Source organism: Bombina bombina, chromosome 3 (genome assembly GCF_027579735.1).
Source record: "Bombina bombina isolate aBomBom1 chromosome 3, aBomBom1.pri, whole genome shotgun sequence".
NCBI lineage: Eukaryota > Metazoa > Chordata > Amphibia > Anura > Bombinatoridae > Bombina > Bombina bombina.
Genome location: NC_069501.1, coordinates 33,267,896 through 33,339,984, shown reverse-complemented (window position 1 = coordinate 33,339,984; position 72,089 = coordinate 33,267,896). Strand labels below are relative to the sequence as shown.

The 72,089-nt window shown below is 42.1% G+C and overlaps 1 long non-coding RNA gene across 1 annotated transcript; it reads right to left on the bottom strand.

Annotated features, from left to right (window-relative positions):
• Positions 1 to 36,490: 36,490 nt before the first annotated feature.
• Positions 36,491 to 67,872, bottom strand: LOC128651476 (uncharacterized). The gene is made up of 3 exons (XR_008401092.1): positions 67,836 to 67,872; positions 49,074 to 49,170; positions 36,491 to 36,515 (listed from the first exon to the last, which is right to left on the bottom strand). It is a non-coding gene; the product is annotated as an uncharacterized LOC128651476 (long non-coding RNA).
• Positions 67,873 to 72,089: the final 4,217 nt, after the last annotated feature.

The window sequence follows — 72,089 nt, the reverse complement described above, 5'->3', positions numbered from 1 at the left end:
GAAAGCGGTCTTGTCACTGTTAATCCCTCATCCTACGGCCTCACTATGTGATTATGTTACAACAAGACAACTATGTTGTAAAACTGCACCATGAAATTCCTCTGTGTACGTTTTTTCCCCTTTTTCACATCATCCATCAAACACACAGTTTTCTTGAAGGATGATGTTCTAGTAGAAGAAGTCAGAAATACCAACAGCTTTCTCGCTGCTGACGTACAATACATTGCAGTGTCCTAACACTTTCTTTTTCATCTGTGCTTTCAACAGAAGGCGCGCGTTTCTTTTTCATCTGTGCTATCAACAGAAGGCGCGCGCTTCTTTTTCTGAACACCAGGCAAGAAGATTCTACTATTTCTATCAAACTGCTCCAGGCCACACTGAACACAGATGAGGCAATATTTTTTTCTCTCTCTATTTTTTTTTGTTTTCTCCACTCCCCTGGGAAGAGAATTTCCTATAATTTGGAACAGATGAGCTATTGCATCTTCTGATCCTCTAAGTCTTTTGTAACGAGCTGTAACGCGGCTCAGACAAGCCCAGGGTTTTGGAACAAGATATTCTTCAATCCTTCTTCCAAAAAGACAACATCAATACTCAGCATTTGTCTTTTACACACATAGAAAATGAAAAATGTATTTCTAAGGAATTCTTTTCTTTTTGAAAAATGCCTTTTGGTCAACATAAGCTTTGAGTTAACTTTTTTTTTATTTCATGCAAGAAAGACTCAAAAGACATTCGTCTGAGATCACAATTTATATTTCTCTGGTGTTTTCCTGACATTTCATTGATGCATCTTTGTGGCTTCAACAAGATCCCTGCTTGCATTTTACCCCCACTGGCGAATACGAGTTTGAAAAGTGCTTCATTTGTTTTTAATCTGCAACAAATCTTTACATTGTTTTAACCAGTAATGTCTGAGAAGAATCAAAGGGCCGTACATGAAGCATTTAGATGGCAGATCTGGTTGTAATTAAAAGGTCTCAGGAAAACTTTGATTTAATGCTCTCTTGTAGGGAGATTTCTTTATCTATGAATTTTGCTGAAGAGACTCATAGGTGGGTCCTTTTATGGGGAAATAGTAAGCGTTGCACAGCCCAATGAAAGGGATCGGAAAGTCAAAATTAAACTAGCATGATTCAGATAGAGCCGGTCATTTTAGGACACTTTTAAATTCACTTCTATTTCCAAATGTGCTTCGTTCTCTTAGTATCCCTTGTTGAAAAAGAATACGCACATATCCCACACTAGTGGGAGCTGCTGCTGATTGGTGCCTGCATTCATTTGTCTCTTGTGATTGGCTAGATGTGTTCAGCTAGATGCCAGTAGTGCAAGGCTGTTCCTTTAGCAATGGATAACAAGAAAATGAAGTAAATTGGAAAGCTGTTCAAAATTGTATGTTCTGAATCATAAAAGAAACATTTTGTGTCTGATGTCCCTTTAATTTATTGTTTTGCTCTTTGATATATTACCTTACCCCATTGTATGTGTGTGTTACTTAAAGGGACATGAAACCCAAAATGTTTCTTTCATGATTCAGAAAGTGAATACAATTTACTTATATTATCTAATTTACTTAAAGGGACACTGAACACAAATGTTTTCTTTTGTGATTCAGATAGAGCAGCAATTTTAAGCAACTTTCTAATATACTCCTATTATCAAATGTTCTTCATTCTCTTGCGGCTAGATTTAGAGTTCTGCGGCCAAAGGGGTGCGTTAGCTACGCGTGCTTTTTTTTCCCCGCACCTTTTAAATACCGCTGGTATTTAGAGTTCACAGAAGGGCTGCGTTAGGCTCCAAAAAGGGAGCGTAGAGCATAATTTAACGCCACTGCAACTCTCGATACCAGCGGTGCTTACGGACGCGGCCAGCTTCAAAAACGTGCTCGTGCACGATATCCCCATAGGAAACAATGGGGCTGTTTGAGCTGAAAAAAAACCTAACACCTGCAAAAAAGCAGCGTTCAGCTCCTAACGCAGCCCCATTGTTTCCTATGGGGAAACACTTCCTAAGTCTGCACCTAACACTCTAACATGAACCCCGAGTCTAAACACCCCTAACCTTACACTTATTAACCCCTAATCTGCCGCCCCCGCTATCGCTGACCCCTGCATTTTATTTTCCTACCTTAATTTCGATTGGCTGATAGAATCCTATCAGCCAATCGGAATTCGAGGGACGCCATCTTGGATGACATCCCTTAAAGGAACCGTCATTCATCGGGAAGTCGTCGGTGAAGATGGATGTTCCGCGTCGGCGGGATGAACTACATGGATCTGGAAGAAAGAAGATTGAAGATGCCGCTTGATAGAAGACTTCAGTCGGATCATGGACCTCTTCAGCTCCCGCTTGGATGAAGACTTCAGCCGGATCATGGACATCTTCAGCCCCCCGCTTGGGCTTGGATCAAGACATCGGAGGCTCTTCTGGATCGATCGGTGAACCCGGCGTGGTGAAGACAAGGTAGGGAGATCTTCAGGGGCTTAGTGTTAGGTTTATTTAAGGGGGGTTTGGGTTAGATTAGGGGTATGTGGGTGGTGGGTTGTAATGTTGGGGGGGGGGTATTGTATGTTTTTTTTTTACAGGCAAAAGAGCTGAATTCTTTGGGGCATGCCCCGCAAAGGGCCTTTTTCAGGGCTGGTAAGGTAAAAGATCTTTTCTATTTTAATTTTAGAATAGGGTAGGGCATTTTTTTATTTTGGGGGTCTTTGTTATTTTATTAGGGGGCTTAGAGTAGGTGTAATTAGTTTAAAATTGTTGTAATATTTTTCTAATGTTTGTAAATATTTTTTTATTTTTTGTAACTTAGTTCTTTTTTATTTTTTGTACTTTAGTTAGTTTATTTCATTGTATTTATTTGTAGGTATTTTATTTAATTAATTTATTGATAGTGTAGTGTTAGGTTTAATTGTAGATAATTGTAGGTAGTTTAGTTAATTTATTTATTGATAGTGTAGTGTTAGGTTTAATTGTAACTTAGGTTAGGATTTATTTTACAGGTAATTTTGTAATTATTTTAACTAGGTAACTATTAAATAGTTATTAACTATTTAATAGCTATTGTACCTGGTTAAAATAATTACAAAGTTGCCTGTAAAATAAATATTAATCCTAAAATAGCTACAATATAATTATAATTTATATTGTAGCTACATTAGGGTTTATTTTACAGGTAAGTATTTAGCTTTAAATAGGAATAATTTATTTAATAAGAGTTAATTTATTTCGTTAGATTTAAATTATATTTAACTTAGGGGGGTGTTAGTGTTAGGGTTAGACTTAGCTTTAGGGGTTAATACATTTATTATAGTAGCGGTGTGGTCCGGTCGGCAGATTAGGGGTTAATAATTGTAGGTAGGTGGAGGCGACGTTGGGGGCGGCAGATTAGGGGTTAATAAATATAATATAGGGGTCGGCTGAGTTAGGGGCAGCAGATTAGGGGTACATAGGTATAATGTAGGTTGCGGCGGTGTACGAAGCGGCAGATTAGGGGTACATAGGTATAATGTAGGTTGCGGCGGTGTACGAAGCGGCAGATTAGGGGTTAAACAAATATGCAGGTGTCAGCGATAGCGGGGGCGGCAGATTAGGGGTTAATAAATATTATGTAGGTGTCGGCGGTATTAGGGGCAGCAGATTAGGGGTACATAGGGATAACGTAGGTGGCGGCGGTGTGCGGTCGGCAGATTAGGGGTTAAAATTTTTTAAAAGAGTGGCGGGGATGTGGGGGGGCCTCGGTTTAGGGGTACATAGGTAGTTTATGGGTGTTAGTGTACTTTAGAGCACAGTAGTTAAGAGCTTTATAAACCTGCGTTAGCCCAGAAAACTCTTAACTCCTGGTTTTTTTCCTGCGGCTGGAGTTTTGTCGTTAGATTTCTAACCCTCACTTCAGCCACGACTCTAAATACCGGAGTTAGAAAGATCCCATTGAAAAGATTGGATACGCAATTGACGTAAGGGGATCTGCGGTATGGAAAAGTCGCGGCTGAAAAGTGAGCGTTAGACCCTTTCCTGACTGACTCCAAATACCAGCGGTAGCCTAAAACCAGCGTTAGGAGCCTCTAACGCTGGTTTTCACGGCTACCACCAAACATCAATCTAACAGAAAGTAATGCAGCTCTCTAGGAAACTGAAGCTGTCAGTTTTATTTGAAATTGAAGAAATACAAAGTGTAATGTATTTCATAAAAGATACACATAAATATACAAAGTATGAGCCTCTCTGCATCGGACAGCAGTGGTGCCAATCGTTAGTGGTGTGGGAGGGTTAGGAGGGAGGCGGGTGGAGGGTGATAGCGGGTTGGACCGCTACGCTACAGAAAAAATTGTGTAGAGCAGCAGTGAGTGGGAAGGAGGAAGAATGGGCTCCAATAGTGGAAAGGTGGGTAGAGGGTGGGAAAGTGATCTGGGAGGGGGTAGGTTAATGAGGGGGAGCAGCTACACTACAGAAAAAAATGTTTTTTTTATTTAAATAAATAAAAATGATAGCAAACTGTGTACAGACAGACAGCTGCTAGTTAGTGATGTCGCGAATAGTTCTCGGCGAACATAGCTTGTTTCACGTTTGCCGCGGCGGGCGAACATATGCAATGTTCGATCCGCCCCTATTCATCATCATTGAGTAAACTTTGAGCCTGTATCTCACAGTCTGCAGACACATTTCAGCCAATCAGCAGCAGACACTCCCTCCCAGACCCTCCCAGCTCCTGGGCAGCAGCCATTTTAGATTCATTCTGATCCTGCATTCTTAGTGAGAGGAGGGATAGTGTAGCTGCTACTGATTTTGTAGGGAAATTGATAGCTAGGCTAGTGTATTCAGTGTCCACTACAGTCCTGAAGGACTCATCTGATCTCTGCTGTAAGGACACCACCCCAAAAAGCCCTTTTTAGGGCTAGAACATCATTTTTTTTTATTCTTTGTAGTCTAATTGCATTTGCCTGCCTGTCAGCGTGTGTCCAGCTCACAGCATATACTCTGCCTACTTGCTCACTGCCACCACTCATATCTGGTGTAACATTAGTGTAAATTTTTTAAAAACATTTTTTACATCAGTCTGCTAGTGTAATCTAATTTCAGTTGCCAGGCCAGCCTGCCACTGCCAGCCTGTGTGTCAGGCTCACAGCATATACTGTGCCTACTTGCTCAGTGCCACCACCAGTCATATCTGGTGTAACATTAGTGTAAATTTAAAAAAAAAAAACTTTTACATCAATCTGCTAGTGTAATCTAATAGCAGTTGCTTGCCTGCCACTGCCAGCCTGTGTGTCAGGATCACAGCATATACTGTGCCTACTTGCTCAGTGCCACCACTCATATCTGGTGTAACATAAGTGTAAATTTAAAAAAAAAAAACCTTTTACATCAGTCTGCTAGTGTAATCTAATTTCAGTTGCCAGCAGGCCAGACTGCCACTGCCAGCCTGTGTGTCAGGCTCACAGCATATACTGTGCCTACTTGCTCAGTGCGACCACCAGTCATATCTGGTGTAACAGTAGTGTAAATTTAAAAAAAAAAACTTTTACATCAGTCTGCTAGTGTAATCTAATAGCAGTTGCCTGCCTGCCACTGCCAGCCTGTGTGTCAGGCTCACAGCATATACTGTGCCTACTCGCTCAGTGCCACCACTCATATCTGGTGTAACATTAATGTAAATTTAAAAAAAATTTTTTTTTACATCAGTCTGCTAGTGTAATCTAATTTCAGTTGCCAGCAGGCCAGCCTGCCACTGCCAGCCTGTGTGTCAGGCTCACAGCATATACTGTGCCTACTTGCTCAGTGCCACCACCAGTCATATCTGGTGTAACAGTAGTGTAAATTTAAAAAAAATTTTTTTTTACATCAGTCTGCTAGTGTAATCTAATAGAAGTTGCCTGCCTGCCACTGCCAGCCTGTGTGTCAGGCTTACAGCATATACTGTGCCTACTTGCTCAGTGCCACCACTCATATCTGGTGTAACATTAGTGTAAATTAAAAAAAAAAAAAAAAAAACTTTTACATCAGACTGCTAGTGTAATCTAATTTCAGTTGCCAGCAGGCCAGCCTGCCACTGCCAGCCTGTGTGTCAGGCTCACAGCATATACTGTGCCTACTTGCTCAGTGCCACCACCAGTCATATCTGGTATAACAGTAGTGTAAATTTAAAAAAAAAAAACTTTTACATCAGTCTGCTAGTGTAATCTAGTTGCCTGCCTGCCACTGCCAGCCTGTGTGTCAGGCTCACAGCATATACTGTGCCTACTCGCTCAGTGCCACCACTAATATCTGGTGTAACATTAGTGTAAATTTAAAAAAAAAAAACTTTTACATCAGTCTGCTAGTGTAATCTAATTTCAGTTGCCAGCAGGCCAGCCTGCCACTGCCAGCATGTGTGTCAGGCTCAACGCATATACTGCGCCTACTTGCTCAGTGCCACTACCAGTCATATCTGGTGTAATAGTAGTGTAAATTAAAAAAAAAAAAACTTTTACATTAGTCTGCCAGTGTAATCTAATAGCAGTTGCCTGTCTGCCACTGCCAGCCTGTCTGTCAGGCTCACAGCATATACTGTGCCTACTCATCTCAGCGCCACCACTCATATCTGGTGTAACATTAGTGTAAATTTAAAAAAAAAACTTTTACATCAGTCTGCTAGTGTAATCTAATTTCAGTTGCCAGCAGGCCAGCCTGCCACTGCCAGCCTGTCTGTCAGGCTCACAGCATATACTGTTCCTACTCGCTCAGTGCCACCACTCATATCTGGTGTAACAGTAGTGTAAATTTAAAAAAAAAAACTTTTACATCAGTCTGCTAGTGTAATCTAATAGCAGTTGCCTGCCTGCCACTGCCAGCCTGTGTGTCAGGCTCACAGCATATACTGTGCCTACTTGCTCAGTGCAACCACTCATATATGGTGTAACATTAGTGTAAATTTAAAAAAGTGATGAGCAACCATCATTGACAGAGGATGTAGATAACTGTGATATGTCTCAGTCAGGCAGCATTACAGACATGGATGATGCACGGTGTGATGATGATGTTGTACCCGCCATTGCTTCCGTTGTTGAGTTGTCAGATAGTGAAGGGGTTGATGATGACGATGCGTCCGTGGATGTCACGTGGGCGCCCGGTAGAAGAGAAGAAGAACAGGGGGAAAGTTCAGATGGGGAGACAGAGAGGAGCAGGAGGAGGAGACGAGTTGGAAGCAGGGGGATGTCGTCGCAAGGAGCTAGTGGCACAGTCAGACAGCATGCATTGGCACCCCGGGTCAGCCAGAAAGCACGCCAATCAACGCATGCTGTTGCCACCACCAGAATGCCGTCATTGCAGAGCTCAGCAGTGTGGCATTTTTTTATGTGTCTGCTTCTGACAACAGCAATGCCATTTGCAACCTGTGCCAAAAGAAACTGAGTCATGGGAAGTCCAACACCCACCTAGGTACAACTGCTTTGCGAAGGCACATGATCTCACATCACAAACGCCTATGGGATGAAAACATGAGGACATGCAGCACACAAACTCAAAGCCGCCATCCTCCTCCTGGTCCAGCATATTCAGCCACATCAACCACTGCTGTGCTCCTTGCCCCCTCTCAACCATCTGCCAATCCATCTCTCTTCCGTAGCAGTTCCTGCTCATCTGCCCACAGTCAGGTGTCTGTCAAGGACATGTTTGAGTGTAAGAAGCCAATGTCACCAAGTCCCCCCTTGCCCGGCATCTGACAGCTGGCTTGTCTGAACTCTTAGCCCGCCAGCTTTTACCATACAAGCTGGTGGAGTCTTAGGCGTTCAAAAAATTTGTAGCTATTGGGACACCGCAGTGGAAGGTACCCGGCCGAAATTTCTTTGCACAAAAGGCAATCCCCAACCTGTACTCGATTGTGCGAAAGGAAGTAATGGCATGTCTGGCACACAGTGTTGGGGCAAGGGTCCATCTGATCACTTATAGCTGGTCTGCAAAGCATGGTCAGGGCAGGTATATCATCTACACTGCGCATTGGGTAAACCTGCTGACGGCTGCCAAGCATGGAATGCCTGGCTCTGCAGAGGAATTGGTGACACCGCCACGACTTGCAGGCAGGCCTGCTGCCACCTCCTCTACTCCTCCTACTCCATCCTCTTCCATAACCTCCTCGGCTGAGTCCTCTTCTGCTGCTGCGTCTTGCTCCACATCAATGGCACCCCCCCCAGCTCCCCAGGTACTATTCCACATCCCGAATACGGCAGTGTCATGCCGTCTTGGGGTTGACTTGCCTGAAAGCAGAGAAACAGACTGCAGCAGCACTCCTGTCCGCCTTGAACGCACAGGTGGATCAGTGGCTGACTCTGCACCAACTGGAGATCGGCAAAGTGGTTTCTGACAATGGAAGTAATTTGGTGGCGGCATTGAAATTGGGCAAGTTGACACATGTGCCATGCATGGCACATGTGTGTAATCTGATTGTACAATGCTTTGTGCATAAGTACCCAGGCTTACAGGACGTCCTGAAGCAGGCCAGGAAGGTGTGTGGCCATTTCAGGCGTTCCTACATGGCCATGGCGCACTTGTCAGATATCCAGCGGCGAAACAACCTGCCAGTGAGGCGCTTGATTTGCGACAGCCCGACACGTTGGAATTCAACACTCCTAATGTTCGACCGCCTGCTCCAACAAGAAAGAGCTGTTAACGAGTATTTGTATGACCGTGGTGCTAGGACAGCCTCTGGGGAGCTGGGGATTTTTTTGCCACGTTACTGGACACTCATGCGCAATGCCTGTAGGCTCATGCGTCCTTGTAAGGAGGTGACAAACCTAGTCAGTCGCACCGAAGGCACCATCAGCGACATCATACCATTTGTTTTCTTCCTGGAGCGTGCCTTGCGAAGAGTGCTGGATTAGGCAGTAGATGAGCATGAAGAGGAAGAGTTGTGGTCTCCATCACCACCAGAAACAGCCTTATCAGCATCGCTTGCTGGACCAGCGGCAACGCAGGAAGAGGATTGTGAGGAAGAGGAGTCAGAGGAGGAATGTGGCTTTGAGGAGGAGGAGGAAGACCAAGCACAACAGGCATCCCAGGGTGTTTGTTGTTGTCACCTATCTGGTACCCGTGGTGTTGTACGTGGCTGGGGGGAAGAAGATACCTTCAGTGAGATCAGTGAGGACGAGGAACGGGACATGAGTAGCTCGGCATCCAACCTTGTGCAAATGGGGTCTTTCATGCTGTTGTGCCTGTTGAGGGACACTCGTATTAAAAAGCTGAAGGAGAACGAACTGTACTGGGTGTCCACGCTACTAGACCACCGGTATAAGCATAAAGTGACTGAAATGTTACCGAATTCCCGCAAGTCGGAAAGGATGGAGCAGTTAAAAAATAAATTAAAAAGTATGCTTTACACAGCGTATAAGGGTGATGTCACAGCACAACGGGAATCTAACAGGGGAAGAGATAAAAGTAATATTCCTCCTCCCACGACCACGCCGGCAAGGACAGGACGCTTTCCAGACGTGTTGTTGATGGAGGACATGCGGACCATTTTAACTCCTATGCATCGCCACAGCCCTTCGGGATCCAGCCTCAGAGAACGACTCAACCGACAGGTAGCAGACTACCTCGCATTAACTGCAGATCTCGACACTCTGAGGAGCGATGAACCCCTTGACTACTGGGTGTGCAGGCTTGACCTGTGGCCTGAGCTATCCCAATTTGCAATCAAACTTCTGGCCTGCCCCGCTTCAAGTGTCCTGTGAGAAAGGACCTTCAGTGCAGCAGGAGGTATTGTCACTGAGAAGAGAAGTCGCCTAGGTAAAAAAAGTCTTGATTATTTAACCTTTATTAAAATGAATGAAGGATGGATCCCGAAGGGACTGACATTGGGCGATACATTTGAGTAAAAAAGGCCTGATGAGATGAGCTGCCTTGGGCTGAAAATGGTCCACACGCTGCTGTATTTTATCTTCGAATGCCGGATGACTAGCGTGACTTATCCGCCAACAACTAGGGTTCAAGCCGCAATGTTTTAGGGCACTTTCTAACTGTCAAACAACTTCAATTCGGCTGCAACAATACCTAATTTTTCAGGCATGTGTACATGCCTAATTTTTCTGGCCTCTGGTGCTGCACTGTGGCTTCAAAACCCAAACCAAAAAAAAGGCACATAATAGGGATTAAACTGCTAAGAATAGTACTACTTAACACACCACTCATATCTGGTGGCACAGTAGATTGCACGCGCAGTGCCCCAAATTTGAAGTAGGAGGACCGACCAAGCATCTTTTTCCATCTCCCGGTTCCTAAAAATTATCTCCGGGTTCCTAAAAACGATGCCATACCTGTACTCGATTGTGCAAAAGGAAGTCATGGCATATGGGGTCTTTCATGCTGTCGTGCCTGTTCAGGGTCAGGGACCCTCGTATAAAAAGGCTGAAGGAAAACGACCTGTACTGGGTGTCCAAGCATCTTTTTCCATCTCCCGGTTAATAAAAATTATCTCCGGGTTCCTAAAATCAATGCCATACCTGTACTCGATTGTGCAAAAGGAAGTCATGGCATATGGGGTCTTTCATGCTGTCGTGCCTGTTGAGGGTCGGGGACCCTCGTATAAAAAGGCTGAAGGAGAACGACCTGTACTGGGTGTCCAAGCATCTTTTTCCATCTCCCAGTTCCTAAAAATTATCTCCGGGTTCCTAAAATCGATGCCATACCTGTACTCGATTGTGCAAAAGGAAGTCATGGCATATGGGGTCTTTCATGCTGTCATGCCTGTTGAGGGTCGGGGACCCTCGTATAAAAAGGCTGAAGGAGAACAACCTGTACTGGGTGTCCAAGCATCTTTTTCCATCTCCCGGTTTCTAAAAATTATCTCCGGGTTCCTAAAATCGATGCCATATCTGTACTCGGTTGTGCAAAAGGAAGTCATGGCATATGGGGTCTTTCATGCTGTCGTGCCTGTTGAGGGTCGGGGACCCTCGTATAAAAAGGCTGAAGGAGAACGACCTGTACTGGGTGTCCAAGCATCTTTTTCCATCTCCCGGTTCCTAAAAATTATCTCCGGGTTCCTAAAATCGATGCCATACCTGTACTCGATTGTGCGAAAGGAAGTCATGGCATATGGGGTCTTTCATGCTGTCGTGCCTGTTGAGGGTCAGGGACCCTCATATAAAAAGGCTGAAGGAGAACGACCTGTACTGGGTGTCCAAGCATCTTTTTCCATCTCCCGGTTCCTAAAAATTATCTCTGGGTTCCTAAAATCGATGCCATACCTGTACTCGATTGTGCAAAAGGAAGTCATGGCATATGGGGTCTTTTATGCTGTCGTGCCTGTTGAGAGTCGGGGACCCTCGTATCAAAAGGCTGAAGGGGAACGACCTGTACTGGGTGTCCAAGCATCTTTTTCCATCTCCCGGTTAATAAAAATTATCTCCGGGTTCCTAAAATCGATGCCATACCTGTACTCGATTGTGCAAAAGGAAGTCATGGCATATGGGGTCTTTCATGCTGTTGTGCCTGTTGAGGGTCGGGGACCCTTGTATAAAAAGGCTGAAGGAGAATGACCTGTACTGGGTGTCCAAGCATCTTTTTCCATCTCCCGGTTTATAAAATCCATGCCATATACACGTCCCCTGATAGGGGACACCGCAGTGGAAGGTACCCGGCCACAATTTCTTTGCACAAAAGGCAATCCCCAAACTGTACTCGATTGTGCAAAAGGAAGTAACCTTACCATGGGTCCCAGAACGCACGTCTTGTAATTCTCTGTCTGGTAAATAATATATCTATCAAATCTATCTATTTATCTATCAAATCTATCTAACTATCAATCGTATCTAACAAATGTATATTGCATCTATTGATCTATGTAATCTATGTATCTATCTATCAAATTTATGTATCTCGTGGCCGGACTGTTTTGTGACAGCCACTGGTGTTTCGGCCAAATGTCCGTCGGACAAATGTCCATCAGCCAAATGTCCATCGGCTAAAAGTCCGGCTACGATTGCACGCGCAGTGCCCCAAATTTGAAGTAGGAGGACCGACCAAGCATCTTTTTCCATATCCTGGTTCCTAAAATCCATGCCATATACACCTCCCCCGATAGGGGGAGTAACAGGTATTAAACTGATCAGAATAGTACTACTTAACACACCACTCATATCTGGTGCCACAGTAGATTGTACGCGCAGTGCCCCAAATTTGAAGTAGGAGGACCGACCAAGCATCTTTTTCCATCTCCCGGTTCCTAAAATCCATGCCATATACACCTCCCCCAATAGGGGGAGTAACAGGTATTAAACTGATCAGAATAGTACTACTTAACACACCACTCATATCTGGTGCCACAGTAGATTGCACGCGCAGTGCCCAAAATTTGAAGTAGGAGGACCGACCAAACATCTTTTTCCATCTCCCGGTTCCTAAAATCCATGCCATATACACGTCCCCTGGCGCCGCAACTGCCTCTGGGAACCTTACCATGGGTCCCAGACAGCACGTCTTGTAATTCTCTGTCTGTGAAATTATATATTTATCAAATCTATCTATTTATCTATCAAATCTATCTAACTATCTATCGTATCTATCAAATGTATATTGCATCTATTGATCTATGTAATCTATGTATCTATCTATCAAATCTATCTATCTCGTGGCCGGACTGTTTTGTGACAGCCAGTGGTGTTTCGCCCAAATGTCCATTGGACAAATGGCCGTCGTCTAAAAGTCCGGCCACAATTGCACGCGCAGTGCCCCAAATTTGAAGTAGGAGGACTGACCAAGCATCTTTATCCATCTCCCGGTTCCGAAAATCCATGCCATATACACGTCCCCTGGCGCCGCAACTGCCTCTGGGAACCTTACCATGGGTCTCAGACCGCATGTCTTGTAATTCTCTGTCTGGGAAATTATATATTTATCAAATCTATCTATTTATCTATCTATCAAATCTATCTAACTATCAATCGTATCTATCAAATGTATATTGCATCTATTGATCTATGTAATCTATGTATCTATCTATCAAATTTATCTATCTCATGGCTGGACTGTTTTGTGACAGCCACTTGTGTTTTGGCCAAATGCCCGTTGGACAAATGTCCGTCGGCCAAATGGCTGTCGGCTAAAAGTCCGGCCACGATTGCACGCGCAGTGCCCCAAATTTGAAGTAGGAGGACCGACCAAGCATCTTTTTCCATCTCCTGGTTCCTAAAATCCATGCCATATACACCTCCCCCGATAGGGGGAGTAACAGGTATTAAACTTATCAGAATAGTACTACTTAACACACCACTCATATCTGGTGCCACAGTAGATTGCACGCACACTGCCCCAAATTTGAAGTAGGAGGACCGACCAAGCATCTTTTTCCATCTCCCGGTTCCTAAAATCCATGCCATATACACCTCCCCCAATAGGGGGAGTAACAGGTATTAAACTGATCAGAATAGTACTACTTAACACACCACTCATATCTGGTGGTACAATAGATTGCACGCGCACTGCTCCAAATTTGAAGTAGGAGGACCGACCAAGCATCTTTTTCCATCTCCCGGTTCCTAAAATCCAATCCATATACACCTCCCCCGATAGGGGGAGTAACAGGTATTAAACTGATCAGAATAGTACTACTTAACACACCACTCATATCTGGTGCCACATTAGATTGCACGCGCAGTGCCCCAAATTTGAAGTAGGAGGACCGACCAAGCATCTTTTTCCATCTCCCGGTTCCTAAAATCCCTGCCATATACACGTCCCCTGGCGCTGCAACTGCCTCTGGGAACCTTACCATGGGTCCCAGAACGCACGTCTTGTAATTCTCTGTCTGGAAAATTATATAGCTATCAAATCTATCTATTTATCTATCTATCAAATCTATCTAACTATCAATCATATCTATCAAATGTATATTGCATCTATTGATTTATGTAATCTATGTATCTATCTATCAAATCTATCTATCTCGTGGTTGTGCAAATGGACTGTTTGCGGTTGTTTGCGGTGCATTACACGGGGAGTTTGGTCTGTCACTGTGAAGTGGGTGTAACCCTTACACTGCCTGATCGATACAACATCATACCTAATGTTTTAAAGCACGTTATTCCAAACAATTTAGGAATGTTAAGTGATTTATGCCCTTTATGTCTTAAAACCAGACTCTGAATCAACTATGTAATTTTCCGTGGGAGTTTTGCCATGGATCCCCCTCTGGCATGCCACAGTCCAGGTGTTAGTCCCCTTGAAACAACTTTTCCATCACTATTGTGGCCAGAAAGAGTCACTGTTGGTTTTAAAGTTCGCCTGCCTATTGAAGTCAATGACGGTTCGCCCGGTTCGCCGGTTCGCGAACAATTGCGGAAGCTCGAGTCCGCCGTTCGCAAACCGAAATTTTTAGGTTCGCGACATCACTACGGTTACCACAGATATGAGTGGTGGCACTTAGCAAGTGGGCCTGGCACACACGCTGGCAGGCAGTCAACTGCAGTTAGATTACCCTAGCAGACTGATGTTTCACAGTATATAAAGTTTTTTTTTACAAAATTTACACTACTGTTACAACAGATATGAGTGGTGGCACTAGTTGGCAAGTGGGCCTGGCACACACGCTGGCAGGCAGGCAACTGCTATTAGATTACACTAGCAGACTGATGTTTCACAGTCAAAAAAGTTTTTTTAAAAAAAAATTTACACTACTGTTACAACAGATATCAGTGGTGGCACTTAGCAAGTGGGCCTGGCCCACACGCTGGCAGGCAGGCAACTGCAGTTATATTACACTAGCAGACTGATATTTCACAGTATATAAAGTTTTTTTTAAAACAATTTACACTACTGTTACAACAGATATGAGTGGTGGCACTAGTTGGCAAGTGGGCCTGGCACACACGCTGGCAGGCAGGCAACTGCAATTAGATTACACTAGCAGACTGATGTTTCACAGTCAAAAAAGTTTTTTTTAAAACAATTTACACTACTGTTACAACAGATATGAGTGGTGGCACTAGTTGGCAAGTGGGCCTGGCACACACGCTGCTGGCAGGCAGGCAACTGCAATTAGATTACACTAGCAGACTGATGTTTCACAGTCAAAAAAGTTTTTTTTTACAAAATTTACACTACTGTTACAACAGATATGAGTGGTGGCACTAGTTGGCAAGTGGGCCTGGCACACACGCTGGCAGGCAAGCATCTGCAGTTAGATTACACTAGCAGACTGATGTTTCACAGTCAAAAAAGTTTTTTTAAAAAAAATTTACACTACTGTTACAACAGATATGAGTGGTGGCACTAGTTGGCAAGTGGGCCTGGCACACACGCTGACAGGCAGGCAACTGCTATTAGATTACACTAGCAGACTGATGTTTCACAGTCAAAAAAGTTTTTTTTTTTTAAATTTACACTACTGTTACAACAGATATGAGTGGTGGCACTATTTGGCAAGTGGGCCTGGCACACACACTGGCAGTGGCAGGCAGGCAACTGCAATTAGATTACACTAGCAGACTGATGTTTCACAGTCAAAAAAGTTTTTTTTTTTAAAAATTTACACTACTGTTACAACAGATATGAGTGGTGGCACTAGTTGTCAAGTGGGCCTGGCACACACGCTGGCAGGCAGGCAACTGCAATTAGATTACACTAGCAGACTGATGTTTCACAGTCAAAAAAGTTTTTTTTTACAAAATTTACACTACTGTTACAACAGATATGAGTGGTGGCACTAGTTGGCAAGTGGACCTGGCACACACGCTGGCAGGCAGGCAACTACAATTAGATTACACTAGCAGACTGATGTTTCACAGTCAAAAAATGTTTTTTTTTTACAAAATTTACACTACTGTTACAACAGATATCAGTGGTGGCACTTAGCAAGCGTTACGAAATGCGTAAGACCGGCTGTGGCAAACCTCGCCACTTATGAACTATGCAGGAATTGTTATTTAGGCTAATGGTTAAAATGTATGTTAAACTGTATGTTACTGTTTAAACTCCCTGCTGTTTCAGTTGGGAAACCCCTTGTACGGGAGACTGTTTTTAAAAAGTGTTTGTTTTTCCAGTGGTTGAATAAGTTGTTGTTGACTCCCAAGCTATGTGTCGTCTAGTTCTTGGTGGAAAGGGGTTATTATTACAATTACCAAGAGTAGTTATTTGCTTGTCTCTGCTTACCAAAAAGATATTACCGATCCTACTGCCTCTCTGCTACAATTATCAAAAGTAGTTACTTGCTTGTCTCTGCCTACCCAAAAGATATTACAGATCCTATTGCCTCTCTGCTACAATTGGTGGCAAGCGACAGGATTCAAACCGCACAGCAAGTCGTAGGACATGTGATGTATATGAACAGACGGTGAATGGGGACAGATTATACCAGACTAAAGAGAACTGCATTGAAGGAATTACTGGAGGTGGGAGGAATTATTGCCAGTAATAAAACCAAAGCAAGGCTGATTGCAGAGCTCATGGAGGGAGACTGGGTAGCCGGTACGGCCGTACCCATGGTGAACAACGAAACCGAATTCCAAAAAGAGATGCGGACCCGGTTGGCTTTTTTTCCGCTACCCCATTCAGAGGAGCTCCTGACACGGACATCAGCAGACATACAGGAATACTTGATGGTGACCCGACAAACCACCCCGAGACCCGGAGAGGGGCTACCAGTACACTCCAGTGCTGGTACAGGGAAAGCTAAGATTCCCTACCACGCATTCAAGGATCATACCGACACGGAGGATATCGATGGGTACCTACAGGACTTTGAGCGATTATGCCAACTGCATAATATTAGTACAGCTGACCAAGTTCCCCTACTGGCTGGCAAGTTATCTGGGCGGGCTGCTGAAGCCTACCGCACCATACCAGATGAGGACAGCAGGGACTACCAGAAGGTAAAACAGGCCATCGTGACTAGGTATGCTATTACCCTGGAGGCATACCGACAGCGGTTCCGAGACCTGAAGAAGCTGGAGAAAGATACCCACACTGAGTTGGCGCATCGGCTAACCAGGGCAGCTAAAGGCTGGTTGCAGGCAGCCCAAGTCACCCAGTTGGAAGACCTTTTACAACTCCTGTTGATGGAGCAATTCTTCCAAGGGGTGTCCACTGAATTGCAAAACTGGCTGAGAGATCGAAAACCGTGCACGGTACATACCGCAGCGACCTTGGCCGACGAATACCAAGATGCTCGGAGAGCTCAACGAACACAGCTACGCTCCAGTATTGGGGTCACCCCAAACCCCACTGCAGCTCCCACACCTCTGCTTCCCCATCCTGGAGGGGGAATCCACCCTCCCCGATACCAGACTCGATCAGCTATCCGTTGCCATCTTTGTAACCAACAAGGGCACATTCAGAGAGACTGTCCCAGAAACAAGAACCGATCCACCTGGAACAACCAGAACAACCGGGCAACTGTACACTGCTACCAGAACGAGCCCTGACTACAGACCCAACCCGCAGTCTTCCACGAGGAACCCTTGGGCATCTTACATGAGGTAAACCCAGTACAGGCCGCTTCGGACAACCTACAAAGCCACCGCCAGGTGGTCTATATAGAGGGCCGACGTGTCCAAGGGCTGCTTGACTCTGGGGCCACCATAACCTTGCTCTGGCAACATTTAGTTTCCACCAATCAACTCACCGGAGACTGTGTAGCTGTCCGGGTGGCAGGGGGAGCCATTTACAAGATTCCCACGGCCAAAGTACACTTGGATTGGGGAGCAGGGTCGGGGAACATAGAAGTGGGCCTTATGCAAAATTTGCCTGCAGACGTTATTTTGGGCAACGACTTAGGGGAGCTGACTCCAGCGTTTGCACCCCAAACCTCCCCACAAGCAGCACTGCCCGTGGTTACCCAACAACAGGCCCGCACCAACACACTGACTGATCACTCTGAGGCTCAGGTAAGCAATCACCCCCCTAATGTCTCTTGGGCCCCTCCACTAGAGTTTGGTAGCGAAGTGGCCCCTGACCCCTCATTGCAAGTATATAGGGATAAGGTAAACCAGAATCAGGCGGGGTTGTAAGGAGAGAGGTATGGTTGGAACAAGGGGTTACTGTACAGGTATACTGAGAAGATAGTGGCCGGATCTATTCCCCTGTCCATTCAGCAGTTAATAGTACCTCAGAGGTATAGACGAGAACTGCTACGGGTTGCCCACGATATTCCACTGTCAGGCCACCTAGGAGTTAGTCGGACGAAGCACCGCCTAACTCAGAATTTCTTTTGGCCACGGATCACCAAAGATATTAGGCTGTATTGCCTGACGTGTGACACCTGCCAACGAGTAGGGAAACGAGGAGACCGATATAAGTCAAAGCTACACTCCCTCCCCATAATAGAGGAGCCTTTTAGTCAAGTGGCGGTGGACCTCATTGGCCCCCTAGCCAAGCCTAGCCCCTTGGGGAAGAGGTATATACTCACGGTCGTGGATTATGCCACCCGATATCCCGAGGTGGTGGCTCTGGCTAATATTCATGCCGAGACCGTGGCGGATGCCCTCATTACCCACCAGTTGTGGAGAGCATGTGGGGTGAAACCCATTGTAAATTCCGCTTATCACCCCCAGTCTAATGGGCTCTGTGAATGGTTTAATGGAACACTAAAACAGATGCTCCGCACGTTCATAGATACCTAGAAGAACTGGGAGCGGTTTCTACCCCATTTTCTTTTCGCCTACCGGGAGGTACCTCAGGAGTCCACTTGGTTCTCTCCCTTTGAATTATTATTCAGAAGGAGGGTACGGGGTCCCCTAGACTTAATCCGAGAGCATTGGGAGGGGGAAGTCACTATTGACGGTACTCCTATCGTACCATACGTGTTGGAGTTTAGGGAGCGCCTGGAGGCCCTGACTCGGACCGTCCGCTCCAATCTTCAGGTGGCTCAAACCCGTCAGCGCCGTTGGTATGATAGGGGGCGCCAGGGACCGCAGTTTTCAGACTGGGCAGAAGGTGCTAATCTTAAAACCGGTCAAAAATTATAAACTGCAGGCCTCCTGGCAGGGCCCATACAAGGTGGTGGAACAAATCTGTGACACCACCTATGTGATCGGCCCATGTACTGGAGCAGGCGGTAGACGCATGCTCCATGTAAATATGTTGAAGCCGTACCATGAACGTGCAGAGCTGGTGAATGCTATTTGCGCCCCTGCCGCGGACGACGCAGACAGTTTACCTCTTCCCGACCTCTTAGGAATGAAGAACCGGAACGAAGGTCTGGAAGAGGTACAATTGGGGGAGCGGTTAAGTCCTCGGGAACGAGCTCAAATAGCAGAGCTACTGCAGGAAAAGAGAGACACGTTCTCCAACGTGCCTGGATATACCAGACTGGCCACCCGTAGGGTAGAAACCCCAGGTCACCTCCCCATGCGTCAACCTCCTTACCATATACCAGAATCGGTGAGAGAATATATGCGGAAGATGATTGACGAGATGCTACAGTTAGGAGTGACTGAACACTCGGACAGCCCCTGGGCCTCGCCGGTAGTTCTAGTGCCGAAGCGGGACAGCACGACCCGCTTCTGCGTAGACTACCGGAAACTTAATGATAAAACCGTTTCTGACGCCTACCCTATGCCCCAGATAGAGGAGCTCCTGGATAAAATGGCTCGAGGCCAGTACCTCACCACCATAGATCTGTGTAAGGGGTACTGGCAGATCCCACTAGCCAAAGATGCCATTCCCAAATCAGCGTTCGTCACCCCGTTTGGCCTGTACCAATTCAAGGTCATGCCATTCGGGATGAAGAACACTCCGGCTACTTTCCAGCGAATGGTAGATCGGCTACTGGATGGGTCCCAAGAGTACGCATGCATCTATTTAGACGACATAGCTATATTTAGCAGCTCCTGGGACGAGCATTTGAACCATATAGGTGCGATCCTAGATCGCATTAGGGAGGCAGGATTAACCCTTAAGCCTAGCAAATGTCATATAGGGATGGCGGAGGTCCAGTACCTAGGGCACCGAGTAGGTAGTGGGCAGCAGAAGCCCGAACCGGCCAAGGTAGAGGCCGTAGCCAAGTGGCCCACTCCCCGTACCAAGACCCAAGTGCTAGCCTTTCTAAGTACCACAGGCTATTATAGGAAGTTCGTACCTAATTATAATACCCTAGCCAAACCCCTCACTGACCTCACCCGTAAAAACCTTCCTAAGATTGTTACCTGGAGCCCAGAGTGTGAACAAGCATTCCAAAAACTGAAAAACGCTCTTGTAAATGCCCCTATCCTTGCTGCCCCGGATCCAACTAAACGCTTTCTCGTCCATACAGACGCTTCTATGTTTGGATTGGGAGCCGTGTTGAGCCAAGTAGGGGCTGATGGCGGTGAGCATCATGTGGCCTACCTAAGCAGGAAACTGTTACCCCGAGAAGTTAGCTACGCCACCATCGAAAAGGAATGCCTGGCCGTGATGTGGGCCCTCAAGAAACTTCAGCCATATCTATATGGACAACAATTTTCCCTGCTCACAGATCACAACCCGTTGGTGTGGCTGAACAGGGTATCGGGAGACAATGCCCGGCTATTGCGCTGGAGTTTAGCGCTGCAGCCGTTTGACTTAACAATCCATTACCGACCTGGGAAGCAAAACGGCAATGCCGACGGGTTGTCCAGACAAACTGAACTTGAACCTTGATCTGTGAACACTCCTCCGGACCTCCCCAAGCCAATCCGTTGGGATCAGACTGGGTATGCCGGTTTGGTTCTGGGGAAGCATTGTGGCAAACCTCGCCACTTATGAACTATGCAGGAATTGTTATTTAGGCTAATGGTTAAAATGTATGTTAAAATGTATGTTAAACTGTATGTTACTGTTTAAACTCCCTGCTGTTTCAGTTGGGAAACCCCTTGTAGGGGAGACTGTTTTTAAAAAGTGTTTGTTTTTCCAGTTGTTGAATAAGTTGTTGTTGACTCCCAAGCTATGTGTCGTCTAGTTCTTGGTGGAAAGGGGTTATTATTACAATTACCAAGAGTAGTTATTTGCTTGTCTTTGCTTACCAAAAATGATATTACAGATCCTACTGCCTCTCTGCTACAATTACCAAGAGTAGTTACTTGCTTGTCTCTGCCTACCCAAAAGATATTACAGATCCTACTGCCTCTCTGCTACACCGGCTTTTTTTACTACCTTTTTACCTTGATGCCCGTGTATTTTTAAATCTGAATAAAGCTGATGAACAATTTTTTTTTTGAAAACTGCTGTTTTGGATCATTTTTTTCTTATACCTATTGGGAGGAATAGGAGTCCTCCTATCCTGTTTCTACAATGTTTTTCCCAGCCTGAAGATTTGGTCCCTATCGATATACCAAGCAGAGCAGCGTACAGCGGTTGGAAGTGGAGACACAGCAAGCGCATGTCACATGGGTACCTGACATCACCCGGAAGTGCTATGGAACCTCACGCTGGTCTAGATGCCGTGGAGGAGTGGATGCACTGATGCTGGTGTTTGCCTCAAAAAACGAGCGGTGACCGGGGTGAGCTACTATTATTTCCTGTTGTGAATGGGGTGAGGCCCGAAGGCTGTGTATTGCTGAGTCCCCAGCCAGATGTTCATATGCTGGCCTTCCTCGGAGTGGTGAGTTGGTTGAACCTGTGACACTGCCATAATACCGTTGTATGCTTATGCTTTATGTAGCTGTGAAGGCTTGGATTATTTGGGATTTGATGCATATCTTGCTGCTTAATCGTGTGACGTAAGGACTGCACTTTCTTCTTTTTATCCTGTCATCTCCTACTTCCTTGCGTCCCTAGCTATTGCAGTTTGGCTGGTTATTTGTCTGGACTGTGTGTTTTTTACTCTTATCTGACATGGAGGCGTCAGGGGAACAGCAACATGTATATTTTTCTCTGGCAACAGTGGATGATGAGGACTTAATGGGCCTTGAATTGGAGGACTTTTTCACCTTGGATAATACTATAATACTAAATTAAGTGATCTTTTCCACTCTTTGGAGCTTTTAAGGCTCAAGGAACTAAGACTGAAATTGGACAAATGGATAATGAATAAGTATGTTTCTTTAAATATGATTCCCAGGGGCCTTAGCGTCAAAAAATTCCCTACTTTTGAGGTTCATGATAAAACATTTATTAATGAATGGAACTCTATACTATCAGAATGCTCTATCAGGCTTATGCTTATCAAATATAGATCTGAGCAATTGACTGCTGTTAGGAATGATATAGTCACTTTACAACAAGAATTAAATGGGCATCAGCTGGATGCTGCATATGGTGAATATGACAAAATGTTGCAAGATGTGATTGAAACCAATAACAAAGAAAGATTATTCCATAGGGAATGTCTTTCTCTGGTATAGAGTCCATAGACATAAACAAGCCTGGCAGATTCAAGGTGGGGAAGGTGATTCTGATACTGGGAATGTTGAGGGTACTAAGGGCAATAAACGTAGGAAGTGGAGAAGAAGGTACAAAAATAATAAAAAGAAGGTTACCTTTAAAGAAGGTGACAATGTAAGTATGGATGAGGAATCTTTGTGCAACTTTTCCACGTCCTACGAGGAAGGCTCTAACTCTGAAAATGATTATGAGGGAAGATGCCGCCCTAATAGCAATATAAGTAATGTTGTGATCGATGGACAACAGGTACCTACTCAGAATATAAACAATGTAGCTCAACATAACATGAGCACTATACCTACCATCACTCACAATGTTAAAAATGCAGGGCAATGCCTAAAAAGATCAGTAAAGATACCCCTATTGATAGAGATCCACATGTACCCAATACCCAATTAAATACCACTACTAATACCAACATGGCTGAAAATAGCACTGGCAATCATAATGTGGGACCCCCTTTAGGTCAAGTTTTTCGGTCAGCCATGAAAGCCAAGGGGGGAGGAGGGGGGCAGGATCATATAGGGAATCAGAGGGGCATGAACAGATATGCCCTCAGGGATCTGCCCAAGAAGTGAAGGATAATTTGGTGATTAATGTTTCCTCCTATGTTCTTAATGAATCTGAAATTAAGATACTTAATAAAGGTCTTGGTTTTTGTCCAGATAGGAAATTTGATGTTTTCCAAACCATTTTGGATCTTAACAGGTTCATTAGGAATCTTACCCTTCGCAGACATTTTAAGAACACTGATTATGCAGGTGATTTGGATAAGGATGACTCTGGTGAGGGTCATAATGGTGCTGGTTCCCTTTTTCTATTTCGTGATATGTGTGACTTAGTCTCATTACATGAATTAGAACAGGAACAACATGTTGATACTTTTTCAACTAACTTTTGTCCTCCTAAGTTTAAAACTAAATCAAATTTTTACCCTGTTCCCTCAAGGGGTAAAGCCCTTGAAAGTTTTCGCAGGAGGGTTGTTGAGGACCTTAAAGCATTGGATAAGTGTGTTGGTAGTAATTATTCAAACTTACCACGAAAGGAAAAAGAGGCCATAAATTCACTCCAAAATAACCTATCCACAGTCATTAAAAACTCTGATAAGGGTGGCAACATCGTGTTTATGGATAGACATATGTATGTATATGAGGCACTACGCCAACTTGATGATCCAATTTCTTATAGAAAACTGAGTGGAAACCCGACTAACCACTTTCAGAGTAAACTTAGAACCTTATTGGATGATGGCCTATATTTTGCTATCATTGACAGTGATACCTTTGATTTCCTTTATGTCTCTAATCCGATAAGTCCAATCTTCCATCACCTGCCTAAGACACACAAGAGTCTCGAAGACATAAAAGGCAGACCCATTGTTGCTGGGATCGGTTCTTTATTTGAACATCTGTCAGAGTGGGTTGACAGCATCCTCCAACCATTGGTTATGTTTCTCCCCAGTTTTTTGAGGGATACATCCCACTTGCTTAATATTCTGGAGTCTGTGCAGGTGATGGAGGATTGGAATTGGCTTACTGTGGACGTGGTAGCGTTGTATACCTCTATCCCCCATGACCTAGGTTTGGAGGCTGTTCTCTTTTTTCTAAACCTTCTAACTGATTATTCGGAGGAAACGAAGGAGTTTATTATTAGGAGTATTCGGCTTCTATTGGAGTGTAACTATTTCCTGTTTGAGGGATCACACTACCTGCAACTGAAGGGTACGGCCATGGGGGCCAAGTTTGCCCCCTCATATGCGAACTTATTTTTGGGCTGGTTTGAGTACAAATATCTTTTCGTTGCGGGTGGTGTGTTCTCTCATAGGATTATGGTTTACAAACGCTTAATAGATGATCTTATATTTATCACTGATCTCTCATCTACTGAAGCAGCACAGTTTGTAAATTATCTTAACTCATGCCTTCCTGATATTCAATTCACCTCTGAATGAATAAAAATAAGATACATTTTTTGGATGTGGAGCTAATGATGGATGTGGGTTCTGGTAATATTGAGACCCAGTTATACTGCAAACCGATTGCGGGTAATTCTTTACTCCATTCATCGAGCTCTCACCCTAAACATGTTTTTCAGGGCATTGCTAAAGGTCAATTTCTAAGAACTAGAAGGATTTGTTCTAGTGATCAAGCCTTTGAGTCCGAATGTTTAAATTTAAGGTTAAGACTATGCACCCGTGGTTACAGTGACAGGGTAATTAATCAGGCCTATGATTCTGCTAAAAAAACTGATAGAAAATGTCTGCTTATGGGGAGCCATAGGACGAAACATAGGACTAGGGATACTGAATCTAAACCTAACTTTATCGCCAAATATTCCAATCAGTATTACACTATTTGTAATATTATTCAGAAATATTTGCCTATTCTTTATGGTGATGATCTACTTAAGGACTGTCAGGCTCACAAGTATGCCTGCAATAAAACAGAGTATGGATTGGACCACAGCCACTGAATTAGTAGTATAATAAGTAATTGTAGCGAATTGTGTACAGAGAGCAGTTACATAGGCATTACCCCAAAGCAATGCGTAATAGCTAAACATGCACAGGTTGCAGTTGATATAAGAATAACGGCTCACAGGTAGGTAAGGCTGTTGAAGCATTAGCGGGGAGACATTGAAACAGCAACCTGACTGTGAGCTTGAAGTCAGGGAAAAAACAGTAACACAGTGTTAAGCTGATTTTATGCGCAAGGTAGAAAAAATAAGATTGTCCAAATAATACATGAATAAACAAGTAACACATATGGTTAGTACCTGGTAATCTGAGGCAAAAGTGTTCGGTAGAACAGTGTTTACAGGACAGCTTGGATGCAGCAGTTGTGCTGTGAGAAGAGAGCTGACAGGCGCTCTGCTTGGCGTGTGACGTCACAGAGGCGGCAGATCCGGTTGCTCTGTGAAGAGATCAGACAGGTAGACTGGCCGATACAGGCGTGAGACTGTGGAGCTGGAGAGCTAATCAGAATGCAGCTTAGCTAGTTGCCGACGATCAATACCAAGCAAGGAAGTAAGTGGGAAGCTGGTATTTATGGAGATACTGGGAAAATAGTTAAAGGGGCAGTAAGACAGGCATAAACATGACAGGACTCCCCCTCCTAAGAGCAACTCCGGTGCTCAAGAAGCAGGACGATCGGGGTTCCGTTGATGGAATCTGGAGATCAGTCTAGGAGCTGATATGTTAGATGATGGCTCCCAGGAGTTATGTTCTGAGGAATAACCCTTCCATTTAATCAGGTACTGTAGAATGCCTCTTCGACTTCTTGAATCTAGGATGTTCTCTACTTCATACTCCATGTTGGGGTCAATAGAGACCGGAGGTAGGGATTGTCCAGTTGGATGATCACGTAAATGTTTATAGGGTTTAAGCAAAGATACATGGAATGTAGGGTGTATCTTGAGCGTGGGAGGTAGAGTGAGACGAACAGCATTACAATTGATGATACGCTGGATGGGAAATGGACCTATGAACAAAGGTGAAAGTTTCCTTGAGGCTGTACATAAACGTAGATTTTTGGTGGAGAGCCACACAAGGTCACCAACAGAGTAAGCAGGTGGAGGAATATGTTTACGATCATAATATCTCTTTTGCACAACTTTAGCAGTGTCAATGGTTTGTTTGATGGTTGCAAAGTTGGTGACAATGGAGGAAGCGAGATCGGAAATATGTGGGTGATGGGGAACTTATTCAGGGAGAAATTGGAATTTGGGGTGAAACCCATAGTTAATATAGAAAGGAGTCTGTTTGGTAGTGGAGTGTACAGTATTGTTGAATACAAATTCGGCATAATGGAGGTATTGGGACCAAGTGTTTTGTGCAGAATGACAGTAAGAGCGTAGAAACTGCTCCACCCACTGGTTGCTTCGCTCAGTTTGCCCGTTAGTCTGTGGATGATATGAGGAAGACAATCTCTTCTCGATGCAGAATTGTTCGCAGAACGCAGACCATAGGGCACTGGTGAATTGTGATCCACGATCTGTGAGGATGTTAGAGGGCAAGCCATGTAATTTAAAAACGTTAGTCATTAACAGGTGTATGGTTTCAGCAGCTGTAGGTAACTTATGATATGGTATCAGGTGGAGCATTTTGCTGAATAAGTCCACAATGACTAAAATTGTTGTGTAATTACCAGAGTGTGGTAAGTCCACGATGTAGTCGAGAGCAATGTGCTGCCATGGCTTATCCGGAGTAGGAATAGATAGTAATAAACCGAAAGGTGGTCTTTTAATCCTCTTTGTAGTAGTACAAACATAACAGGACTTAATGTACATGGCCACATCAGATGTGATGGTTGGCCACCAGTAGGATCTGAGTATTAATTCCTTGGTTTTAGTTATGCCACAGTGTCCCCCCATGGGTGAATCGTGAGCAGATTTCAGTAGCTGGTTACGAAGTGATGGTGGGATGTATATCTTGCCCTGGTAGCAATAGAGACCTTCTGAGTTCTTGAGTAGTAGGTTAACAGGTATTGTTGTATCTTTAGTTTGTTCTGTCCGTAGGTATGTAGTAGTGTCAACTGAGAAGAGAAGAATGTTTTCTTTGGGGATGACCAGTTGAGGGGTAGGTGAGTGATGTTCAATATCTGGCAGACGTGATAGGGCATCTGCCTTACCGTTCTTGTTGGCTGGACGGTAAGTGATGAGGTAATTGAACCTAGAGAAGAATAGATTCCAACGTACTTGGAGTGCTGAAAGAGTTCTGGTGGTCTTCAGGTATTGCAAGTTTCGGTGATCCGTATATACTATGGTGGGTGTAGTGGAGCCTTCAAGTAGGTGTCTCCATTGTTCGAATGCTGCTTTGATTGCAAGAAGCTCTTTTTCCCCGATGGGGTATTGTCTCTCTGCGTCAGTTAGACTCCTGGAGTAGTAGGCGACTGGATGTAGAGGTTGTTGAAATGCATCTCTTTGTGACAGGACTGCACCGAGAGCGAAGTCAGATGCGTCGACTTCCAATACAAAAGGTAATTCTGTGTTAGGATATCTGAGTATTGGGGCTGTAGTGAAACTTGTTTTTAGATGGTCGAAAGCGTTTTGAGCGGAGGGTGTCCATGCAAATTTGATGTTCTGTTTGGTTAAATTAGTAAGGGGTTTTGCGAGCATGGAATAGTTCTTAATAAACTTTCTATAAAAATTTGCGAATCCAAGGAAGCTTTGGACTTCTTTCCTAGAGGTAGGAACTGGCCAATTCAGAACTGCCTGGATTTTGTTATTATCCATGCAAATGCCTTTGTCAGATATAACGTATCCGAGGAAGGGGATGCTGTTGGTATGAAAAATACATTTTTCTGCTTTCACAAACAATGAATTACTTTGTAGGCGTGTGAGAACTTGGCGGACATGATTCTTATGTTCAGTTAGGGTTTTAGAAAAAATGAGAATATCGTCCAGATATATTACCACAAAGGAGTCCAAAATATCCTTGAAAATGTCGTTGATCAGATGCTGGAATGTGGCAGGAGCATTGCAGAGACCGAATGGCATGACGACATATTCGAACAACCCATACCGTGTACGGAATGCCGTCAGCCATTCGTCTCCTGCCCGCATTCTGATCAAATTATAAGCTCCACGGAGATCCAGCTTGGTGAAAATTTTGGATCCCTCTAGACACTCTATTAATTCGGATATGAGGGGTAGGGGGTAGCGATTCTTTACAGTAACTTTATTTAGTTGTCTGTAGTCGACTATCGGTCTGAGTGAACCATCTTTGTTTTTTACAAAGAAGATTCCTGCGGCGGATGGAGAGGTTGAGGGTCTGATGAAACCCTTTTTCAAGTTATCATCAAGATATGTTCTTAGGTGTTGTAACTCAGGCTTTGACAGTGGAAAAATATGTCCACAGGGTATGACTGCTCCAGGAAGTAAGTCTATTGGGCAGTCATACGGTCTGTGGGGAGGGAGATTTTCGGATTCAGTTTTACTGAATACATGGGAGAATTCTTGATATTCTGGAGGGACAGTAGGTATATGAGAATCTGTAGGTGGCTGTAGAAGTAAATGTGGGAAGCAGGTGGATTTACAGTAATTAGAGTTAAATTGAATTGAAAGTGAGGACCAAGACATACAAGGGTCGTGTTGCCTGAGCCAAAGTAAGCCTAGAATTAGAGGAAAATCAGGTGATGTGATTACATCAAATTTAACAAATTCTCTATGGTTACAGGGGGTTGACATGAGAATAGGAATGGTTTCATATAAGACAGGTCCTGAGGACAAGACTTCACCATCAATACCCCTTAAAGGAACAGGACACAATTTTTTGAGAAGGGGTATTTTATTTATGTTACAGAAATTTACATCCAAGTATGAAAGGGAGGCTCCTGAGTCAATAATCCCTTGGACGTTCACTCGTGATTGGTCCCACTGTAATACAAGAGGAATATTGCAGTAATGGCTAGATTTTAGTACAGTTTTAATAGAACAAGAGGGTGTGTTTTGCTTACCCTTTTTCTGACGGGGAAGATTTGGACAGTTCTTTACGCCATGATCATCTGCGGCACAGTACATGCATAAGTTCAGAGACCTGCGTCTTAACTTCTCCTGAGTACTTAGGGGTCCACGTATGAAAGCAATATCCATTGGTTCCGGTAGGGATTTAGAGTGTGTATTGACAGTAGTTGGTGTGGTTTTTTGCCTAAGTTGTGAATCATGGGTGGATCTTTCGTGATGTCTTTCCCTAAGCCTCCTATCAATGCTAATGCTGAGGTCTATAAGCTGTTCTAGCGTTGGTGGTATTTGGGTACGTGACAACTCATCCTTAATGGCCTCTGACAGTCCTAGCCTAAATTGGTTACGAAGGGACAAGTTGTTCCACTGGGTGTCAGGGGCCCACCTCTTAAATTCTGCTATATATTCCTCTACCTCTCTTTTCCTCTGCTTTAGGGACCTCATAGCATTTTCAGCTGTTTGTTGTTTGAAGGGGTCCTCATATATTTGTGCTAAAGCAGAGAAGAAAGAGTCTAGAGAGTTGAGGATATCATCATTATGTTCGAGGAAAGTATTTGCCCATGCTCTGGGCTCAGCTCTGAGATAGGAGATTGTAGTCATAACTTTTACCCTATCATTGGGGTAAGTGAAAGGCTTAAGGGTAAATAATAGGTAGCATGAGTTTTTAAATTCTCTAAAAACCTTTCTGTCCCCAGAGAAGGGTTCTGGGTAGCTGATATGCGGTTCTTGTGGAGGGGGTTTCCTCTCCACAACTTCTTTGATGTATGTTTTTAAGTTGTCATTTTCTAACTTAAGTGTGTTAAGTCCTTCAGTTAGGAGATCAACTTTAGTAGTAAGCGTTTGTATGTGTGAGGCCATTTCAGTTGGGTCCATTTTATCTTTTTGGGCTTGGTATTTCTGTCAGGCTCACAAGTATGCCTGCAATAAAACAGAGTATGGATTGGACCACAGCCACTGAATTAGTAGTATAATAAGTAATTGTAGCGAATTGTGTACAGAGAGCAGTTACATAGGCATTACCCCAAAGCAATGCGTAATAGCTCAACATGCACAGGTTGCAGTTGATATATGAATAACGGCTCACAGGTAGGTAAGGCTGTTGAAGCATTAGCGGGGAGACATTGAAACAGCAACCTGACTGTGAGCTTGAAGTCAGGGAAAAAACAGTAACACAGTGTTAAGCTGATTTTATGCGCAAGGTAGAAAAAATAAGATTGGCCAAATAATACATGAATAAACAAGTAACACATATGGTTAGTACCTGGTAATCTGAGGCAAAAGTGTTCGGTAGAACAGTGTTTACAGGACAGCTCGGATGCAGCAGTTGTGCTGTGAGAGGAGAGCTGATGGCGATCAGACAGGTAGACTGGCCGATACAGGCGTGAGACTGTGGAGCTGGAGAGCTAATCAGAATGCAGCTTAGCTAGTTGCCGACGATCAATACCAAGCAAGGAAGTAAGTGGGAAGCTGGTATTTATGGAGATACTGGGAAAATAGTTAAAGGGGCAGTAAGACAGGCATAAACATGACAAGGACATTGTGAGCCAGGGATGTAGATTTACCTATAGGAGAAATCTTACCCTGGGTAATTTGGTCTCACCTAGCTCATTACGTAAGCCTGCTAGCCAAAGCTCTTGGTTGAGACACAATGGTACCTATAAATGTGGAAAGAACTGCAAGGCCTGTGAACATATTAAGACCGGCAGCTCAATTAGTTCCTATGTGACTAATCAAGTCTTTGATACCAGAGGATGTGTCAAGTGTTCTTCCACATTCGTGATTTACCTTGCGAGTTGCACGTATCACAAATTATAGTACGTGGGTATGACTACCCGTGAAGTTTGTACTCGGATACGTGAACACCTAGGGTACGTCAGGAATAAGGTTCACTGTTCTGAACTTGTCAGCCACTTTATTGAGGTCCATGGTGGTGATGTGTGCAGTTTCCAGTGGAATGCCATAGAAAGCATAAAAAAAACCCTAGGGGTGGAGATAAGTGGCCTATTTTGGCCAGGCAGGAGGTCTATTGGATCCACAAGTTATGCACACTCACGCCAGAAGGCTTCAATTCTGAAAATGATTTAATTAATTTTTCTTTTTATGCATTTTATTTTTCTTTTAATTAATACTTTCTTTTTATGCATTTATGAATTGTTTTTTCTATGTAATTATTTTAGGGTGATTAATTTGTTATGTACATTATTTATTTATTCACTATATATACAAATCAACTTATTGTATGTTGATTGATTTATTATTATTGTTGTATTAATAGCATTTACAATGTACTCTATGATAGGTGATTATCAAGTTTTTCATATATATATATACTTTTTCAACCTTATTGTTACATTTGATGAAATCCGCATATTTATATCTTAGCATATCTAAATTTGTTTTCCTGTAATTGCTTGATTTTTTTGAAAATTATTTTCTGATGTTACATGTACATATTCATTTTTTGTTTTTGCACAAATTACTTTGTTCGCAATTTATTTAATCTATATCCTTTTGCTGTGATTTTGTTTTGTATTTGACATATTCATGAATTTGAGGCTACATTATCTGTATATTTATTAGGTTATATTAGGTGATTATTTGTTTTTTGTGTGATTCAATTTATGATATTTATTGCTGTTCCCCTTTAAGAAGGTAAATGGGATTTAGTGGGTGTGATGTTTTTATCATCCAATGGGTTCTTTGTAACACGTATAAATGTTTCTAACACCTGTTATGGTCTATGATTACGGCTTTGTGTCTTTGCCGAAACGCGTAAGACCTGCTTTTTCTACTACCTTTTTACCTTGATGCCCGTGTATTTTTAAATCTGAATAAAGCTGATGAACTATTTTTTATTGGAAAACTGCTGTTTTGGATCATTTTTTTCTTATACCTATTGGGAGGAATAGGAGTCCTCCTATCCTGTTTCTACAGTGTTTTTCCCAGCCTGAAGATTTGGTCCCTATCGATATACCAAGCAGAGCAGTGTACAGCGGTTGGAAGTGGAGACGCAGCAAGCGCATGTCACATGGGTACCTGACGTCACCCGGAAGTGCTATGGAACCACATGCTGGTCTAGATGCCGAGGAGGAGTGGATGCACTGATGCTGGTGTTTGCCTCAAAAAACGAGCGGTGACCGGGGTGAGCTACTATTGTTTCCTGTTGTGAATGGGGTGAGGCCCGAAAGCTGTGTATTGCTGAGTCCCCAGACGGATGTTCATATGCTGGCCTTCCTCGGAGTGGTGAGTCGGTTGAACCTGTGACACTGCCATAATACCGCTGTATGCTTGTGCTTTATGTAGCAGTGAAGGCTTGGATTATTTGGGATTTGATGCATATCTTGCTGCTTAATCGTGTGACGTAAGGACTGCACTTTCTTCTTTTTAATGAAATGTTTGTGTAACAGCTTAATGTATTAAATGCACCTGATTGGAGTTGTATTAGATGCACTTTTCATGTGAAATAGATAGAGTAGGAAATGTTTTTAGCTCAGGCTGCTTAACACACAGGTGATACAAGTGGCACACATTAACACACAGGTGATACAAGTGGCACACATTAACCAAAGTCACTAGTTTCATTTTAAGACACTTTACATATACTGTGAGCTCCAATTGTTTTAATAGGGCAAATAGGACTTTCAATGGGACATCAACTGTTTCATAGTTAATGGTACGGCACTGAAACAAAGGCTAACTCAATCACTGTATAGCCTTTATCAATACATTAGTATTTACTATAGAATTCTCTTTTTTAATAATAATAAACATTCATTAAATAAGAAATTCAAGGGATTTCAAAAACTGTACAGCAATATTTAAATATATATATATATTTTTTCTTTAACCACTGTACATATATGTTTGAGCTCCAGCTTAACCCCTTAATGACCGCAGCACTTTTCCATTTTCTGTCCGTTTGGGACCAAGGCTATTTTTACATTTTTGCGGTGTTTGTGTTTAGCTGTAATTTTCCTCTTACTCATTTACTGTACCCACACCACATATTATATTCCGTTTTTCTCGCCATTAAATGGGCTTTCTAAAGATACCATTATTTTTATCATATCTTATAATTTACTCTAATTTTTTTTATAAAATATGAGGAAAAAATGGAAAAAAACACACTTTTTCTAACTTTGACCCCCAAAATCTGTTACACATCTACAACCACCAAAAAAATCCCATGCTAAATAGTTTCTAAATTTTGTTCTGAGTTTAGAAATACCCAATGTTTACATGTTCTTTGCTTTTTTTGCAAGTTATAGGTCCATAAATACAAGTAGCACTTTGCTATTTCCAAACCACTTTTTTTCAAAATTAGCGCTAGTTACATTGGGACACTGATATCTTTCAGGAATCCCTGACTATCCATTGACATGTATATATTTTTTTTTTTAGAAGACATCCCAAAGTATTGATCTAGGCCCATTTTGGTATATTTCATGCCACCATTTCACCGCCAAATGCGATCAAATAAAAAAAATTGTTCACTTTTTCACAAATTTTTTCACAAACTTTAGGTTTCTCACTGAAATTATTTACAAACAACTTGTGCAATTATGGCATAAATGGTTGTAAATTCTTCTCTGGGATCCCCTTTGTTCAGAAATAGCAGACATATATGGCTTTGGCGTTGCTTTTTGGTAATTAGAAGGCTGCTAAATGCCACTGCGCACCACACGTGTTTTATGCCCAGCAGTGAAGGGGTTAATTAGGGAGCATGTAGGGAGCTTGTATGGTTAATTTTAGCTTTAGTGTAGTGTAGTAGACAACCCCAAGTATTGATCTAGGCCCATTTTGGTATATTTCATGCCACCATTTCACCACCATATGCGATCAAATTTAAAAAAACGTTAAATTTTTCACAATTTTAGGTTTCTCACTGAAATTATTTACAAACAGCTTATGCAATTATGGCACAAATGGTTGTAAATGCTTTTCTGGGATCCCCTTTGTTCAGAAATAGCAGACATATATGACTTTGGCGTTGCTTTTTGGTAATTAGAAGGCCGCTAAATGCTGCTGCGCATCACACGTATATTATGGCTAGCAGTGAAGGGGTTAATTAGGTAGTTTGTAGGGAGCTTGCAGGGTTAATTTTAGCTTTAGTGTAGAGATCAGCCTCCCACCTGACACATTAGACCCCCTGATCCCTCCCAAACAGCTCCCTTCCCTCCCCCACCCCACAATTGTCCCCGCCATCTTAAGTACTGGCAGAAAGTCTGCCAGTACTAAAATAAAAGGTTTTTTTAATTTGTTCTTTTTTTTTTTTTTAGCATATTTACATATGCTGCTTTGTAGAATCCCCCCTTAGCCCCCAACCTCCCTGATCCACCCCCAAAACAGCTCTCTTACCCTCCCCCTCTGCATTATTGGGGGCCATCTTGGGTACTGGCAGCTGTCTGCCAGTACCCAGTTTCAAGAAAAAAACGTTTTTTTTAAAACAAAAATAGAAATTCTGTAGTGTAGATTCACCCCCCCTAACAGACAAACCCCAACACCTTAATTGATTAATAAATAAAAAAACTTTTATTCCCTTTTTTATGCTTTTTTTTTTTACTTTTTTCTGTAGTGTAGCGGTTCCCACCCGCTCCCTCCCCGTGCACGCGCCCGCCCCCGCCCCCGCCCTTCCGATCGCCCACGCCCACGATCCCGCCCCTCCTGCTCGTCGCCAAGGCCATCGATGGCCACCACCCGCCTCCCACCAGCCTCCCACCCACCAACGCGGTAAGCCAACAATCTCCGGTGCAGAGAGGGCCACAGAGTGGCTCTCTCTGCACCGGATGGCTTAAAAATGTTATTGCAGGATGCCTCGATATCGAGGCATCACTGCAATAACCGGAAAGCAGCTGGAAGCAAGCAGGATCGCTTCCAGCTGCTTTCCAGACCGAGGACGTGCAGGGTACGTTCTCAGGCATTAACTGCCTTTTTTCTGAGGACGTACCCTGCACGTCCTCAGTCATTAAGGGGTTAAACAAAGGCTAACTCAACCACAGTTGTTCCTTTTTCAACACAATATTATTTACTACAACTTGCACTTTTTTAAAATGATATTTATTAAATTAAAAAAATAAAGGACTATGTATATTTACAGAGAGACATATATACATATAATAACAAAGCACAGGGCAGTATGTACAGAAGGACATAAAGTACATAGAATGACAAAGCACAGGGTAGTATGTACAGAGGGACATATATACATATAATAACAAAATACAGGAAGTATGTACAGAGACATATAGTGTACAGAGTAACAAAGCACAGGGTAGTATTTACAAAGAGATATATATAGTACATAGAATAACAAAGCAAAGGGCAGTATGTACAGCGAGACATATAGAAGATAGAATAACAAAGCACAGGGAAGTATATACAGAGACAAATAGTACATAGAATTACAAAGCAAAGGGCAGTATATACAGAGACATATAGTACATAGAATAACTAAACAAAATGGCAGTATGTACAGAGAGATATATATTACATATAATAACAAAGCACAGGGCACTATGTACAGACATGGATAGAACTTTCAGGAAGCAGGCACGGATAGCTCTTTCAGGAGGCAGGCACAGATGGAATGTGCAGGAGGCAGGCATGGATGGAACTTGCAGGAGGCAGGCATGGATGGAACTTGCAGGAGGCAGGCACGGATGGAACGTGCAGGAGGCAGGCACAGATGGAATGTGCTGGAGGCAGGCATGGATGGAATGTGCAGGAGGCAGGCACAGATGGAATGTGCAGGAGGCAGGCACGGATGGAATGTGCAGGAGGCAGGCACGGATGAAATGTGCAGGAGGCAGGCACAGATGGAATGTGCAGGAGGCAGGCACAGATGGAATGTGCAGGAGGCAGGCACGGATGGAATGTGCAGGAGGCAGGCACAGATGGAATGTGCAGGAGGCAGGCACGGATGGAACGTGCTGGAGGCAGGCACAGATGGAATGTGCAGGAGGCAGGCACGGATGGAACGTGCAGGAGGCAGGCACGGATGGAATGTGCAGGAGGCAGGCACAGATGGAATGTGCAGGAGGCAGGCACGGATGGAATGTGCAGGAGGCAGGCACAGATGGAATGTGCAGGAGGCAGGCACAGATGGAATGTGCAGGAGGCAGGCACAGATGAAATGTGCAGGAGGCAGGCACGGATGGAATGTGCAGGAGGCAGGCACAGATGGAATGTGCAGGAGGCAGGCACGGATGGAATGTGCAGGAGGCAGGCACGGATGGAACGTGCAGGAGGCAGGCACGGATGGAATGTGCAGGAGGCAGGCACAGATGGAATGTGCAGGAGGCAGGCACAGATGGAATGTGCAGGAGGCAGGCACGGATGGAAAGTGCAGGAGGCAGGCATGGATGGAACTTGCTGGAGGCAGGCAAGGATGGAACTTGCTGGAGGCAGGCAAGGATGGAACTTGCTGGAGGCAGGCAAGGATGGAACTTGCTGGAGGAAGGCAAGGATGGAACTTGCTGGAGGCAGGCAAGGATGGAACTTTCAGGAGGCAAGATAGGTACAACAACAAGCTGGCAGTAGAGGTAGAAAGGCAGAGTCCAAAAACAGGTACTGAAGATGATTGTACGGAATCTGACTGTAGATGACTTATTGAGTAGAAGAATTATAGAGCAGACTGTATATGGCTCTTCGTCTGAAGTTTTTAAGCAGGACATTCCGATGCAAGTTGATGTCCCCTTCATTGTTATACTTGGTACTTTCCAACTTCTGCCTGGTTAAATCTATAATCATCACTTTCTCTGTAATAAAAACAAATAGTCTTAAAATAGAAAGAGCTACATTCAGTTAGTAAAACAATGTCTATCGCCAGTGATTTGGTTTAAGTGATGGTAAACTTCCGCCATTATATAAACAGATCCTGACAGTTATTGATATTTTAGATGGAGTTTAATTCATAAGTTGTAATGAAGATGGGCTGTAACTTGCTTTTGAATATAGATATGAAACTCAAATTCCCAACGCTCCACTGCCCACTTCAAAAGTAAATTTTTATGTGAGCTAAAGGTTTGAATTGTTGTCCAATCAGCGCTCTACCCATATGGCACTTTTGTTGTAGCTATAGCGCTGATTGGAGAACAATTCAAAACATTAACTCACAGAAACTGACTTTTGAAGTGTGTGGAAAACTATTATAGCGGAACTTCATTACAACTGATGAATTAAACTCCATCTAAAATATCACTAACATTCCGGATCTGTTTATAAGGGGAAAGTTTACCATCACTATAAATATAAGGGTTTTGCAGTCAGTAGGCATGATCAGTATCTTAATATACATTACTTAGTCTATAAATAAGTGTTTAAGCCCCACATAGGGGTTAAATAACATATTACCAGCTCTGGATTGGCAATGCACTACTGGTCTGCAGCTGAACATGGCCCCTGACCCAAGCATGTGCAGCATGTGTGTGTGTAACCTTTTAGATACAATAAGAACATGCTCTAACTCTACCACAGTAACATGTCCCTTTAAGCATTTCAGATACGCATTCTGTACACAATAGTGATACAACTGCACTAGACTTAAATAATGTACAGAGATCATTTCTTGGGGTAGATTCAAAGACACCCGCGATGTTGCAGAGGGGTTGTGCTGTATTTATTGAACATTGCTAAACAAATCATTTTGAGTTTATCTTTAGTTCCTGTCATTAATATCTACAGATGCCCGAGGAGCCCATGCAGTGCATGATAATATCTCATGCATCAAACCACTAACAACACAATAATGATACACGGGACATGTATGAAATGCACTTGCACATCGTATCACTATTTTAAAGCTGCTGAGGTTGTCTTGTTTTGCTTTCTGTTTAACCCCTTTCCAAAGTTAGGACGTTCCATGCCGTCCTAAATGCACTGGGCTTTAGCACAGTTAGGACGGCAGGGAACGTTTTTGCCATTTGTACCGTAGCCAACAGCACTTCCTGAATAGGATCACGGCCTGGAGGCAGTGCCTAGTGTCATAGACACACCACCCTGAACTGATCCCAATGTTGAAATCTCATGATCACATGTTTTTCCTTTGTAGACAAATTAGGCCTGTCATGAAAGGGTTAAAGTGAAGGTCTATTTTGACGAATTAGTGCCCGGTTTTTAATAATCCTATTAAAAACAAGGGCACTTTAATTCATCAAAATTGACATTTCAAGCGTTTTCTTCAAAAACTTACCTTTTATCCTGCTGCTCCATCGATTCCCCCAGCCGTTGGAAGCCTCTGCTTACGTCAGAAATGACTAATCCGGCTTCCTCCAATCACAGCGTTCCCCCCCCTAGGGGGATCATGGCCTAAAGCAAACGCTGTGATTGGATGAAGCCGGATTTGTCATTTTGGACCCACAAAGAGGTCTTGCGACGGGCTGAGGAAGCTCTGCAGCGGCTTTCAGGATTAAAAGGTACGTTTTTGAAGACATTTTGATGAATTAAAGTGACCTTGTTTTTAATAGGATTATTAAAAACCGGACACTAATTCGTCAAAATAGACCTTCACTTTAATGGTTTTCTAGATTTGTTTTGTGCATATGTAAGTGTTTACTGTTTTATAGAGGGTGGTGTTTAGTGTTACTGTGTTTTGTGCATATGTTAGTGTATACTGTTTTATAGAGGGAGGTGTTTAGTGTTACTTTGTTTTGTGCATATGTTAGTGTATACTGTTTTATAGAGGGAGGTGCTTAGTGTTACTTTGTTTTGTGCATATGTTAGTGTGTACTGTTTTATAGGGGGAGGTTTTTAGTTTTACTGTGTTTTGTGCATATGTTAGTGTGTACTGTTTTATAGAGGGAGGTGTTTAGTGTTACTGTGTTTTGTGCATATGTTAGTGTGTACTGTTTTATACAGGGAGGTGTTTAGTGTTACTGTGTTTTGTGCCTATGTTAGTGTATACTGTTTTATAGGGGGAGGTGTTTAGTGTTACTTTGTTTTGTGCCTATGTTAGTGTATACAGTTTTATAGAGGGAGGTGCTTAGTGTTACTTTATTTTGTGCATATGTTAGTGTGTACTGTTTTATAGAGGGAGGTGTTTAGTGTTACTGTGTTTTGTGCCTATGTTAGTGTGTACTGCTTTATAGAGGGAGGTGTTTAGTGTTACTGTGTTTTGTGCCTATGTTAGTGTGTACTGTTTTATAGAGGGAGGTGTTTAGTGTTAATGTGTTTTGTGCATATGTTAGTGTGTACTGTTTTATAGAGGGAGGTGTTTAGTGTTACTTTATTTCTCTTGTTAAGTGTATCCAGTCCACGGATCATCCATTACTTGTGGGATATTCTCCTTCCCAACAGGAAGTTGCAAGAGGATCACCCACAGCAGAGCTGCTATATAGCTCCTCCCCTAACTGCCATATCCAGTCATTCTCTTGCAACTCTCAACAAAGATGGACGTAGTAAGAGGAGAGTGGTGTATTATAGTTAGTTTTTTAACTTCAATCAAAAGTTTGTTATTTTTAAATGGTACCGCAGTGTACTGTTTCATCTCAGGCAGCATTAGAAGAAGAATCTGCCTGTGATTTCTATGATCTTAGCAGAAGTAACTAAGATCCACTGCCGTTCTCACATATTCTGAGGAGTGAGGTAACTTCAGAGGGGGAATGGCGTGCAGGTTTTCCTGCAATAAGGTATGTGCAGTTAACATATTTCTAGGGATGGAATTTGCTAGAAAAATGCTGCTGATACCGGATTAATGTAAGTTAAGCCTTAAATGCAGTGATAGCGACTGGTATCAGGCTTATTAACAGAGATACATACTCTTATAAAAGTGTAATATAAAACGTTTGCTGGCATGTTAATCGTTTTTATATATGTTTGGTGACAAAACTTATTGGGGCCTAGTTTTTTTTCCACATGGCTGGCTTGATTTTTGCCTAGAAACAGTTTCCTGAGGCTTTCCACTGTTGTAATATGAGTGGGAGGGGCCTATTTTAGCGCTTTTCTGCGCAGCTAGAATTACAGACTGAGACACTCAGCTTCCTTCTGCATGATACAGGACATCTCTGAAGGGCTCAAAAGGCTTCAAAAGTCGTGTTTGAGGAGGGTAACAACCACAGTAGACTGTGGCAGTTGTTGTGACTGTGTTTAGAAAACGTTTTTGCCATTTATTATTCCGTTTTTGGTATTAAGGGGTTAATCATCCATTTGCAAGTGGGTGCAATGCTCTGCTGACTTGTTACATACACTGTAAAAATTTCGTTAGTGTAACTGCCTTTTTTCACTGTTATTTCAAATTTTGTCAAAATTTGTTTCTCTTAAAGGCACAGTAACATTTTTTTATATTGCTTGTTAACTTGCCTTAAAGTGTTTTCCAAGCTTGCTAGTCTCATTGCTAGTCTGTACAAACATGTCTGAAACAGAGGATACTTGTTCATTATGTTTAAAAGCCATGGTGGAGCCCCATAGGAGAATGTGTACTAAATGTATTGATTTCACCTTAAACAGTAAAGATCAGTCTTTATCTATAAAAGAATTGTCACCAGAGGGGTCTGTCGAGGGGGAAGTTATGCCGACTAACTCTCCCCACGTGTCGGACCCTTTGCGTCCCGCTCAAGGGACGCACGCTAATATGGCGCCAAGTACATCAGGGACACCCATAGCGATTACTTTGCAGGACATGGCTGCAATCATGAATAATACCCTGTCAGAGGTATTATCCAGATTGCCTGAATTGAGAGGCAAGCGCGATAGCTCTGGGGTTAGACGAGATACAGAGCGCGTAGATGCTGTAAGAGCCATGTCTGATACTGCGTCACAATATGCAGAACCTGAGGACGGAGAGCTTCAGTCTGTGGGTGACGTCTCTGAATCGGGGAGACCTGATTCAGAGATTTCTAATTTTAAATTTAAGCTTGAGAACCTCTGTGTATTGCTTGGGGAGGTATTAGCTGCTCTGAATGACTGTGACACAATTGCAGTGCCAGAGAAATTTTGTAGGCTGGATAAATACTATGCAGTGCCGGTGAGTACTGATGTTTTTCCAATACCTAAAAGGCTTACAGAAATTATTAGTAAGGAGTGGGATAGGCCCGGTGTGCCCTTTTCCCTACCTCCTATATTTAGAAAAATGTTTCCAATAGATGCCACTACACGGGACTTATGGCAGACAGTCCCTAAGGTGGAGGGAGCAGTTTCTACTTTAGCAAAGCGTACCACTATCCCGGTTGAGGACAGTTGTGCTTTTTCAGATCCAATGGATAAAAAATTAGAGGGTTACCTTAAGAAAATGTTTGTTCAACAAGGTTTTATTTTACAGCCCCTTGCATGCATTGCGCCTGTCACTGCTGCGGCGGCATTCTGGTTTGAGGCCCTGGAAGAGGCCATCCATACAGCTCCATTGACTGAAATTATTGACAAGCTTAGAACTCTTAAGCTAGCTAACTCATTTGTTTCTGATGCCATTGTTCATTTGACTAAACTAACGGCTAAGAATTCCGGATTCACCATCCAGGCGCGTAGGGCGCTATGGCTCAAATCCTGGTCAGCTGATGTGACTTCAAAGTCTTAATTACTCAACATTCCTTTCAAGGGGCAGACCTTATTCAGGCCTGGTTTGAAAGAAATTATTGCTGACATTACTGGAGGTAAGGGTCTTACCCTTCCTCAGGACAGGGCCAAATCAAAGGCCAAACAGGCTAATTTTCGTGCCTTTCGAAATTTCAAGGCAGGTGCAGCATCAACTTCCTCTGCTTCAAAACAAGAGGGAACTTTTGCTCAATCCAAGCAGGCCTGGAATCCTAACCAGTCCTGGAACAAGGGCAAGCAGGCCAGAAAGCCTGCTGCTGCCTCTAAGACAGCATGAAGGAGCGGCCCCCAATCCGACAACGGATCTAGTAGGGGGCAGACTCTCTCTCTTCGCCCAGGCGTGGGCAAGAGATGTTCAAGATCCCTGGGCGTTGGAGATCATATCTCAGGGATATCTTCTGGACTTCAAAGCTTCTCCTCCACAAGGGAGATTTCACCTTTCAAGATTATCTGCAAACCAGATAAAGAAAGAGGCATTCCTAAGCTGCGTACAAGATCTCCTTGTAATGGGAGTGATCCATCCAGTTCCGCGGACGGAACAAGGACAGGGGTTTTATTCAAATCTGTTTGTGGTTCCCAAAAAAGAGGGAACCTTCAGACCAATTTTGGATTTAAAGATCCTAAACAAATTCCATCATTCAAAATGGAAACTATTCAAACCATTTTACCCATGATCAAAGAGGGTCAGTACATGACCACAGTGGACTTAAAGGATGCCTACCTTCACATTCCGATTCACAAGATTCATCATCAGTTCCTGAGGTTTGCCTTTCTAGACAGGCATTACCAATTTGTAGCTCTTCCATTCGGGTTGGCTACAGCCCCAAGAATTTTTACAAAGGTTCTGGGCTCACTTCTGGCGGTCCTAAGACCGCGAGGCATATCGGTGGCTCCTTACCTGGACGACATCCTGATACAGGCATCAAGCTTTCAAATTGCCAAATCTCATACAGAGATAGTTCTGGCATTCCTGGGTGGAAAGTGAACGAAGAAAAGAGTTCTCTATCTCCTCTCACAAGGGTTTCCTTCCTAGGGACTCTAATAGATTCTGTAGAAATTAAAATTTACCTGACGGAGTCCAGGTTATCAAAACTTCTAAATGATTGCCGTGTTCTTCACTCCATTCCGCGCCGCACGGTGGCTCAGTGCATGGAAGTAATCGGCTTAATGGTAGCGGCGATGGACATAGTGCCATTCGCGCGCCTGCATCTCAGACTGCTGCAATTATGCATGCTCAGTCAGTGGAATGGGGATTACACAGATTTTTCCCCTCTACTAAATCTGGATCAGGAAACCAGAGATTCTCTTCTCTGGTGGTTATCTCGGGCCCATCTGTCCAAGGGTATGACCTTTCGCAGACCAGATTGGACAATTGTAACAACAGATGCCAGCCTTCTAGGTTGGGGTGCAGTCTGGAACTCCCTGAAGGCTCAGGGTTCATGGACTCAGGAGGAGAAACTCCTCCCAATAAATATTCTGGAGTTAAGAGCAATATTCAATGCTCTTCTGGCATGGCCTCAGCTAGCAACACTGAGGTTCATCAGATTTCAGTCGGACAACATCACGACTGTGGCTTACATCAACCATCAAGGGGGAACCAGGAGTTCCCTAGCGATGTCAGAAGTCTCCAAGATAATTCGCTGGGCAGAGACTCACTCTTGCCACCTGTCAGCGATCCATATCCCAGGTGTAGAGAACTGGGAGGCGGATTTTCTAAGTCGTCAGACTTTTCATCCAGGGGAATGGGAACTCCATCCGGAGGTGTTTGCTCAATTGGTTCTCCGTTGGGGCAAACCAGAATTGGATCTCATGGCGTCTCGCCAGAACGCCAAGCTTCCTTGTTATGGATCCAGGTCCAGGGACCCAGAAGCGGCACTGATAGATGCTCTAGCAGCGCCTTGGTTCTTCAACCTGGCTTATGTGTTTCCACCGTTTCCTCTGCTCCCTCGTCTGGTTGCCAAAATCAAACAGGAGAGAGCATCGGTGATATTGATAGCGCCTGCGTGGCCACGCAGGACCTGGTATGCAGACCTAGTGGACATGTCATCCTTTCCACCATGGACTCTGCCTCTGAGACAAGACCTTCTAATACAAGGTCCTTTCAATCATCCGAATCTACTTTCTCTGAGACTGACTGCATGGGGATTGAACGCTTGATCCTATCAAAGCGTGGCTTCTCCGAGTCAGTAATTGATACCTTAATACAGGCACGAAAGCCTGTCACCAGGAAAATTTACCACAAGATATGGGGTAAATATCTTCATTGGTGTGAATCCAAGAATTACTCATGGAGTAGGGTTAGGATTCCTAGGATATTGTCCTTCCTCCAAGAGGGTTTGGACAAAGGACTATCAGCTAGTTCTTTAAAGGGACAGATTTCTGCTCTGTCTATTCTTTTACACAAGCGTCTGGCAGAAGTTCCAGACGTTCAGGCATTTTGTCAGGTTTTAGTTAGAATTCAGCCTGTGTTTAAACCTGTTGCTCCTCCATGGAGCTTAAACTTGGTTCTTAAAGTTCTTCAAGGGGTTCCGTTTGAACCCCTTCATTCTATTGATATCAAACTTCTATCATGGAAAGTTCTTTTTCTGATGGCTATTTCCTCGGCTCGAAGAGTCTCGGAGTTATCTGCCTTACATTGTGATTCTCCTTATCTGATCTTTCATTCAGATAAAGTTGTTCAGCGTACAAAACCTGGGTTTTTACCTAAGGTGGTTTCTAACAAGAATATCAATCAAGAGATTGTTGTTCCATCATTATGTCCTAATCCTTTTTCAAAGAAGGAGCGTTTTTTGCATAATCTAGACGTAGTCCGTGCCTTGAAGTTTTACTTACAGGCTACTAAAGATTTTCGCCAAACATCTAACCTGTTTGTTGTTTACTCTGGACAGAGGAGAGGTCAAAAGGCCTTGGCAACCTCTCTTTCTTTTTGGCTTCGGAGTATAATCCGTTTAGCCTATGAGACTGCTGGACAGCAGCCTCCTGAAAGGATTACAGCTCATTCTACTAGAGCTGTGGCTTCCACCTGGGCCTTTAAAAATGAGGCCTCTGTTGAACAGATTTGCAAGGCTGCGACTTGGTCTTCGCTTCATACTTTTTCCAAATTTTCCAAATTTGATACTTTTGCTTCTTCGGAGGCTGTTTTTGGGAGAAAGGTTTTACAGGCAGTGGTTCCTTCCGTTTAAGTTTCTGCCTTGTCCCTCCCATCATCCGTGTACTTTAGCTTTGATATTGGTATCCCACAAGTAATGGATGATCCGTGGACTGGATACACTTAACAAGAGAAAACATAATTTATACTTACCTGATAAATTTATTTCTCTTGTAGTGTATCCAGTCCACGGCCCGCCCTGTCCTTTTCAGGCAGGTCTAAATTTTAATTAAACTACAGTCACCAATGCACCCTATGGTTTCTCCTTTCTCGGCTTGTTTCGGTCGAATGACTGGATATGGCAGTTAGGGGAGGAGCTATAAAGCAGCTCTGCTGTGGGTGACCCTCTTGCAACTTCCTGTTGGGAAGGAGAATATCCCACAAGTAATGGATGATCCGTGGACTGGATACACTACAAGAGAAATAAATTTATCAGGTAAGCATAAATTATGTTTTTGTGCCTATGTTAGTGTGTACTGTTTTATAGAGGGAGGAGTTTAGTGTTACTGTGTTTTGATCATATGTTAGTGTGTACTGTTTTATAGAGGAAGGTGTTTAGTGTTACTGTGTTTTGTGCATATGTTAGTGTGTACTGTTTTATAGAGGGAGGTGTTTAGTGTTACTTTGTTTTGTGCATATGTTAGTGTGTATTGTTTTATAGAGGGAGGTGTTTAGTGTTACTGTGTTTTGTGCCTATGTTAGTGTGTACTGTTTTATAGAGGGAGGTGTTTAGTGTTACTGTGTTTTGTGCCTATGTTAGTGTGTACTGCTTTATAGAGGGAGGTGTTTAGTGTTACTGTGTTTTGTGCCTATGTTAGTGTGTACTGTTTTATAGAGGGAGGTGTTTAGTGTTACTGTGTTTTGTGCATATGTTAGTGTGTACTGTTTTATAGAGGGAGGTGTTTAGTGTTACTGTGTTTTGTGCATATGTTAGTGCGTACTGTTTTATAGATGGAGATGTTTAGTGTTACTGTGTTTTGTGCATATGTTAGTGTGTGCTGTTTTATAGAGGTAGGTGTTTACTGTTACTTTGTTTTGTGCATATGTAAGTGTGTACTGTTTTATAGAGGGAGGCGTTTACTGTTACTTTGTTTTGTGCATATGTAAGTGTGTATTGTTTTATAGAGGGAGGTGTTTAGTGTTACTTTGTTTTGTGCATATGCTAGTGTGTACTGTTTTATAGAGGGAGACTTTTAGTGTTACTATGTCTTGTGCATATATTAGTGTGTACTGTTTTATAGAGGGAGGTGTTTAGTGTTACTGTGCTTTGTGCCTATGTTAGTGTGTACTGTTTTATAGAGGGAGGTGTTTAGTGTTACTTTGTTTTGTGCATATGTTAGTGTTTACTGTTTTATAGAGGGAGGTGTTTAGTTTTACTGTGTTTTGTGCATATGTTAGTGTTTACTGTTTTATAGAGGGAGGTGTTTACTGTTACTGTATTTTGTGCATATGTTAGTGTGTACTGTTTTATAGAGGGAGTTGTTTAGTGTTGCTTTATTTTGTGCATATGTTAGTGTGTACTGTTTTATAGAGGGAGGTGTTTAGTGTTACTGTGTTTTGTGTATATGTTAGTGTGTACTGTTTTATAGAGGGAGGTGTTTAGTGTTACTTGTTTTGTGCATATGTTAGTGTGTACTGTTTTATAGAGGGAGGTGTTTAGTGTAACTGTGTTTTGTGCTTATGTTGGTGTGTACTGTTTTATAGAGGAAGGTGTTTAGTGTTACTGTGTTTTGTGCATATGTTAGTGTGTACTGTTTTATAGAGGGAGGTGTTTAGTGTTACTTTATTTTGTGCATATGTTAGTGTGTACTGTTTTATGGAGGGAGGTGTTTACTGTTACTGTGTTTTGTGCATATGTTAGTGTGTAGTGTTTTATAGAGGGAGGTGTTTAGTGTTACTATGTCTTGTGCATATGTTAGTGTGTGCTGTTTTATAGGGGGGGAGGTGTTTACTGTTACTTTGTTTTGTGCATATGTTAGTGTGTACTGTTTTATAGAGGGAGGCGTTTACTGTTACTTTGTTTTGTGCATATTTTAGTGTGTACTGTTTTTTAGAGGGATGTGTTTACTGTTACTTTGTTTTGTGCATATGTTAGTGTGTACTGTTTTTTAGAGGGAGGTGTTTACTGTTACTTTGTTTTGTGCATATGTTAGTGTATACTGTTTTATAGAGGGAGGTGTTTAGTGTTACTGTGTTTTGTGCATATGTTAGTGTGTACTGCTTTATAGAGGGTGGTGTTTAGTGTTACTTTGTTTTGTGCATATGTTAGTGTGTACTGTTTTATAGAGGGAGGAGTTTAGTGTTACTGTGTTTTGTGCATATGTTAGTGTGTACTGTTTTATAGATGGAGGTGTTTAGTGTTACTGTGTTTTGTGTATATTTTAGTGTGTACTGTTTTATAGAGGGAGGCATTTAGTGTTACTTTGTTTTGTGCATATGTTAGTGTGTACTGTTTTATAGAGGGAGGTGTTTAGTGTTACTGTGTTTTGTGCATATGTTAGTGTGTACTGTTTTATACAGGGAGGTGTTTAGTGTTACTGTGTATATGCATATGTTAGTGTGTACTGTTTTATAGAGGGAGGTGTTTAGTGTTACTGTGTTTTGTGCATATGTTAGTGTGTACTGTTATATAGAGGGAGGAGTTTAGTGTTACTGTGTTTTGTGCATATGTTAGTGTGTACTGTTTTATAGATGGAGGTGTTTAGTGTTACTGTGTTTTGTGTATATTTTAGTGTGTACTGTTTTATAGAGGGAGGCATTTAGTGTTACTTTGTTTTGTGCATATGTTAGTGTGTACTGTTTTATAGAGGGAGGTGTTTAGTGTTACTGTGTTTTGTGCATATGTTAGTGTGTACTGTTTTATACAGGGAGGTGTTTAGTGTTACTGTGTATATGCATATGTTAGTGTGTACTGTTTTATAGAGGGAGGTGTTTAGTGTTACTTTTTGTGTATATGTTAGTGCGTACTGTTTTATAGAGGGAGGGGTTTAGTGTTACTTTGTTTTGTGCATATGTTAGTGCGTACTGCTTTAGAGAGGGTGGTGTTTAGTGTTACTGTGTTTTGTGCATATGTTAGTGCGTACTGTTTTATAGAGGGAGGTGTTTAGTGTCACTGTGTTTTGTGCATATGTTAGTGTGTACTGTTTTATAGAGGGAGGTGTTTAGTGTTACTTTGTTTTTTTCATATGTTAATGTGTACTGTTTTATAGAGGGAGGTTGTTTAGTGTTACTTTTTGTGTATATGTTAGTGCGTACTGTTCTATAGAGGGAGGGTGTTTAGTGTTACTTTTTGTGTATATGTTAGTGTGTACTGTTTTATAGAGGGAGGTGTTTAGTGTTACTGTGTTTTGTGCATATGTTAGTGTGTGTACTGTTTTATAGAGGGAGGTGTTTAGTGTTACTGTGTTTTGTGCATATGTTAGTGTGTACTGTTTTATAGAGGGAGGTGTTTAGTGTTACTGTGTTTTGTGTATATGTTAGTGTGTACTGTTTTATAGAGGGAGGTGTTTAGTGTTACTGTGTTTTGTGCATATGTTAGTGCGTACTGTTTTATAGAGGGAGGTGTTTAATGTTACTGTGTTTTGTGTATATGTTAGTGCGTACTGTTTTATAGAGGGAGGTGTTTAGTGTTACTGTGTTTTGTGTATATGTTAGTGTGTACTGCTTTATAGAGGGAGGTGTTTAGTGTTACTGTGTTTTGTGCATATGTTAGTGTGTACTGTTTTATAGAGGGAGGTGTTTAGTGTTACTGTGTTTTGTGCATATGTAAGTGTGTACTGTTTTATAGAGGGAGGTGTTTACTGTTACTTTGTTTTGTGCATATGTAAGTGTGTACTGTTTTATAGAGGGAAGTGTTTAGTGTTACTGTGTTTTGTGCATATGTTAGTGTGTACTGTTTTATAGAGGGAGGTGTTTAGTGTTACTTTGTTTTGTGTATATGTTAGTGCGTACTGTTCTATAGAGGGGGGGTGTTTAGTGTTACTTTTTGTGTATATGTTAGTGTGTACTGTTTTATAGAGGGAGGTGTTTAGTGTTACTTTGTTTTGTGCATATGTTAGTGTGTACTGTTTTATAGAGGGAGGTTGTTTAGTGTTACTTTTTGTGTATATGTTAGTGCGTACTGTTCTATAGAGGGAGGGTGTTTAGTGTTACTTTTTGTGTATATGTTAGTGTGTACTGTTTTATAGATTGAGCCTTTAGTTTTACCTTTAAACAGGTAATAGTTATTGTTTTTATGTTTTGAGTATTCAGGCTTTATGGCAGTTTTTGTGATGAGGTGGGAGACTAATTTTATAGGGGGGTCTTATATTGATTTAGGGGATTTAGATTTTCAGGTTTTCTGGTGAGGCCTTAGCCCTACCCACATGTAAGACCTAGAGCTATAAGACCTATCTCTATCATTATATTTAACCTTAGCCTACTCTAACCCCATCACTACTACCTATAACTTTGAAGCACATAATTCTAAAATCTTGAACATTAAAGTAACAGAAACAAGTGTGTGATTGTGCAAAAGAGATTGCAGAAAAGAAATAGAAAACTAGAGAAGATTTTGTATGTGAGTTCTATCTGATTCTATTCAGCTAAACAGAACAATAGATGTTCCTTGGTTGTCTTTCATGCAATACAGGGCACATTTACTTACCTACACGTGAATAGACCTTCTGCTCGTGCTCAGCTGACAGCTCAGTAATAGATTCAGGCTCAGTCACAGCATCGGTGGGAAGATCTGTATCGTCATTCTAGATTTATATTAGATTAAGTTAGTCATTGGTAGAAATGTACTTATTAAAATGATTTATTAATATAGAAAATAGAAAACAAAATTGATATAACTTGTTAACTCATTGTTTTTTTTTAAATGGACATAGAACACAAAGGGCTAAATCACAAGTGGAACACTATATATCGCTTTCATGAAAGCAATATTATTGTTCCACTTTGTAATACCAGGGCACGAGAGCCTGCTTCCATAGGCGCCTATGGGAGCCTCGTTTTAATGCCATCACTGACGGTATCAGAACTTCAGCGCCAGCAAAGGGGGTAAGTTGCGCAGCAATGGCAGCAATCAAATATATATGTTCATGCTGATATACATATATATTTATGTGTTAATAAGTGTATTTACACACATTAGCACACAAATATATATGTACATGCTGATATACATATATAATTATGTGTTAATAAGTATATTTACACACATTAGCACAGAAATATATATGTACATGCTGATATACATATATATTTATGTGTTAATAAGTATATTTATACACATTAGCACAGAAATATATATGTACATGCTGATATACATATATATTTATGTGTTAATAAGTGTATTTACACACATTAGCACAGAAATATATATGTACATGCTGATATACATATATATTTATGTGTTAATGTGTGTATTTACACACATTAGCACACAAATATATATGTACATGCTGGTATACATATATATTTATGTGTATTTCTCTTGTAAAATGTATCCAGTCCACGGATTCATCCATTGCTTGTGGGATATTCTCCTTCCCAACAGGAAGCTGCAAGAGGATCACCCACAGCAGAGCTGTCTATATAGCTCCTCCCCTAACTGCCACCCCCAGTCATTCTCTTGCAGCTCTCGACAAGGGAAGTAGCTAGAGAGATGTGATGCATTAGTGTAGTTTATCTTAAATTAAAAAGTTTTTTCCCTTAAATGCACAGTACCGTTTTTTATAATCTGCTTTTTCACATTAATTAAAGTGTTTTCCAAGCTTGCTGGTCTCATTACTAGTCTGTTAAACATGTCTGACATAGAGGAAACTCCTTGTTCATTATGTTTAGAAGCCATTGTGGAACCCCCTCTTAGAATGTGTACCAAATGCACTGATCTTACTATAAGTTATAAAGACCATATTCTGGCTTTAAAAGATTTATCACCAGAGAAAATTGACAAGGGGGAAGTTATGCCGACTAACTCTCCCCACATGTCAGAGCTTATAACTCCCGCTCAAGGGGCGCCAAGTACATCTAGCGCGCCCATTGCGTATACTTTACAAGACATGGCGGCAGTTATGAATCATACTCTTACAGAAGTATTGTCCAAACTGCCAGGGTTACAGGGAAAGCGAGACAGTTCTGGGGCTAGAACAAATACAGAGCTCTCTGACGCTTTAGTATCTATGTCCGATATACCCTCACAATGTGCAGAAGCCGAAGAAGGAGAGCTTCTATCTGTGGGTGATTTTTCTGACTCAGGGAAGACACTTCAACCTGATTCTGATATGTCTACATTTAAATTTAAGCTTGAACACCTCCGCATGTTGCTCAGGGAGGTTTTAGCAACTCTGAGTGACTGTGACGCCATTGTAGTCCCAGAGAAATTGTGTAAATTGGATAAATACTACGCAGTGCCTGTTTACACTGATGTTTTTCCAATACCTAAGAGGCTTTCATAAATTATTACTAAGGAATGGGATAGACCAGGTGTACCGTTCTCTCCCCCTCCTGTTTTTAAAAAGATGTTTCCCATAGATGCCGCTACACGGGACTTGTGGCAAACGGTCCCTAAAGTGGAGGGAGCAGTCTCTACTCTAGCGAAGCATACAACTATCCCTGTCGAGGACAGTTGTGATTTTCTAGATCCAATGGACAAAAAATTAGAGGGTTACCTTAAGAAAATTTTTATTCAACAAGGTTTTATTCTCCAGCCCCTTGCATGCATTGCCCCTGTCACTGCTGCTGCGGCCTTCTGGTTTGAGTCTCTAGAAGAGGCTCTACAGGTAGAAACCCCATTGGGTAAGCTAGCCAATTCATTTTTTTCTGACGCCGTTGTTCATTTAACCAAACTAACGGCTAAGAACTCAGGTTTTGCTATTCAGGCGCGTAGAGCGCTACGGCTTAAATCCTGGTCAGCTGACGTTACTTCAAAGTCTAAGCTTCTCAACATTCCCTTCAAGGGGCAGACCCTATTCGGGCCTGGACTAAAGGAGATCATTTCTGATATTACTGGAGGAAAAAGTCACGCCCTTCCTCAGGATAGGTCCAACAAATTAAGGACCAAACAGCCTAATTTTCGTGCCTTTCGAAACTTCAAGAGTGGCGCAGCTTCAACTTCCTCTAATACAAAACAAGAGGGAAATTTTGCCCAGTCCAAGCCGGTCTGGAGACCTAACCAGGCTTGGAACAAAGGAAAGCAGGCCAAAAAACCTGCTGCTGCCTCTAAGACAGCATGAAAGATCAGCCTCTGATCCGGTAACGGATCTAGTAGGGGCAGACTTTCTCTCTTCGCCCAGGCTTGGGCAAGAGATGTCCAGGATCCCTGGGCGTTTCAAATCGTGTCCCAGGGATATCTTCTGGACTTCAAAGCTTCTTCCCAAAAAGGAAGATCTCACCTCTCACAATTATCTGCAAACCAGATAAAGAGAGAGGCATTCTTACATTGTGTTCAAGACCTCCTAGTTATGGGAGTGATCCACCCAGTTCCAAAGGAGGAACAGGGGCAAGGCTTCTATTCAAATCTGTTTGTGGTTCCCAAGAAAGAGGGAACCTTCAGACCAATCTTAGATCTCAAGATCCTAAACAAATTTCTCAGGGTCCCATCTTTCAAGATGAAGACCATTAGAACCATCCTACCTATGATCCAGGAGGGTCAATATATGACTACCGTGGACTTAAAGGATGCTTATCTGCACATTCCGATACACAGAGATCATCATTGGTTTCTCAGGTTCGCCTTCCTAGACAGATATTACCAGTTTGTGGCTCTTCCCTTTGGGTTAGCTACAGCACCAAGAATCTTTACGAAGGTTCTGATGTCACTCCTAGCGGGCCTAAGGCCGCGGGGTATAGCAGTATCCCCTTACCTAGACGACATTCTAATACAGGCGTCGAATTTTCAAATCGCCAGGTCCCATACAGACATTGTTCTGGCATTCCTGAGGTCGCATGGGTGGAAAGTGAATGAAGAAAAGAGTTCTCTATCCCCTCTCACAAGAGTTTCCTTCCTAGGAACTCTGATAGATTCTGCAGAAGTGAAGATTTACCTGACAGAGGCCTGGTTGTCAAAACTTCTAAATTCCTGCCGTGTTCTTTATTCTACTTCTCGGCCTTCAGTGGCTCAGTGTATGGAAGTAATCGGCTTAATGGTAACGGCAATGGACATGGTGCTGTTTGCCCGCCTACATCTCAGACCGCTGCAACTCTGCATGCTCAGTCAGTGGAATGGGGATTACACAGATTTGTCCCCTCTACTAAATCTGGATCAAGAGACCAGGGATTCTCTTCTCTGGTGGCTATCTCGGGTCCATCTGTCCAAGGGTATGACCTTCCGCAGGCCAGATTGGACAATAGTAACGACAGATGCCAGCCTTCTGGGCTGGGGTGCAGTCTGGAACTCCCTGAAAGCTCAGGGCTTGTGGACTCAGGAGGAGACACTCCCTCCGATAAACATTCTGGAACTAAGAGCGATATTCAATGCTCTTCAGGCTTGGCCTCAGCTAGCTGCGGTCAGGTTAATCAGATTTCAGTCGGACAATATCACGACTGTAGCCTACATCAACCATCAAGGTGGAACAAGGAGTTCCCTAGCAATGTTGGAGGTTTCAAAAATAATTCTATGGGCAGAGGTTCACTCTTGCCATCTATCAGCTATCCATATCCCAGGAGTAGAGAACTGGGAGGTGGATTTTCTAAGTTGACAGACTTTTCATCCGGGGGAGTGGGAACTCCATCCGGAGGTGTTTGCACAGTTGATTCAACTTTGGGGCAAACCAGAACTAGATCTCATGGCGTCTCGTCAGAACGCTAAGCTTCCTTGTTACGGATCCAGGTCCAGGGATCCCAAGGCAGCGCTGATAGATGCTCTAGCAGCGCCTTGGTCTTTCAACCTGGCTTATGTGTTTCCACCATTTCCTCTGCTCCCTCGTCTGATTGCCAAGATCAAGCAGGAGAGAGCTTCAGTGATTTTGATAGCAGCTGCATGGCCACGCAGGACTTGGTATGCAGATCTGGTGGACATGTCATCCCTTCCACCATGGACTCTACCGCTGAGGCAGGACCTTCTACTTCAGGTTCCTTTCAACCATCCAAATCTAATTTCTCTGCGTCTGACTGCTTGGAGATTAAACGCTTGATTTTATCAAAACGTGGTTTCTCCGAGTCGGTCATTGATACCTTAATTCAGGCTCGAAAGCCTGTCACCAGGAAAATTTATCATAAGATATGGTGTAAATATCTTTATTGGTGTGAATCCAAGGGTTACTCATGGAGTAAAGTCAGGATTCCCAGGATATTATCTTTTCTCCAAGAAGGATTGGAGAAGGGATTGTCAGCTAGTTCCTTAATGGGACAGATTTCTGCTCTGTCTATTCTTTTGCACAAGCGTCTGTCGGATGTTCCAGACGTTCAGGCGTTTTGTCAGGCTTTAGTTAGAATCACGCCTGTGTTTAAACCTGTTGCTCCACCATGGAGTTTAAATTTAGTTCTTAAAGTTCTTCAAGGGGTTCCGTTTGTACCTTTGCATTCTATTGATATCAAGCTTTTATCTTGGAAAGTTCTGTTTCTGGTAGCTATCTCTTCGGCTCGAAGAGTTTCAGAGTTATCTGCCTTGCAGTGTGATTCCCCTTATCTGATCTTCCATGCAGATAAGGTAGTTTTGCGTACCAAACCTGGATTTCTTCCTAAGGAGATATCTAAGAATATCAATCAGGAGATTGTTGTTCCGTCACTGTGTCCTAATACTTCTTCAAAGAAAGAACGTCTTTTACACAGTCTTGACGTGGTTCGTGCTTTAAAGTTTTATTTACAAGCTACTAAAGATTTTCGTCAAACATCTGCATTGTTTGTTGTCTACTCTGGACAGAGGAAAGGCCAAAAGGCTTCAGCAACTTCTCTTTCTTTTTGGTTAAGAAGTATAATCCGCTTAGCTTATGAGACTGCTGGCCAGCAGCCTCCTGAAAGAATTATAGCTCATTTCACTAGAGCGGTAGCTTCCACATGGGCTTTTAAAAATGAGGCTTCTGTTGAACAGATTTGTAAGGCGGCGACTTGGTCTTCGCTTCATAATTTTTATAAATTCTAAAAATGTTATACTTTTGCTTCTTCGGAGGCTATTTTTGGGAGAAAGGTCTTACAGGCAGTGGTGCCTTCAGTTTAAGCGCCTGCCTTGTCCCTCCGTGTCCTATAGCTTTGGTATTGGTATCCCACAAGTAATGGATGAATCCGTGGACTGGATACACCTTACAAGAGAAAACAAAATTTATGCTTAACTGATAAATTTATTTCTCTTGTGGTGTATCCAGTCCACGGCCCGCCCTGTCATTTTAAGGCAGGTGTTTTTTATTTTTAAACTACAGTCACCACTGCACGCTATAGTTTCTCCTTTCTCTTGCTTGTCTTCGGTCGAATGACTGGAGGTGGCAGTTAGGGTAGGAGCTATATAGACAGCTCTGCTGTGGGTGATCCTCTTGCAGCTTCCTGTTGGGAAGGAGAATATCCCACAAGTAATGGATGAATCCGTGGACTGGATACACCACACGAGAAATAAATTTATCAGGTAAGCATAAATTTTGTTTTACACACATTAGCACACAAATATATATGTACATGCTGATATACATATATATTTATGTGTTAATGTGTGTATTTACACACATTAGCACACAAATATATATGTTCATGCTGGTATACATATATATTTATGTGTATTTACACACATTAGCACACAAATATATATGTACATGCTGGTATACATATATATTTATGTGTATTTACACACATTAGCACACAAATATATATGTACATGCTGATATACATATATATTTATGTGTTAATAAGTGTATTTACACACATTAGCACACAAATATATATGTACATGCTGATATACATATATATTTATGTGTTAATAAGTGTATTTACACACATTAGCACACACATATATAGGTACATGCTGATATACATATATATTTATGTGTATTTACACACATTAGCACACAAATATATATGTACATGCTGATATGCATATATATTTATGTGTTAATATGTGTATTTACACACATTAGCACACAAATATATATGCACATGCTGGTATACATATATATTTATGTGTATTTACACACATTAGCACACAAATATATATGTACATACTGGTATACATATATATTTATGTGTATTTACACACATTAACACACAAATATATATGTATATAAGCATGTACATATTTACTGGGAACAAACAGTTCCCATTGACTGCAATGTAAAGGCACTTTTCAGTGCTGTTGTTTTTCAAACACCCCACTCCGACCAACTTTACCTCCAAAATACTGCAGAGTGCAGTAATTTTATTCAAAATAAAGATGCTGTCATGACTCATCAATTATCAAAAACAAACAAGTAAGATGCCTGGATTGTAAATGAGGATAAAATAATTAATTAGCTGATGAACACTGCACATTTTTATTTACACAATTTTGCTAAAAATTCAAAGCAATTATCACCTAAAAATGTTTTCCTTAAATAAGAAGCAAAGTCACTATAAAGTGTATGTGAGATAAAAAGGTACATTTACATACCAAACACACGACTAGATTACGAGTTTTGCGTTAGGCTTAAAAATCAGCGTTAGCCGGTCCTAATGCTGCTTTTTAACGCCCGCTGGTATTATGAGTCTTACAGGTACAGGTGTACCGTTCACTTTTTTGGCCAGACTTGGCAATACCGCAAATCCACTTACGTAAATTGCGTATGCTCTTTTAATAGGGAATTGCATAGCGCCGGTATTACGAGTCTGCCAAAAAGTGAGCAGTAGACCCTCTCCTGACAAGACTGGTACAGCATTTTAAAGTTAGTAGTTAAGAGTTTTACACTACAAAGCCGTAGCATAAAACTCTTAACTAAAGTGCTAAAAAGTACACTAACTTCCATAAACTACATATTAACCCCTAAACCGAGGCCCTCCCACATCGCAAACACTAAAAGAAACATTTGAACCCCTAATCTGCCGAACCGGACATCGCCGCCACTATAATAAATATATTAACCCACACTTCCGCCTCGCAAACACTAGTTAAATATTATTAACCCTTAATCTGCCGTCCCTAACATCGCCGCCACCTACCTACATTTATTAACCCCTAATCTGCCACCCCCAACGTCGCCGCCACTATATTAAAGTTATTAACCCCTAAATCTAGGTCTAACCCTAACACCCCCTATTAAATATAATTAAAAGAAATCTAACTAAAAATTCCTATCATTAACTAAATCATTCCTATTTAAAACTAAATACTTACCTGTAAAATAAACCCAAAGCTAGCTACAATATAACTAATAGTTACATTGTATCTAGCTAAGGATTTATTTTTATTTTACAAGCAAGTTTGTATTTATTTTAACTAGGTAGAATAGTTATTAAATAGTTATTAACTATTTACTAACTACATAGCTAAAATAAATACAAATTTACCTGTAAAATAAAACCTAACCTAAGTTACCATTACACTAACACTACACTATAATTAAATAACTAAATTAAATACAATTACCTAAATTAAATTAGCTAAAGTACACAAAAAAACAAACACTAAATTACAGAAAATAATAAACAAATTACAGAATTTTAAACTAATTACACCTAATCTAATAGCCCTATTAAAATAAAAAGCCCCCCCCCCCCCTAAAAAAGAAACCCTAGCCTAAACTGAAGTACCAAAAGCCCTTAAAAGGGCCATTTGCTGGCATTTGTCAGGGTGCCAGGAATCAGACTGAGACGAGAAGTGCAAAAATAATCACACCTTTATTAATATCAAAAAATAGTAAAAAGTCCACAAGTCAAATAACAAGCCAGGAGTCAAAAACAGAGCTGGTAGTCAGACAACCCGAGTCAGGTGCCAAAGCAAGTAGTCAGACGAGCCGGAATCAGGAACAAGGAAGGACGTCAGACAGCCAGGTAATACACAGGAACTCTCACAAACAGGTCTGAGACAACGCAAAGGCAAAGCATACTGAACAGAGGCCCTTTAAATAATAACTGATGACATCACAATTCTGAGACTGCATCCTGTCTCACATGGATGATGTACACCAGTCTGGCCATAAAAGGAATTGCAGGAAATGAGCAGCATCCCCCACAATTCACCAGAGTTCATCAAGAGAGGTGAATAAAATGACTGCCAGCAGCACATGGCAAACAAAACAGGGAAAAAACCCTGACAGCATTTCCCCAAAATAATAAGCTTATTTACCTGTAAAATAAAATACAAACAACCCCCCAATAGTAAAACCCACCACCCACACAAATTAAATTAGTTAAAGTGCACAAAAAAACAAACACTTAATTACAGAAAATAATAAACAAATTACAGAAATTCAAACTAATTGTACCTAATCTAATAGCCCTATTAAAATAAAAATCCCCCCCTCCAAAAAAAAACCCTAGCCTAAACTAAACTACCAATAGCCCTTAAAAGGGCATTTTGCGGGGCATTGCCCCAAAGTAATCAGCTCTTTTACCTATAAAAAAAATACAAACAACCCCCCCAACAGTAAAACCCACCACCCACATGACCAACCCCCCAAATAAAACCCTATCTAAAAAACCTAAGCTCCCCATTGCCCTGAAAAGGGCATTCGGATGGGTATTGCCCAAAGTCCCTAACCTAAAAATAAAACCCACCCAACACACCCTTAAAAAAACCTAACACTAACCCCCTGAAAATCGACTTACCGGGAGACGTCTTAATCCAAGCCGGGCGAAGTGGGCCTCCAGACGGGCAGAAGTCTTCATCCAGATGGCATCTTCTATCTTCATCCATCCGGCCCAGAGCGGGTCCATTTTTAAGACATCTGACATGGAGCATCCTCTTCATCCGACGACTAACACAGAATTAAGGTCCCTTTATGTGACGTCATCCAAGATGGTGTCCCTTAGATTCCGATTGGCTGATAGAATTCAGCCAATCGGAATTAAGGTAGAAAAAATTGCGAGCTCAATCCTATAGGCTGATTGGATCAGCCAATAGGATTGAACTTCAATCCTATTGGCTGATTGCATCAGCCAATAGGATTTTTTTCTACCTTAATTCTGATTGGATGATAGAATTCTATCAGCCAATCGGAATCTAAGGGATGCCATCTTGGATGACGTCACTTAAAGGTACCTTCATTCTGTGTTAGTCGTCGGATGAAGAGGATGCTCCGCGTCGGATGTCTTGAAGATGGACCCGCTCCGCGCCTGATGGATGAAGATAGAAAATGCTGTCTGGATGAAGACTTCTGCCCGTCTGGAGGACCACTTCACCCAGCTTGGATGAAGAACTCTCCCGGTAAGTCGATCTTCAGGGGGTTAGTGTTAGGTTTTTTTAAGGGTGTATTGGGTGGGTTTTATTTTTAGGTTAGGGACTTTGGGCGGCAAAAGAGCTAACTGCCCTTTTAAGGGCAATGCCCATCCGAATGCCCTTTTCAGGGCAATGGGGAGCTTAGGTTTTTTTAGATAGGGTTTTATTTGGGGGGTTGGTTGTGTGGGTGGTGGGTTTTACTGTTGGGGGGGTTGTTTGTATTTTTTTTTACACGTAAAAGAGCTGATTATTTTTGGGCAATGCCCCGTAAAAGGCCCTTTTAAGGGCTATTGGTGGTTTGGTTTAGGCTAGGTATTTTTTTTTATTTTGGGGGGGCTTTTTTATTTTAATAGGGCTATTAGATTAGGTACAATTAGTTTAAATTTCTGTAATTTGTTTATTATTTTCTGTAATTTAGTGTTTGTTTTTTGTGTACTTTAGCTAATTTAATTTAATTTAGGAAATTGTATTTGATTTAATTTATTTAATTATAGTATAGTGTTTGGTGTTAGTGTAACTTAGGTTAGGTTTTATTTTACAGGTAAATTTGTATTTATTTTAGCTAGGTAGTTATTAAATAGTTAATAACTATTTAGTAACTATTGAACCGAGTTAAAATAAATACAAACTTGCCTGTAAAATAAAAACAAACCCTAAGCTAGCTACAATGTAACTATTAGTTATATTGTAGGTAGCTTAGGGTTTATTTTATAGGTAAGTATTTAGTTTTAAATAGGAATAATTTAGTTAATAATTGTAATTTTATTTAGATGTATTTAAATTATATTTAAGTTAGTGAGTGTTAGGGTTAGGTTTAGACTTAGGTTTAGAGGTTAATAACTTTAATATAGTGGCAGAGACGTTGGGGGCGGCAGATTAGGGGTTTATAAGTATAATGTAGGTGGCGGCGGTGTCTGGAGCGGCAGATTAGGGGTTAATAATATAATGTAGGTGTCGGCGATGTGAGGGGCGGCAGATTAGGGGTTAATAAGTGTAAGATTAGGGGTGTTTAGACTCGGGGTTCATGTTAGGGTGTTAGGTCAGGTGTAAACATAACTTTTATTTCCCCATAGAAATCAATGGGGCTGCGTTACTGAGCTTTACGCTGCTTTTTGGCAGTTAGATTTTTTTTTCAGCCAGCTCTCCCCGTTGACTCCTATGGGGAAATCGTGCACGAGCACGTTACACCAGCTCACCGCTACCGTAAGCAGCGCTGGTATTACAGTGAGATGTAGAGCTAAATTTTGCTCAACGCTCACTTTTTGTCTTTTAACGACGGGTTTCTGAAAACTCGTTATACCAGCGCTGCAGGTAAGTGAGCGGTAAGTTAAAACTGCTCGTTAGCAACGCACAGCCTCTAATGCACAACTCGTAATCTAGGCGACAGGCTTTATAATGTGTATGTGACATTAAAAGGACATTTACATACCAAACACAGACTTTATAATGTGTATGTGACATTAAAAGGACATTTACATACCAAACACAGACTTTATAATGTGTATGTGAGATTAAAGGGACATTTACATACCAAACACAGACTTTATAATGTGTATGTGAGATTAAAGGGACATTTACATACCAAACACAGACTTTATAATGTGTATGTGAGATTAAAGGGACATTTACATACCAAACACAAACTTTATAATGTGTATGTGAGATTAAAGGGACATTTACATACCAAACACAGACTTTATAATGTGTATGTGAGATTAAAGGGACATTTACATACCAAACACAGACTTTATAATGTGTATGTGAGATTAAAGGGACATTTACATCATTTTAACGTTTTTTCAATATACTGGTATGCATTTCTTTCTCTGCATTTCATGCCCTGGTTGTTATGCATTTCCTCTGATGTCTGAATTTATGACTTTTTCTGTATAATTGTTATAAGCTCCATTGTATAATTTCTGTGTGCATCCCCCAGCCATTTGCCCCCCCCCATCTAATTTACAAGTGTGTAACTCCAGTCTTCCTAACTAGTCTACTTGTAACACAGCTGCCTTGAATCAAATAATTCCAACCCTAATTTTACTACTATATACAGCTGAGAGCTGAGGCCTTGGCTCTGAATTATAAGTGGCCGAGTTAAGAAATGGAGTTTAGAAACTGGAGGGGAAACTGCAGACCCCACTAACAGGTAATCCTTACTAACTGTACACCTGCACAATGCTATCTATGTCCTTTCTGATCTTTCTGTCTGCCATCTTCCTAAAACTCACTGCACGCCCTTATAACATCAATAATCCCCACACTATCCTTATCTCTCCCTCCCTCCTCTCATCCCCTATGCTGTCCTCTCATGAACTACTCTGTTTCCTTAGCAATACTTCCCCATCTTACTCTCCTGTGTCTAGTTATAAACACTCCTACAAGTCTCACTCTCACCTTCTGTCACTCTCACTGCTACTACTGCTTGCTGCTGGTGATGTCTCTCCTAACCCTGGCCCTGAAGCAATCACCACACTCATACACTCTCGCTCAGTCCCCCACAATACAAACTCAAGGTCACACGATCCTAACAATCTCATCTCCATTAACCCACAGCGCTTATCCCCTCTCTTTTCTTGTGCCCTCTGGAATGCACGCTCTGTCTGTAACAAACTTACAAATATTCACGACCTGTTTGTTTCTAACGCTTTCAATCTTCTAGCAATTACTGAAACCTGGCTTTCTTCCTCTGACACTGCTTCCATTGCTGCTCTAACGCACGGCGGTCTCCACTTTAGCCACACACCTAGGCCAGGTGAAAGACATGGTGGTGGTGTTGGAATCTTAGTGTCCCCTTCCTGCTCCTATCAGCACCTGCATCCTCATCCAACTCTCTCCTTCTCCTCCTTTGAAGTCCATTGCATCCACATGTTCTCCCCCCTCTCCCTCAAGGTGGCAGTTATCTATCGCCCCCCTGGACCAACCTCCCAATTCCTCAACAACTTTGCTGCCTGGCTTTCTCCCTTTCTCTCTACAAATACACCTGCTCTAATCTTAGGGGACTTCAAAATCCCCATTGATAACCCATCTACCCCTGCTGCCTCTAAACTTCTCTCACTCACAAACTCCTTTAGTCTTTCACAATCCACCCTATTCCCTACTCACTGTGACGGACATTCTCTTGATCTGGTATTCTCCTACCTCTGCTCCCCTTCTGATGTCACCTGTCGCCCATTTCCCATCTCAGACCACCATCTGCTCACCTATAATCTCAATGTACAGGCTAAATCTATTTCTACCCCCTGCCTCCGCACCTGTAGAAATCTGCACACTGTGGATCCTCTCCAACTTTCTAACCTTATTAAAAAACGCCTTCCCCACACTTCCACGGTATCCTGCCCTGACCTTGCTACAAACCACTATAACAATACTCTCTCCTCTGCACTCGACACCCTTGCTCCTCCACAAATACGTAAAACCCCACGTCGTCAGCTCCATCCCTGGCACTCTCAGCAAACACGCTATCTACAAAAATGCTCCCGTGCTGCTGAACGTGCCTGGAGGAAATCCCGCTCTGAACACGATTTCCTACACTATAAGTTCATTCTTTATTCTTACTCCTCTGCCCTTCACTTAGCCAAGCAAAACTACTTCTCTTCTCTCATATCTTCTCACTCCTCAAACCCTAAACGTCTCTTCTCCACTTTCAACACTCTCCTCTATCCACCTGCACCACCCCCCTCATCTGACTTTAGTGCTCAAGACTTGGCAGATTACTTTTTCAACAAAACACTTACCATCAGAAGCAACATCCCACCACAAGACGGCAACCTTTCATCTCCGCTCCCGGTCACCCCCTCCAACACTCTCAGTACCTTCCCCCCAAACACTGAGAATGAAGTGAGTTCCCTAATATCTTCCTCACTACATGCCCCCTTGACCCTATCCCTTCACATCTAATACCCTCTCTGTCCTCTACCCTCACACCAGCTCTTACTCACATATTCAACTGATCCCTTACTACTGGTTCATTTCCATCATCGTTCAAACATGCAAAGGTCACCCCCATCCTCAAAAAACCCTCCCTCAACCCCAATTCTCCTGGAAACTACCGCCCCATATCACTACTTCCGCTAGCTTCTAAAGTCCTGGAAAAACTAGTTTTCGATCGCCTAACACACTTCCTATCCTCCAACTAATTGCTTGACCCCCTGCAATCTGGCTTCCATCCCCAACACTCAACTGAGACTGCCCTCACCAAGGTTACTAACGATCTTCTTTCTGCTAAAAACAATGGCCACTATTCTATACTTATCTTACTTGACCTGTCTGCTGCCTTTGACACTGTTGACCATCCCCTCCTCCTACGGACTCTCAGCTCCCTTGGACTCTGTGACATTGCCCTCTCCTGGATCCACTATTATCTCTCTAATAGGTCCTTTTCTGTCTCATTTGCTGGTGACTCATCCTCTCCACTGCCTCTGTCTGTTGGAGTACCTCAAGGCTCTGTTCTAGGCCCTCTACTCTTCTCTATTTATACTTCCTCACTGGGTAAACTTATTAGTAGCTATGGCTTCAACTATCACCTCTATGCTGATGATACTCAGATTTACCTATCCACCCCTGCACTCTCTCCTTCTGTCCTTTCCCACATCAGCGGCTGCTTATCTGGCATTTCTTCCTGGATGGCCTCTCACCACCTAAAAATCAACATGTCCAAGACTGAGCTTCTTCTAATCCCCCCAACTAATTCTACTCCAGTTTCTAACTTTACTATCACTGTCGGTGACACCACTATCTCCCCATCACCCCAAGTCCGCTGCCTTGGAGTTACACTCGACTCCAATCTGTCCTTCATACCCCACATCCAATCGCTCTCTTCATCTGGTCGCAACCACCTACGCAATATCTCCAAAATTCGTCCTTTTCTGAGTGCTGAAACTACTAAACAGCTAATCCATTCCCTAGTAATTTACCGGCTTGACTACTGTAACAACCTACTAACTGGCCTTCCTCTCTCCCGCCTCTCCCCCCTTCAATCCATCCTAAATGCCTCTGCTAGGCTAATCCACCTTTCCTGACGCTCTGTATCTGCCGCACCCCTCTGTGAGTCCCTTCACTGGCTCCCCATTCACAGCAGAATTAAATTCAAAATTCTCACTTTGACCTACAAAGCCCTTACCAATGCAGCCCCCCCATACCTGTCCTCACTCATCAACAAATATACTCCAGCCCGTTGCCTAAAATCCAACAATGATTTACTCCTTGCCTCTTCTACCATAACCTCCTCTCATGCTAGACTACAGGACTTCTCTCGTGCGGCACCAACCCTCTGGAACGCACTTCCTCGTGCTGTCAGACTTTTCCCCAACCTCTCCTCCTTTAAACGCTCCCTAAAGACCTTCTTGTTCAGGGAAGCCTATAACCAAATCAGTAACTAATGAATTCGACTTGCCTAATAGTTGCCCTCATCTAACTTCACACTAACATCATTCCCACCTTTGCAGTCCCCACCTCCTGTTTCTCACCCTCCTACCCATTTAGATTGTAAATTCCCACGGGAACAGGGCTCCCAATTCCTCCTGTATTTGTTTGTTAAATTTTGTCTGGTGTCTCATATTATACTGTCCTTTTATCTTTGTTACATATGAACAGCGCTGCGGAATCTGTTGGCGCTTTATAAATAAAGAATAATAATAATAATAATAATTTACATACCAAACACAGACTTTATAATGTATATGTGAGATTAAAGGGACATTTACATACCAAACACAGACTTTATAATGTGTATGTGAGATTAAAGGGACATTTACATACCAAACACAGACTTTATAATGTGTATGTGAGATTAACCCTTTAAGGACGCTGCTTTCAGTTTGCTCAATTGTTTTATGACGGAAAAATTCTGTCATATGTCCTTAAGAGGTTAAAGGGACATTTAAATACCAAACACAGACTTTATAATGTGTATGTGAGTTTAAAGGGACATTTACATACCAAACACAGACTTTATAATGTGTATGTGAAATTAAAGGTACATTTACATACCAAACAGACTTTATAATGTGTATGTGAGATTAAAGGGACATTTACATACCGAACACAGACTTTATAATGTGTATGTGAGATTAAAGGGACATTTACATACCAAACACAAACTTTAAAATGTGTATGTGAGATTAAAGGGACATTTACATACCAAACAACAGACTTTGTAATGTGTATGTGAGATTAAAGGGACATTTACATACCAAACACAGACCTTCTAATGTATATGTGAGATTAAAGGGACATTTACGAACGGCTAGATTACTAGTTTTTTTGGTAAAGCCGTGCGTTGCTAACAAGCCTTTTTTTTCCAGCGCTGACTTTAAACAACGCTGGTATTACAAGTTTTCTGAATGGCTGAGTTAGACTCAGAAAAGTGAGCGTTGAGCAAATTTAGCTCCACTTCTCAATGTAATACCAGCGCTGCTTACGGTAGCGGTAAGCTGGCTAAAATGTGCTTGTGCAAGATTTCCCCATAGGAAACAATGGGGCTGAGACGGCTGAAAAAAAAAAAAACCCAACACCTGCAAAAAAGCAGCGTCCAGCTTCTAACACAGCCCCATTGTTTCCTAAGAGAAATACTTTCTAAGTCTACACATAACACCCTAACATGAACCCCGAGTCTAAACACCCCTAACCTTACACTTATTAACCCCTAATCTGCCGCCCTCCACATCCTCACCACCTACATTATATTATTAACCTCTAATCTGCCGCTCTGGACAACGCCGCCACCTACATTATCCCTATGAACCCCTAATCTGCTGCCCCCAACATCGCCGAACCCTACATTATTTATATATTAACCCCTAATCTGCGGCCCCCAATGTCGCCGCCACATACCTACAATTATTAACCCCTAATCTGCCGCCCCCCACGTCGCTGCTACTATATTAAATGTATTAACCCCTAAACCTAAGTCTAACCCTAACCCCCCTAACTTAAATCTATTTTTAATAAATATAAATAAAATTACTATAATTAAATAAATTATTCCTATTTAAAACTAAATACTTACCTGTAAAATAAACCCTAATATAGCTACAATATAACAAATAGTTACATTATAGCTATATTAGGATTTTTATTTTTTTTACAGGCAACTTTGTATTTATTTTAACTAGGTACAATAGTTATTAAATAGTTATTAACTATTTAATAACTACCTAGATAAAATAAATACAAATATACATGTAAAATAAACCCTAACCTAAGTTACAATTACACCTAACACTACTCTATAATTAAATTAATTACCTAAATTGAATTAAAATAATTACAATTAAATTAAATAAACTAAATTACGAAAAAACAAACACTAAATTAAAGAAAATAAAAAATAAATTACAATATTTTAAACTAATTACACCTAATCTAATCCCCCTAATAAAATAAAAAAAGCCCCCCAAAATAATAAAATTCCCTACCCTATACTAAATTACAAATACCCCTTAAATGGGCTTTTTGTGGGGCATTACCCCAAAGTAATCAGCTCTTTTACCTGTAAAAAAAATACAATACCCCCCAAACATTAAAACCCACCACCCACATACCCCTACTCTAAAACCCACCCAAACCCTCCTTAAAAGAACCTAACCCTAGCCCCCTGAAGATCACCCTACCTTGAGCCGTCTTCACCCAGCCGGGCCGAAGTCTTCATCCAATCCGGGCGATGTGGTCCTCCATCCGGCAAAAGTCTTCATCCGATCGGGGCAGAAGAGGGCCTCCATCCGGCAAAAGTCTTCATCCAAGAGGCATCTTCTTTCTTCATCCTTCCGGAGCGGAGCGGCAGCATCTTGAAGACCTTCGAGGCGGAACATCCTTCCTGGCCGACGGACTAACGACGAATGACGGTTCCTTTAAATGACGTCATCCAAGATGGCGTCCCTTGAATGCCGATTGGCTGATAGGATTCTATCAGCCAATCGGAATTAAGGTAGGAAAAATCCGAATGGCTGATTCAATCAGCCAGTCGGATTGACCTCGCATTCTATTGGCTGTTCCGATCAGCCAATGGAATGCAAGGTCAATCCAATTGGCTGATTGGCAGATTAGGGGTTAATAAAATTTATTATAGTGTTTGCGAGGTGGGAGTGCGGCAGTTTAGGGGTTAATACATTTAGTATATTGGCTGCGATGTCCAGTCGGCAGAGTAGGGGTTAAATTTTTTTATTATAGTGTTTGCGATGTGGGGGGGGGGGGGGCTCGGTTTAGGGGTTACTAGGTAGTTTATGGGTGTTAGTGTACTTTTTAGCACTTTAGTTAAGAGCTTTATGTTCCGGCGTTAGCCCATAAAACTCTTAACTACTGACTTTTAAACACAGGAGAGGGTGTACCGCTCACTTCTTCCAAGACTCGTAATACCGGTGTTAGGAAAATCCCAATAAAAAGATAGGATACACAATTGACGTAAAGGGATTTGCGGTAGCCAAAAGTCATGGAAGAAAAGTGAGCGGGGTACACCTGTACCTGCCAGACTCGTAATACCAGCGGGCGTTAAAAAGCAGCATTGGGACCTCTCAACGCTGCTTTTTAAGGCTAACGCAGAACTCTTAAACTAGGCGATGGCAAGCACAGACACAATAAAGTTTATTTTAGATTAAAGGGACATTTAACACTTTGAGATTGTAATATAAAATGTTTAATTATATCTAGTAAAATAAAACCTATAAATAGTTACATAAAACTTTGCAATAAACTTCCATTATTTATTTTGCCTCTTTCCATGTAATTTAACTACATTGTGGGCTTTTCAATTGCTATTAAAAGTGGAAGTGCAGACACCAGACTTAACACTGCTATATGGCACACATTCATTGGTTGTACATTCTAGTGACACATTTATAACTGTCCCTTATTGGCCAGCAGAGGACACCATGTTAAAACATGGCTGCGCCCATTGCTTTATAGGCGCCTAACATTTAAAAATGTTTTTGTTCAATATTTAACAAATATAATTACAAAAAATACACCTGCATAATATTCTCAGACTAATCTCTGCTTTGAATACATTTGTATATCTATTATTTATTTAATGTCCTTTTAAATCAGTAAACTTTGAGGTAAATATCTACACTTTATAGCCTGTAAAGGTCTCACCTGTTTGTCGTGAGTTGTGTTTTCAGACCCATTGCTACTGTATGCGATGGAAACATTCTCTAGCTTGGTCGTGGGATTCTCAATTAAACCTGCTGTATGAGCAAAGGGCACTTTGTCTAGTATGGTTTCTTGTTCATTCAGACCACTTGTCTTACAAGGGGCATCTGCTTTCATGGTGATGTCACTTTGTTCTGCAGTATTAAGCGCACTCACTTGACAGCTCTTAAAGTGTGTTTGAATTTCATGAAGATATTGAATTACCATGAATTTGTTTGGCAGCACAAAGGCATCTAAATCTGGTGGTTCCAGTAACTGTGGTATACCTAGTCTGGCAAAGCCATCATATGCCTTAAAAAGAGAAATAAAAGAGTCATAAATATTCACGTTTTAACTTTATATAGTAAATTGTAAGAAGCATAACCTCCCTTCCATGCTCTATGAATTGCCATATAAAAACCTTATTTTGGAAGGGTGTTTTACTTTTTTTGTTCATTTAAATAACTAAATGCCTAGCCAATCAATAAAAAATAACTAAGTTATACACACAACATTTACACATCATCAGTACAGTTTGGCAAACAAGGGTCGGTCACAGTCCAGAGCTAATTAAATTATTTATGTGAAAAAGCCTTATTGGGGAATGTACATTGGATTGGACTTTGGGACATTTTTGTCACACAGCGGACAGTATTTTGTTGTACTGTTTGAATTCTACATATGTTACACACCAATGCTCAACCATAAGCGCCAACTCCATGATGGTAGATTTAGCCTGAGCCCATTTAGCCTGAGCACATTGTACTTCTTACAATAAGTGAGATACTTCATCAGCGTTGGTATAAAGATTATGCCAGCCTGGATTATAGTCAAAGTTATATCAAGGAAGTGATAAAAGCAAAATGTATGCTTACCTGATAAATGTATTTATTTCTTGACACGGTGAGTCCACGGATCATCTATAATTACTGTTAGGAATATCACTCCTGGCGAGCAGGAGGAGGCAAAGAGCACCACAGCAAAGCTGTTAAATATCACTCCCTTACCCACAATCCCCAGTCATTCGACCAAAGGGAGAGAAAGGAGTAACATAAGGTGCAGAGGTGCCTGAGGTTTATATAAAAAAAGAAACTGTCTGAAAATACAGGGCGGGCCGTGGACTCACCATGTCAAGAAAGAAAGAAATTCATCAGGTACGCATACATTTTGTTTTCTTTCTAATGACACGGTGAGCCCACGGATCATCTATAATTACTGTTGGGAATCAAGACCCAAGCTAGAGGACACAGATGATAAGGGAGGGAAAAGACAGGTAACCTAAAGAGAAGGCACCACTGCTTGAAGAACCTTTCTCCCAAAAGAAGCCCCAGCCGAGGCAAAAGTATTGAATTTATAGAATTTGGAAAAAGTGTGCAAAGATGACCAAGTTGCAGCCTTGGCAATCTGCTCCACAGAAGCTTCCTTTTTGAAAGCCTAGGAAGAAGAAACAGCCCTCATGGAATAAGCTGTGATTTTCTCAGGAGGTTGTTGTCCAGCAGTCTCATATGCCAAGCGAATAACACTTCTCAGCCAAAAGGAAAGAGAAGTAGCCGTAGCTTTCTGACCCTTGCATTTCCCCCCACAAAAATGCAGAAGACTGACGAAATGAATTAGTTGCTTGCAAATACATTTTTAGTGCATGCACAACATCCAGATTATGTAACAAACATTCTTTGTGAGAAGAAGGATTAGGACACAAAGACAGTACAACAATTTCCTGATTAATATTCTTGACTGAAACAACCAACGTTGGGCAGGAAACCAAACTTGGTATGCAGAACCACCTTATCAGAATGGAATATAAGATAAGGGGAATCAAACTGTAAAGCATAAAGTTCAGAAACCCTCCGAGCAGAAGAAATAGCAACAAGAAACAAAACTTTCCAAGTTAACAACTTAATATCTAAAGAATGCATGGGCTCAAACGGAGCATGCTGTAAAAATTTAAGAACAAGGTTAAGACTCCATGGAGGAGTAACAGGTTTAAAGACAGGCCACATGCTGACTAAGGCCTGACAAAAAGATTGCACATCTGGCACATCCGCCAAGCATTTATGTAGCAATATAGACAAAGCCGAAATCTGACCCTTTAGAGTACTAGCAGACAAACCCTTCCCCAGACCATCCTGGAGAAAGGACAAAATCCTAGGAATCCTTACTCTACTCCAAGAGTAACCTTTGGATTCACACCAATTCAAGTATTTACACCAGATCTTATTGTAGATCCTGTGAGTAACAGGCCTACGAGCCTGAATCAAGGTCTCAATGACCGACTCCATGCTTCGATAAAACTGAGTGTTTAATCTCCAAGCAGACAACTTCAGAGAAATGAGATTTGGATGAAGGAAGGGGCCCTGAAGTAGAATGTCCTTCCTCAGAGGGAGTTTCTAAGGTGGAAAGGTTGACATTTCCACTAGGTCAGCAAACCAAATCCTGCGAGGCCACGCTAGGGCTATGAAAATCACAGAAGCTCTTTCCTGCTTGATTCAAGGACGGAGAAAACAGGTATGCTAGACTGAAATTCCAAGAAAATGCCAGAACATCAATCAGAAATGCCTGCGGATCCCTTGATCTTGAGCCGTATTTTGGAAGTTTGGCATTCTGACTAGAAGTCATGAGATCTAATTCTGGCTGTCCCCACTTGAGGGTCAAGCTGGAAAACACATACGGATGAAGTTCCCACTCCCCGGGATGAAAAGTCTGTCTGCTTAGAAAATCCGCTTCCCAATTGTCCACACCTGGGATGTGGATTGCAGAAAGACAGCAGTTGTGGGTCTCCACCCACTGAATAATTCGGGCCACCTCTATCATGGCCAAGGAACTCCGAGTTCCCCCCTGGTGGTTGATGTAGGCTACTGAGGTTATGTTGTCAGACTGGAATCTGATAAACCGGGCTAAGGGTAACTGAGGCCAGGCTAGAAGAGCATTGAAAATTGCTCTCAGCTCCAAGATATTTACGGGCAGGGCTGACTCCTCCCAAGTCCATAAGCCCTGAGCCTTAAACGAGCCCCATACTGCTCCCCAACCTAGAAGGCTGGCATCTGTGGTCACAATCACCCAGGAGGGTCTGCGGAAGCAAGTACCCTGGGAGAGATGGTCCTGAGAAAGCCACCACGGAAGAGAGTCTATTGATTCCTGATCTAGGGCTATACCAGGAGACAGATCCGTATAGTCCTCATTCCATTGTCTGAGCATGCCTCTCTTTTTATCTGTTCTTCAGATAATCTGGAGAGAAGAAACCTGCCTCTGGGAGGAAAATATTTTAAGTCTATTTTTTATCCCTGGGAGACCATGTCTACCACCCAGGGATCCAGAACATCTCTTATCCAAGCTTGAGAGAAAAAAATAAAGTCTGCCCCCTACAAGATCCGCTCCCGGTCGGGGGCCAGCCCTTCATGCTGACTTGGAATCAGCTGAAGGTTTTTTAGATTGTTTTCCTTTATTCCAGGACTGGTAGGGCTTCCAGAAAAGCTTGGCTTGATCTTGCTTGGAGAAAGGGGAGGAAGACTTTCCTTTAAAGTTACGAAAGGAAAGAAAATTACTCTGACGTCCTTTCTGCTTATTCTTTTTATCTTGAGGAAGAAAAGAACCCTTCCCTCCAGTAATATCTGAAATAATTTCCGCTAAACCAGGTCCAAACAAGGTCTTACCCTTGTAAGGAATAGACATGAGCTTAGATTTAGATGACACATATGCAGACCAGGACTTCAACCACAAGGCCCTGCGGGCTAGGACTGCAAAGCCAAAATTTTGGCTCCCAGTTTAATAACCTGTAAGGAAGCATCTGTAATGAAGGAATTGGGTAACTTAAGAGCCTTTATCCTGTCCTGGATCTTCTCAAGAGGAATATCTGTCTGAAGAGATTCAGACAACGCATCAAACCAGTAAGCTGCAGCACTTGTAACAGTGGCAATACACACCGCAGGATGCCATTGTAGACCCTGGTGGACATACATCTTTTTTAATAAAGCCTCTAATTTTTTATCCATTAGATCCTTAAAAAAACAACTATCCTCTATGGTAATAGTATTCCTCTTAGCTAAAGTAGAAATTGCTCCCTCTACCTTATGAACCGTCTGCCACGACTCCTTTATAGAATCTGCTATAGGCAATATTTTCTTACAAATAGGAGAAGGAGAAAAGGGAATACCAGGTCTTTCCCATTCTCTATCAATAATCTCTGTAGCAAAGTCAGAAACCGGAAAAACCTCCACCGGA